The sequence below is a fragment of the Canis aureus genome, chromosome 7, assembly GCF_053574225.1.
Source record: "Canis aureus isolate CA01 chromosome 7, VMU_Caureus_v.1.0, whole genome shotgun sequence".
NCBI classification, from domain to species: Eukaryota; Metazoa; Chordata; class Mammalia; order Carnivora; family Canidae; genus Canis; species Canis aureus.
The window spans coordinates 34,697,676-34,769,764 of NC_135617.1; positions in this window are offsets into that span (position 1 = coordinate 34,697,676).

The window sequence follows — 72,089 nt, forward strand, 5'->3', positions numbered from 1 at the left end:
GCCCAAGAGGGTGGGCATTGGTGCAGGAGAAGGGTGGACTGAGAGAAGACAGACATCGCATTACAATGTAGAGCAGATATCATCTGTAGAACCCTACTAGCCTTTACCTCCCTGACTCAGACTTAGGCGGGAATACTGCATGCTTCCCATGGCATAGGAGATAAAAATCCTCAATTGCATTTACTGACCAGTGTTGGTTTGTTTTTGTTTGTTTGTTTGTTTTTTCATTTTAAGTTATCTCAACATCTGATAGACTATAACAACCAAATAAACAGAGTAGCAGAAAATAGTACAGGTCAAACCTCAGGTAATATTCAAGTAATTACTTAATCAACTTTCTGTTTGGTAAAACCAAACATCTCTTTTTCAATGTAGTAAATTTGAGAGACTTTAGAATTGTTGTCATGGTGTTCACCCAGTAATATCTACGGAGAAAAAGAGAACAAGTTCAGAATGTGATACACATAATGAAAGATCACATAAGTGTCAACTTGAATTATTACAACCAAACACACTCATGGAACTGCTTCTCAGAGTAAGGAACCCAAGAGAGCACCTTCAGAGTCACTATTTCCAGTCACTACTCCTCCAGAGTAACTACTACCCTGACTTCTAACAGCAGTAATGCCTGGTTTTGTATTTTATAAAAAGGGGACATTAATTACAGTATGTTTTCTTCTGTGCTTGGCTTTCATTCAATATCATGTTTGAGATTTACTCTAATTATAGTCTCCTTGTACTCCAATCATTCTTATTGCTCCCCATTGTGTGAATATGCCTGAGTATATTCTTCCATCTTACTATTAATGGGTCTCTGGGTAGTTTCCCAGTTGGGGCTACGCTAGTCAATGTCATTAGATAAAAAGAAATGACAGAGAAATACATTTACACACACGGACATACATTTCAAGGGGCATGTATCTACAAGTGAAATTTCTGGACCATGTTTTACATATATTTTGAGCTTTATTAGATATGGCCAAGCTGTTTTCCAAAGAGATTATATCGATTTACACCAGCAGTGTGTGAGTGATTCACTCATTCCAGATGCTGGAAAGGCCTAGGTTTGCTTTTATACCTGGAACTATTTTAGAGTTAATGAAACACATTACAGAATACTTTGGGACCATGCAGTCAATCAAAATTCATGTTTCATCTCTCACATGAGTGGTATATTTCCTTGTGGAAATCAGTTGCGTCTTCAGCCACATATGTCACAGAAATGGAAAACGCAGGAGATGATTATGTGAGGCTGACATTACACTGCCATCATCACTAGCATCCCGGGGCACTTACCATGGGTAAATCATTGTGCTCTACATGTAACAGTTCATATTATAAGGAAAAAAGAATGGCAGCCATACACCTAGGCACCTAATTATTTGATTCTCCAATAAATAACAAAACCTTGTGTAGGGATAGAGGGAACACTCCTCAATATCTTAAAAGCCATCTACGAAAAGCCCACAACAAATATCATTCTCAATGGGGGAAAACTGAATGCCTTTCCCCTAAGACCAAAACATGACAAGGATGTCCACTATTATTCAACATTGTACTAGAAGTCCTAGCCTCAGCAATAAGACAACAAAAAGAAATAAAAGGCATTCAAATTGGTAAAGAAGTAGTCAAACTCTCCCTCATAAAGATGGCATAATACTGTATATAGAAAACCCAAAAGACTCCACCCCAAAATTGCTAGAACTCATACAGCAATTCATCAATGTGGCAGGATACAAAATCAATGCACAGAAATCAGTGGCATTTCTATACACTAACAATAAGACTGAAGAAAGAGAAATTAAAGAATCAATCCCATTTACAATTGCACCCAAAACCATAAGACACCTAGGAATAAATCCAACCAAAGAGGCAAAGGATCTATACCCTAAAAACTACAGAACACTTCTGAAAGAATTTGAAGAAGACACAAAGAGATGGAAAAACATTCCATGCTCATGGACTGGAAGAATAAATATTGTGAAGATGTCTATGCTACCCAGGGCAATTTACGTGTTCAATGCAATCCCTATCAAAATACCATGGACTTTCTTCACAGAGTTGGAACAAATAATCTTAAGAATTGTATGGAATCAGAAAAGACCCCAAATAGCCAGGAGAATATTGAAAAAGAAAACCAATGCTGGGGGCATTACAATGCCATATTTCAAGCTGTATTACAAAGCTGTGATCATCAAGACAGTGTGACACTGGCACAAAAACAGACACATAGATCAATGGAACAGAATAGAGAATTCAGAAATGGGTCCTCAAGTCTATGGTCAAATAATATTTGACAAAGCAGGAAAGACTATCCACTGGAAAAAGGACAGTCTCTTCAATAAATGGTGTTGGGAAAATTGGACAGCCACATGCAGAAGAATGAAAGTAGATCATTCCCTTACACCATACACAAAGATAAACTCAAAATGGATGAAAGATCTAAATGTGAGACAAGAATGCATCAAAATCCTAGAGAAGAACACAGGCAACACCCTTTTTGAACTTGGCCACAGTAACTTATTGCAAGATATATCTACGAAGGCAAAGAAAACAAAAGCAAAAATGAACTATTGGGACTTAATCAGGATAAAAAGCTTCTGCACACCAAAAGAAACAGTCAACAAAACTAAAAGACAACCTACAAAATGGGAGAAGATATTTGCAAATGACATATCAGGTAAAGAGTTAATATCCAAGATCTATAAAGAACTTATGAAACTCAACACCCAAGAAACAATCCAATCATGAAATGGGTAGAAGACATGAGCAGAAATTTCACCAAAGACGACATAGACATGGGCAACAAGCACATGTGAAAATGCTCTGCATCACTTGCCATCAAGGAAATACAAATCAAAACCACAATGAGATACCACCTCACACCAGTGAGAATGGTGAAAATTAACAAGATGGGAAACAACAAATGCTGGAGAGGATGTGGAGATAGGGGAACCCTATTGCACCGTTGGTGAGAATGCAAACTGGTACAGCCACTCTGGGAAACAATGTAGAGGTTTCTCAAAGAGTTAAAAATAGAGCTACCCTAAGACCCAGCAATTGCACTACTGGGTATTTACCCCAAAGATACAGACGTCATGAAACACAGCGACACCTGCACTGCAATGTTTATAGCAGCAATGTCCACAATAGCCAAACTAAAAGGAGACCTGATGTCCTTCAACAGATGAATGGATAAAGAAGATGTGATATATGTATACAATGGAATATCACTCAGCCACTAGAGATGCAAATACCCACCATTTGCTTCAACATGGATAGAACTGGAGGGTATTATGCTGAGTGAAGTAAATCAATTGGAGAAGGACAATCATTATATGGTTTCACTCGTACGGGGAATATAAGAAATAGTGAAAGGGATTATAAGGGAAAGGAGGGAAAATGAGTGGGAAAAATTAGAGAGGGAGACAAACCATGAGAGACTCCTAACTCTGAGAAACAAAGGGTTTCAGAAGGGGAGGTAGGTAGGGGGATCGGATAACTGGGTGATGGCACTGAGGAGGGCACTTGATGGGATGAGCACTGGATGTTATACTATATGTTGGCAAATCAAACTTCAATAAAAAAAATTGAATTCCACCAGAATGTATGTTTCATGTTTGCTGCTGTATCCCTAATGCCCAGACCCTCAATAAATATTTATTGAATGAAAAAAAACGACAATCTTTTTCAGAATATTAAGTTTTTGTTCATAATTCTTGTACTAAAGAAATATTGAGTCTGACCAACTATTTGAAATCAAGCCTAATTTTGTTTTTAAAGACTGTCTCTTGACTGTCCAAAGTAGACATGTGTTAATCAGTAAGGAAGTACACTGATTACAAAATAATACAAATTACAAAATAATAGGCCATTTTCTATGATGCCATCTTACCTAAAATACAGTTCCATCCTTCTATAGTTTTAGAAACAAATTCAACTTTAACAATACTTCATAAGAAAAACAAAACAAAACAAAACAATACTTCACGAGGAGACGCCTGGGTAGCCCAGCAGTTGAGCATCTGCTTTTGGCTCAGGGCGTGATCCCGGCGTGTGAGATTGAGTCCCACATGAGACTCCTTGCAGGGAGCCTGCTTCTCCCTCTGCCTATGTCTCTGCCTCTCTTTCTCTTCTCTCATGAATAAATAAAATCTTTAAAAAACAATACTTAATGAAATAATATTATTCAATGAGTATAAGGAATGGCTTGCTGAAAAGCTACACACTCAAACTGAAAAGTTGGTATCTATTCTATACTAAAGTGTGCTAGGTAGATTTGGACCTGTCAGCCATTATGTGAGGTATATCAGCTCTTTTCTTTTTCTTTTTTTTTTAAATATTTATTTATTTATTTATTTATTTATTTATTTATTTATGAGAGACACAGAGAGAGAGGCAGAGACACAGGCAGAGAGAGAAGCAGGCTCCATGCAGGAAGCCTGAAGTGGGACTTGATTGCGGGACTCTGGGATCATGCCCTGAGCCAAAGGCAGACACTCAACCACTGAGCCACCCAGGCGTCCCCAGCTCTTTTCAAATGTTCATGAATGACACTGAAAGTAGGGACATGTGGGTGGCAGTTGCTTCTCTTTGTGTTAGTCAACTGGCTCAGTAATTAATATGTCATACTATTCATGTATTTGTCAAAGAAAGGTGGAATATTCAATAGGATAGAATCAATTAATGTTAATGTTATAACATTTAATGTTAATTGTTATAATAATGTTATGTTTAATCATATTCAAGTTAGGGAATTATAAGTATCCATCTTCTACCACTTATTCAATAATTCTTTATCTCCTTTATTTCTAGATAAACATATATTTTCTAGACATGTGTTCTAGAACACAATGCAACAATTTAGGAAATAGAGACTGGGATATTACAGACTTTATTCAAGAGAGAAAATTCTAATACAATTTTAATGATATTAAGAATGGTGATGAAAATACTATTCTTTCTGGGGAACAGAAGGTAGCAAGCATTTGTTATTCAGTATGTCTTATACACATATTTCATATTGTGTTTGTAAAAAAAAGTGCTAGAACCTTATAAGATAGTGGTATATCATTTGGGTACTTCCTCAAATGCAAGACTCTCTCTCCATCCATTGAATATCTCAACTTCTTCTGAAGGTTTATTATTGTGGTAGTGCTGGTAGTTAGTTTAATTCATGTAAAAAGTTGTGAGAATCAAATATCATAATTATTAGGGGAAGTTTAGTTTGCAAACACAATGGCAAAGTTGTAGTTGGTGTCAGGGGAATACTGGAGTTTCCATTGGCTCTTGAATATTTATCATGTTTCTCACTCTTCTAGTCAGATTAATGTTTCTGTAACAAGTCAGGCAGAACAGGGATTCCATGTGCCAATTTGCACTGGCCCATGGACTTAGTTTTCACAACTGCCAACCCTTAATGATCCCTGCACATACCTAAGGATCTGCTCTATATTTCCTACAGTCATTCAGCTCCTTTATCAAAAATTATTTAAGCTGCAATGAAATAGGTATTATACGAATTTAGTAGTGTAGTATTTATCTTTAAAACAATTCAAGAGGATTTTGGTTTAGTTGTTTGCTGAGGATCCTCTTCCTTAATAGGACATAGAATTCAGTAGTACATCACAGCTAAGAGCCCAGGTGTTGAGGGCAGACCCCTCAGTGTGAGTCCAGACTCTCCAACTTGCTAGCCAGCAGAACTTAGGAAAGCTCATGAGACTAGCAGAGTCTTAGATTACTCATCTCTAAAACTTGGGTAATCATACTTACCTCCAGGATGCCTTATAAGGCAGGAGCATGAGAAAATACACATGTAGTCCTTAGCTATTATCTAACCTCTCCCCAAATGAAAGCTATTATCATTGTTGCTTAATATTAGAAAGAGTGGCACCTCAGGGATGAAAATCTTAATAGACAGGATCTGAAAAAAAAATCCCTCTTCAAAAAGCAGCTGCCAGGAAACAGAACTGAAGTTGAGCCAATGCTAAATTAGAATATTTTTGGTCACATTATAACTACAACTTAACATCTTTCCCAAATCTGGCATCTTTCATCTTTTCTTTACATTCACTTCTCCTTTAGGAAAAGTGTACGTTAGCCAGAAAATGAAGTCTTCTAATTTTGGTATTCCTAGCCAGCCCTCATAAATTGAAGACAAAGGCAAATTGTTTTAAAAATGACCAAATTTCTTATTTCTGGTCTGAACATCCCATCACAATTGAAAGGGCAGTGAAGTGAGAGTCCAGCCACCTGGATGGCTCCTGGGAAGTCTGTCACCTTGGTCAGTCAATAACCTGCTGGACCCCCATAGCTTTATATGTCAAAAGAGGAAGCTGGTCATACCAGTGGTTTTTCATCAATCAGGAGAACCTATTTTACAACTAATGCCTTACCAAGAATACCAACTATACAACAGGTCTAGGTCATTGCAGTCCCCATGCCAATCTCTCCTCAACCCTCACATGATCCCAAAGAGGCTCCTCCAGGACAGTCTGAAAACCACCAGATTGGATGATTGTTAAGTTACTACTGACTGAAATATTAAATTCTAATGTTGCCATACCTAACAGTGGTTCTGAATTATTATATTTTGCACTTTGAGATATGCTATCTGAAGCACAATAGAAAGCCTGCAGCTCAGTCAATAAGTATGATTGTCAGACAAGGGAGGCAGAGTCCTGTCCTGACCACAGGACTGTAACTTGCCCTTTAGAGTGGCTTTATAACTTGGGGCCTTTCTTCAGACTATGCTGCTTTCAAACTGAATTCAGTAGCAAGGTAGCAAGAGACTAACTGGAGAACCTGAATGCCTGCTTTGCCCCTTCAGCAAAAACAATTTTGCTTATTGTAGATTATATTTGACTTCCACAAAAAAAATGTTGTTTGACAAAGAATTCTGTACCCTTGAAATTTGAAAGTCATTTTATTGAACCATCACTTTTCACCTGTGCATCCTGCACTTTTATCTAACATATGTCAGTGCAGCTTTAAGGAAAGAAGCAAACAATTCAAACGTTTTTACAAGGACTGTTATTTTGTACTGCATGGTTCATGGATAGTCAGTAGGGTGAGGATATTCCAGTACCGTCTTCTTGATAAAATGACTATATTTGTATAGCATTTTGGAAAAATTACCATAAGCATTTTTTCCTCATTTGTTCCTCCCCAACAGACTATGGCAAAAATAAGAAAAATATCATTTTTATTTGAAACCTGGGATAAAAGAGATTAAATATTTTACTAGAAATAAAAAGTTGATCAGTGGAGGAAAAGAAATCTAGGATTCCTGATTCTTTCCATTGCATTTGATCCCTCTAGATAACTTTTTTTCCCTTTTTTTAACCTGGCTATTATGAAAATAAACCAAGAAACTGCATTAAAAATGGAGTCAGAAAGGGCTGGAGAGAGGGCTTTCATGCACTACCACTTGCTGTAAGAAATATACCTTGTATTCCCCAACAAAAAGAAGTTTACTTTACAGAACTCATCAGGAGGAATGAAGAATTTCTCCTGGTCCAGCAACAGCCCAGCCAATGGGAAACCACATTCAGCCAATGAGAAGCCATAACAGACCCTCCTAGCTTCCTCCCTTTCGTTATAAAAACAATCACTCCTCCTCCAGTCCAGCCCTGCCTGTGGCCCACCATAATTTTCTTGTCCCAAATTGCAATGCTCTGCTATTCCCAAATAAACTCATCTTGCTGGTAAAATAGCTAGTTCTCTTTTTTTTAAAGATCAACATTACTCAAAGACAATGTGAACTTAAATAAGTATAAGATTAAAAGTCCATCACCCCTAAACTTCTTAGAGAATTCCTGTCTGTAATATTTAATGCCATAAAGATCTCAGGATCTTCCCTTTACACACTTAAACTTCTGATTAAGTACTCTATGGATCGGCAATACCAGGCCCTAGTGCTTTGAGGAGAAGCAGATCTCTCTAAGCGTGTTTCTGGGATCCCTCACTCTAATGGGTGTTCCCAGACTCCATCACTTGGAAGGGTATTAGCATCCCTCTCTCCTATGCTATATTCCCAAGTTTCTCCTCTCTGACAGCATAGTCCCAGCATCCCTCACTCTTTAGATAAATTTACTTTGACAAAAGAAATAGGTCCCAGTGGGACGCCTGGGTGGCTCAGCGGTTGGGCGCCTGCCTTCAGCTCAGGGCGTGATCCTGGGGTCCCGGGATGGGGTCCCGCATTAGGTTCCCTGCAGGGAGCCTGCTTCTCCCTTTGCCTGCGGCTCTGCCTCTTTCTCTCTGTGTCTCTCATGAATAAATAAATAAATAAAATCTTTAAAAAAGAAATAGGTTCTGGATAAAATATTCATTACATTTTTCTCCCATATGAATTTAACTCTTACATTTCATAGTGCATGTACATATATGAAGCATATATGAAAAATATTCTCAGAGAACTTTAATTCACTTATGCATTCAAAGCTTTTAAATTACCATTTAACTCATCTCTTCAGAAACTTGGGTGGAATGCTTTTAAGCACAAAGAATTCAGGATCAGATGTCTTAGGCTTAATTGTGAATTTTGTTATTAGATTTAATTATTCATGATCCCTTCAGACTAGATATTCAGAAACAATTCAGGAAGCATTGCTATGAGTAGAGACACAGGAAACACCCTCCTAAGTGAATGAAAAGTGCTAAAGGAAACCAGAAGTGACCCAGAATACACGGAGTCCTTCAGCAGGATTGTTTCATATGTGGGATGGGCCTTTGTTCCTGAGGAGCCACATTACTGTAAGCATCAATCACTGCATAATCTAAAGCCCGTCAACTTTTTGAAGATGCCTTGAATATTTTGGGGAACCACACAACCTCACACACTTAGAAATCAAATGTGCCTTCCGGAGTCAAGTATCTAATTAGCAGATTCTTGGGCTCTGCCATATTAAGTGAAGAACTTTCCCTTGAGAGTGACTACTGTCTTTGGGCCCTGTAAATTGAAACAATCACTCTGCTTTTAAGATGTCAAATCAACTTAATTTGCAAAAACAGATGGATTCACACATACATTTTATGACTCTCTTCTTTTAGGGATACTCCAGAAGGAAACATTTTATATATTCTGTAACTTCTTTTTTTAAGCTTCTTTACTTTCATCAAGGCTAGGAATTAGAATATTTAATAACTTTAAAATGAAAGATGAAACAAAGTAGACAAGTTCCAAGTTCTGTAAACTTCCTCCTGTGGTGATTTGTCACAATATATAGCAGAATATGCATAATAATAGTATTATCTTGTAGTTACAATATTTTTCCTATCTGGGATTTTCTTTCTCAAAGCTATGTCTCTGGGAAACACAGCCAAAAACTCAGTTTCTGAGTAGCCAAGAAGATTATCACTCTATTTCATTTATTGACACATTCATTCTTTATTCATCAAAAAGAAATTATGTGGGGCAGCCCTGGTGGCTCAGTGGTTCAGCGCCACCTTCAGCCCAGGGCCTGATCCTGGAGACTCAGGATCGAGTCCCACATCGGACTCCCTGCATGGAGCCTGCTTCTCCCTCTGCCTGTGTCTCTGCCTCTCTCTCTCTCTCTCTCTCATGAATAAATAAATAAAATCTTTTTTAAAAAATAAATTATGTGCTCTACTGTAGGCCAGGCTCTGTGCAAGCAGTGGGCATAAAATTATTAGCAAAAAGGGTCTCTATTGTCGTGAAGTTTAAAGTCAAGTGCAAAATATTTTTATTTTACATACAACTCTAAAAGTCCAATATATCTAGATACCATGCCTATAACACAATAAAAGTATCATGTCAGAAGGGGAAAAGGCTGTCAGAAGGTGTAATGAGAGCAGGGAGAGAGGAAGAGCTACCCAGGAAGGAAAGAGAAAATAAAATTCATTCATTCAACAAATTCTTACTGAGTGTTTACTATGTGCTACCATTGCTTTGGAACTGAGGACAATCACTGAGCAACAACAACAACAACAACAAAAATGCCATCCAGTTCTTGCAGGGCTTACTTTCTAGTGGCAAATATCAAAAAGACACATGAAGCTGAGAAGATTTAGTGTCAGATAAAGATGTGTAAATAATTATAATGGCAGCTAACCCTCCTCTAACACCACATACCACTATTCCAAGCATTTTCCCTATAAAAATTCATTTAATCCACATAACAGCTTTCTGAATGTGAATTACTATTTATTTTCATTCTACAGAAGAGGAAACTGAGGCATTTCTCCAGAGGTGAACTTTTATGGAAGCATACATACAACATACCAATGAGTGCTTGTTCTGTTTCAAGAGAAAGTGGATATCCCACTCAAACCCAACCCTCTATTTCATACCCCTAGTTGCCCTTGAAGATTCTTCAAGGAAAGGGATCCTTAGGCTTTGCAGAAAATAAGTTGAAAAGCACTAACTTAGAAGAGTGAATTTTCTGTGAGGCTAAATAGGTATTATAGCACCTACTTATTCTAGTCTAAAGAACTAATGGGTATTTTAGGCATACCCTTTTCCTTCCATCTTTCTATGAAATGAGATAAAAGATAGGTATCCCTATTTTACAAATGGGCTGAAAGAAGCACTAAGAAGTAAAGTGACTAGTACTGTTTTTACCAGCTACTGTGAGATGCACTGGATCATTGAACCAGAAAAGTTCTATTCTTCCCTCTGAATACCAACAGGACCTAAGTCATTCATTTAAATAAAAATAGATGATCCAGAGAAGGTCCTTTCACAAACATTTCATTAGCATTTCATTAATATTTTCCACTTAGGATTTTTATCCTTTACTAATACTCATTGAACATTTATTATACAAACCTGTCACTGTATTAGAAGCTGAGACCACAGACGCCTGTGGTAATTATATCAAGGTTAAAATATAGAGAAAAATATAAGTGCTCTTTATAATATATTTCATATCCAAAGTAGGGTGACTGTGTGTGTATTAGTAGAGGTAAATTGATGAGTTCATAGATAAATAAATGATGAGCAGAAGAAAGGATAGATAGATGGATGCATACAAGGATGGATGCATAGAAAGAATAATGGATGGTGGGTGGATGAATGGATGGAGAAGAATGGGTGGATGGATTGATTACAGGTTGATGAATAGATGCAGGGAGTGAAGGTGAATGAATATTTATACAGACAGACAAACTGACTGCCACCAAATGAACAATTAAGATATAAGTGCTAAGATATAAATCAACATAGTTTCACTAAGACCGATTAAATGATGTTACTATTTATGTGTTTAAGAATGTAAGAAACAAATTATGGATATTTAAGAAGAGTTTATATATATTTAATGACAAAGGAATACATTTAAATGTCTTAAGAATAACCATCAAAGAAAATCATTCTTCATAAATCCAAATTCAATAAATAATTATTTAAGAAAGTGGGTTGAAGGTGAGTTTTTAAAAATAGATATTTGGAAAAGTAGAAAGGAAGGCATCCCAGAAGAAAAAAGGAAGCAATGCCTGAAGAAGAAATATAACATGTTCACAGCCAAGAAATAAATCTATATGTTTGACACAGAAGTTATATCTTGGGAACAGGTAAATGATGCGGTTGGCAAAAGAAGCAGGTACCAGAATATGAGTGCCCTGAACACTTAAATAAAGGGTTTAGAATTTATCCTCTACATACTAAGGAGATACTGCAGGTTTATGGTTTTATTTGTTTGGACTTTGAGTTTGGGGGATTTGATTTTTTAAAGAGTAATATATGCCAACTGCTCTCTTGGGAAAATTATTCCATAGGATAAAAGTATGATTAACGAAGGAAGAGAAAGCAGTCTATATTTTGTGACAAAGACAATACCAGTACTCCTGGTCAAATATTCCCACCTTACAAAGGTATTCAGTGACCAAGCAACCTGAAATAGACCTACTCAAAAAGTACCCCATCAAATCAGTCCTATCACTTTGCTTTCTCTCTCTCTCTCTCTCTGTTTGCTTTATCAACAGGCTATTTTTTAATTTAAATTCAATTAATTGAAATATAGTGTATTATTAGTTTCAGAACTAGAGTTCAGTGATTCATCAGTAACATAAGGGAAAACTAGTTCTTTTTTTTTAGGACTATTTTGTAAAATTTTATTTAAATTCAATTAATAGAGGTAGAGATGAGTGATTAATCATCTTATATAATATCCAGTGCTCATTATATCCTGTACCCTCCTTAATGTCCATGCTCTAGGTACCCTATGCACCCCCTCCCCTCTAGCAACCCTCAGTGTGTTTCCTATGATTAAGAGTCTCTTATGGTTTATCTCCCTCTCTGATTTCATCTTGTTTTATTCCCCCCCCTTCCCTTATGCTCCTCTGTTTTGCTTCTTAAATTCCACATGAGTGGGATGCCTGAGTGGCTCAGCAGTTAAGCATCTGACTTCAGCTCAGGTCATGATCCTGGAGTCCCAGCATCGAGTCCCGCATCGGGCTCCCTACATGGAGCCTGCTTCTCTGTGTGTGTGTGTCTCTCATGAATAAATGAATAAAATCTCTTTAAAAAAATTCCACAAGTGAAATCATTTAATTATCTTTCTCCAATTGACTTATTTTGCTTAGCATAATACCCTCTAGTTCCATCCACATCATTGCAAATGGCAAAATTTCATTTTTGATGGCTGGGTAATAAATAGTCCATGTTTTATTTATCTTTATAGCACTTATGTCCACCTACTATAAATATGTATACTTATTTTTATTTGTTTTTTCCACTAAAGTATATGTTCTAAGAGAGAAGATAATTCAACTTGTTCACTGATTTACTTCTAGTGCATAGAATAGCACCTGGCACATGTAGATACTCAGTAAATATTTACTTTAGAAAGAACGAGTATTTAAGTTGAATTTAATCAATAAGGAGTCATTTACTGAAAATATCCAAATCTGTAAATCCAGGTATAATGCATGTATTAGCTTATAAATTTTCAAACATTCTCTTAGAAATTACACGTAATTGTTTAACATGCTTTTGACATTTTAATATTTATAAATTGTCCCAAAGCACCTAAATAGAATTGTAACACAGCCAACAAGTTTCTGTAGCAACAACTTGAGTTGGTAGAAAATCCATTGTAACTCTGTTACTTCATTAATGCTACATTGGATCCTCGTGGGAAATATAAATTAAAACTTATGTGTAGCAATTTAAAACTGAGTTTTCAAGAAATAATTAATAAAATGTGGACATATTTATGATACAATATTGTTTATGATACCAAATGGGTAATGATCATGATACAAATGAAATAACAGACACAAGAAATTTGTTTATGCACTCAGATCACTATGATCTGAAGCAAATATTGTATGTAATAAAATGAAGAAAAAAAGTGACCAAAAATATATCAAACTGTGATTACTCTCTGGGCACTATATTTTGGATATTTTGTTTCTTATTTAGAATTTTATGATTTGTAAAATTTTCCAAAAAAAATATATTGTATTAATAATACTTTAAAGTGAATCAAAACTATTTTTTAAAATATTTTATTTATTTATTCATGAGAGACACACACAGAGAGAAAGAGAGAGAGGCAGAGACAGGCAGAGGGAGAAGCAGGCTCCATGCAGGGAGCTTAATGTGGGACTTGATCCTGGGTCTCCAGGATCAGGCCCTGGGCTGAAGGCTGCGCTAAACCGCTGAGCCACCCGGGCTGCCCCAAATCAAAACTATTTTAAGTGAAAAAAAAACAAAGCAAGTTAAAAAATATAGTCATATATTGACAAAGTATACAAAGCAAACCTATTTATATAATTGAAATTCAACAATTAATAATTTTAAACATCTTTGCTATAAAAAGTATTAAGTAATAACAAAGGATTATATAAGCAAGAAATGACATTTAAATCCATAATGGTCAAATCTCAGACCTGGAAAGGAGAAGAAGAACAGAATCCGGATTATAAATTTGCATAAACCTAAAGGAAAAAGCCACACAATGGCTTCTCTCTTAGAACTAACAAGACTTGGATGAATTTTATATTAAATTGAAACCTGGCTCCAAGTCTACCTCATCTAGGCTTCCCACGTAGAGAATCAAATTTTTTGGCAGGGACAAAGGTAATAAATCAAAAGCCCATCCAAATCATGTGTTTAAACCTAGTCTGTTGGTTGTAGTATACTGTGAAAATATTCATCCTTGAGAACTTCCAGAGATAAGGAAAGTACTGCTTGTTCTCATCCCACATCTCTCCCTACTTCTGGAATCCAGATGGCAGTTCATTTGGCCTAGGATTCCACATGGGTTGTATAGCTGCCAACATCATTCCCAAGGAAAAAAAAAAAATTAGGGAAAAAAACAATAAATTGCAAAACCAACCATTTGACATTTGGAATCAAAGACTGCATGGGAAATTTTGACTCCTTTGACGCTAATAACTCTAGAAATTCTAGGCCAAGTGATAGGATATCAAAAGCAGCAATCTTGCTAAAACCCTATAAACTTTCAGATGTTTCTTTAGCAAAAACCCCTTTTCAAAGATCATTAGAACAAACAACGCATAAATAAGCATTTCTTCTGAAGTTGAAAGGATATGCTTTTTAAGAATATTACATCACTTATCATTCATATTTGGGAATGATCCATCTATATTTACAATGTTGCTACTCTCTATCCCCTCTCAACTCAGCTTATCCAACCTTAACATTGAAGCAAGAGTAATCCACTAATTTATGACCAGATTTATTGTCCTTTAGCAGAAGGAATCTTTTTAATCATATTTCTCCAGCCACTTAAAGTACAATCAGCTCAGAACAAAACTCTAGTTTTGGACATGACTCTATCTTTGAGTCTGGAAATGACCCTCAAGTGCAAACATGTCAAAAATATAAATATTCTGGTGGCCTGACCACACATTTAATTTTTTTTTTAAGATTTTATTTATTTGAGAAAGAGACAGAGCACAAATGCGGGGAGGGGCAGAGGAAAAGGGAGAGGCAGACTCCCTGCTGAGCAGGGAACCTGACTTGGGGCTGGGGCTTATCCCAGGACTCTGAGATCATGACCCGAGCCAAAGACAGATGCTTTAACCGATTAAGCTACCAAGGTGCCCCATATTCAATTTTTATTGTAGAGAAGAATAATTTCAAATTTTAGCCAGATGTGATACTTAGGGTGGATCCTCTAAGGGTGGATTTAGATATCAGGTTTACTCACTGGTATTAGTTTTTTGACAAGTTTTCTTGGGTGCCACTGCATTGACCTGGATTAACAAACATCAAATCCCAAGCCATCAAAACTCACATTGCCCTATATGCATTATTTTTATCATTCTAGGAACAAATATATATATATATATATGGAGAGAGACTGTAAGAGACAGTGTTACAGGGAACACATTCCACCATAAAAAGTAAGCCCCCTGCAGCCCTTCAAAAATTTAAAGAGCAGGATGGTTTACCAAGGCACTGCCTCTGGTTTCCAATAACAAATCCAATCTAGCTCAGTCTCTGGTGGCAAGTAGTCATGTAATTGAGTATAATTTGTCACAATTGGCCATTCTGATTCAAGAACAATTTAGGATTGAGCTAGTATAAACATTTAAAAAGCCCTTGCCACGTTCCAGCTAATAATAGAAAAGACATAACATGGCAACCTGCTCTACCCAAAAAAGAATCTATTAAACTATAATATTTTTCTATATTTCTTTATTTATATTGAATATTCTCATTGCCAAAACACCACCATTTGCATAAGGTTTTGATCCCCACCCACAGAGGTAATATTCACACTTAGTGAACTCTTCAGTGTCACATGTCTGAAACTCTGTACCTATGTAGCATCTTTAACCTAAGATTTTTTACTGTTTGAAAACTTCTGATGCCTGAGATAAAAGCAAAAAAAAAAAAAAAAAAAGCCAAATCATTTTATTTTTGACACAGTGATTTCCTTCACACTGATGCCATTTGATTCACAAATCTCTTAACTCTGACATTTCCAAATGTACTAAGTGTAATATTTGGAAAGGAAAAAATGGAAGCATTTATGTATTTCTTGATCACAGAGAAGAGTAGACCATGACATTTACTGTAAAGGCATTAAAAGTTAATGGAGTTGAGTAAAGGCAAACCTCTGGACAAGAATGGTAGCGCCCACAACATTGAGTGTGTTAACAGAAGTCATTGATTAAGAAAAAACAACAAAAAGACTGTAGGCACAATTATCATGGCTGAGGACTGTGCTTAGCATGTTGATAGCTTAGCACAATCAACAACCTCTCAGAATATAGGACTTGGTAATATACATGTAATACTAATAGTAATGATAATGGTAGTAATAATAACAATGTGTTGGTATTCTTGAGTCCTGCCTATGTTCCAAGACCTATGTTAAATAACTAGTAATCATTCAATTTACAAACAAAACCCTAACCACATCTCCAGAAGGCTATTATTTTGGGGTTTGATTGAAAAGACTGAGGTTTAGAGAAAGCACTTTCAAGCATTCAAATCTAGATCTCTCCAATTCGAAAACTGAAGCTCCCAAATATTACATGATTCTATTAAAAATTATTAAGGAATAATCATTTCAGAAATCTTTTCATGTAAATTAAAAGAATTTTAAATTAGTTACATTTAAAATATTTAATAGCATTTTATCTAGCATTTAATAAAATATTTTAAATAATATTTATTGAGTATTGAATTAAAGTATTTAAACAGTTAAGCTTATAAAACATTTTTTGCATATATCTTTAACTAAAAAAATATATTATTTTCTCAAAATGTATAATAATACTTTTATCATCTCTCTTGTTGACTTCATCTAATGTATGTATCAAGTTTATTTAACCAAGCAAATCACTGTTTTTCAATCAGCAAAAAATTTGCTTTGCTAACTTAGAAGCTATTCATAAAAGTGAGTAGGATATGAGAGTTTAAATAAATAAATAATTTTGTATATTCCAACATTCTGAAGATACAGCCTCATAAGTACAGTTAAATGAAAACATACCATGGGGAAAAAGTGAATCAGGACTAATCTTAAGAAACCATGTCTAACCTTTTTCCTTGATATTTCCAGCTTTAAAATCCTTAATCTTTGTGTTTTTTTTTTTGTTTGTTTGTTTGTTTTTTTGTGGTGTATAGCTTGGACATCAAGTGCAAAGGAGGAAAACATTGGATGAATTTGACAATCGTCTTTTATTTATTAAGATCTTATTTATTTATTTGAGAAAGGGAGAGTGAGTTATGAGAGAGAGAGCACCACCAAAGGAGAAGCAGAGGGAGAGGGAGAAGAGACTCCCCACTCAGCAGGGAGCCTGACGGGGCTGCAACCCAGGACCCAGAGATCATGACCTGCTTTTATGAGGTTCTGATTCTCATTTCTGTTAGAATCCCAACTATTTTCTCAGTGTAACAGAATGGAATGTTTCAGCATAGTTCTAAATAAATCTCAAAACATATCTATTTCATTCCTCTTATAAGCAACAGGAAAATTAAAATTAAAAACTCCATTAAGTTAGGAAAGTCCAATTGTTTTGCCCATAAGGCACTTAATTATTTAAGGGAAATGCTATAAAATTATATATAGTTATACATTTAATACTAAGGAACTAATGTACAAAATAAATTAAATTACAAAATAAGTTGCAAAAGTATGCATATATAAGGCAGCATTCTTGTGGGAGGTTGTTTGTAATTGATGCAGGTTTTAGAACTTCAATTTTAAAAGATGCTAGAAATGTGGTTCTTATAGGTGTTGGGTTGAAGGCACTAGAACTATAAGACAGTGGAATGGGTAAGGAGTAAGAGATGCTGCTTTGAGCTACACTGTATGAAATAGTTTTCTCCCACTTGTCCTCTGTATTAAACTTTCCATGTGCTATACAAATGTCTGGTAAATAATGAAAGCTCTCAAGTCACAGTACATGTGATTGATTTTTGTTTCAATATCTATTCCAAGGTAAACCCTATCCAAATGGTAAATTCTTGACAGTCCCAAACTGTAAATTATAACATTTAAACCATCTGTTACCAATGCATGGATTCAAAACATGAAATTGGAGGACGACAGTCAAGCAAGTAGTTTGTAGGTTTGTAAGGAAGTAAGTTTGTAAGCCTTGACAGAGAATTTTGTTCCCAGAAAATAAAGAGCACAGAAAGTGATCATTGGGTAGAAAATGTGTCATCAAATATCTACTTGCCTTTAAAAAACTAATAAAATTAATGTATTGCCAATGTTGAAAAATATTTTCATCTTTTTTTTTTTTTTCAAAATCCCATTCAAATGCCATCTAAGCCATAGGGAAATTCTTCTGATTTATAGTCCCTTTTCATTACTTCAACATAATGTCTATAAAGTAGATTCAACTCCTTTAGGACTTGTTTACTTCTTCACTTATTTATACCTGGTAGTGGAAAAAGAACACTGTTGAGAACATGAAGGCCTGAGTTTTAGTTCCAACTATTCTTCTAATGAGCTATATAACCTTGGGGAAGGCACTTTACTTCCTAGAAATATAGTTTTCATATTTGTAGGAAGAAAAGGTTGGACTAAATATCTTTTTGTTTCTTTTATATTTCTAACATTTTATGTTTTCAAGGACATCTAGCTACTTATTTATTATTCATTATATTTTTTTCATGCGATGCTAATTAGTTTTTTTTATTATGTGATCAATATACAAACCTGCACTATTTTGGGGCTGCTCAGTTTTAAATATGTATAAGTAGATATTTCCAGCCACTCCTTCGGTGCAGTTACTTTGCCTCACTTAAATGGAGAACAGAGTTTGTTCCATGTGGCAGAGAATGTTATGAGTTTTGCTGATTTAGATTAACTATAATTTAGATTCCCAAACTTACTGTTCAAATCAATTTCAATTTCATATAATTGAAACTCCAAACTATTGTGCCTTATGTAAGAAAGAAGTTCATTTCTATATCACATAAAAATAAATCCATAGTTTTATAGTCTAGATATAGCAATTCCAAGTAACACAAAAACTGTAGGCCCTTTTTATCTTTGGAATCTACCATATTCTAATTATGAAGATCAAAGGAAAACATTCACTCTTCTAATTAGTATTTCTACCTTATGAGAGATATTTTAATTTTAATTTTTTAAAGATTTTATTTATTTATCCATGAGAGACACAGAGAGAGAGGCAGAAGGAGAAGCAGGCTGCTCGCAGGGAGCCTGATGCGGGACTCAATCCTCAGACCACGGGATCATGCCCTGAGCCAAAGGCAGACACTTAACTGCTGAGCCACCCAGGCATCCCAGATATTTTCATTAAAAAAAAATTAATAATACTTTTCTGGGGGGCCTGGGTAGTTCAGTCAGTTGAGCATCCAACTTTTGATTTCAGCTCAGGTCATGATCTTGCTGTTGTGGCATCCAGCCCAGCTTGAGATTCTCTCTCTCCCTTTTCCTTCCCCCTCCTCCTCTCCCACTCATGCTCTCTCCCTCCCTCACTCTCAAATAAATAAATAAATAAATAGATAAAAGCTTCCTGCAAACTTTTATTTATGACTAGAGACTTGGTTGGATTTAGAAAAACATTTTTGACAAGAAAATTTCATAGACAATGTTGCATATTTTATATATATATAATATATATATTTACATCTTTTGTATTACATATATATTTACATCTTTTATACTATATTACATCAGGAGGTATATAATGTCAAGTTGTACCTTATTAGTGATGCTAAGTGAGACCATTTAAATTGGTGATTGCCTGTAGAAGTGATGACGATACTGATTCCATCTTTGGTCCTCTTCTTGTTCATGTGTGCTAGATGACCTCTCTTGGGGTTCTGGATCCCTTAGAGATTCATATTCATACCTTAGAAACACATACCAAGGCAGGGATGAGGTGAGGCTTGCTTTGCTTTCCCCCTTCCTGACACACAGATGGCACCACCAGATCTAATTAAATGTCAGCTGTCAATTAGGTATATGCAAACCCTTTGAAATGCATGTGAACCCTTGGATCTCATTACAGGGCCCTCCAGCATGTCCTCTCACTCTACAAAATCTGTAGACTAAGGTCCAGACCTTGCACAGAATGGCTGCACCACTGTCTGATCACCATCTACTTGATTCTTCCTATCAGCAAATTATTCTGAATAAAACTCTGTGTGTAAACTGTATGGAGTTGCCTGCTTTGTTTTTTGACCTCAAAGTACCTTCTAAGTTTGAAGGATACTTTATAGTCCCTCTTCCATCCAACAATTACTAGATCTCTCTACTGTAATGGCACATTGCTGCTTTGCAACTTATAAGTGTCCTCCTTAGTATTAGTTTGGCACCATGCTGAAATATCCTGCCTTTTCACCTAATGGTTACAGCATCCATTTGATGATCTTTGGCTCAAGTTATTTCACTGAGAGTCATAACATGGTATTTGTCTAATTCTATCATTTCTTCTTTTTTTATTAACATTATTTTGTAAAGAATGGCACAACAAATATTCTAGGCTCTCAAAGAAAAACCACTGAACAGAGTTAAACAAACAAGGAAGATTTTATTCAAGATTATACCAATAGGGGAGATTGAACTCAACTCTGTAGATATAAAAAACAGGACAATTTTTAGGTACTGGGGTGAACCAGTAGACGGTACTAGAGGACATGGGGATGGACAAGGGTTGGTCAATGTGATCAGGCTGTCTGTCTTTTCTAATTATAGCTTAGTTAGCTAATTAGTTAGACCCCTGCCTTCCCTTCCACAGATATTAGGGGATAGGATAGCTACCTGTCTTGATTATTACATTTTAAAGGAATTGTTCCCTGATCCTTCAGTGTAACATTCCTGGTTTTGTAAAATTGACAGTGGACTGGGATAAGATTTACATCTCAATGGGCCAGAGAAAGAACTTATAATTCAAAGTTTTCTAAAGTAAATGCTCTCAAGAAAAGGATGCAATGGTCCTATAGTCAGGAAGAAACCTATCTAAAGTATAGTCAAGCTGAGGGAACAACTCATCTTGCACTTTCCATGACATAAAGCACATGGCCTACACTTTCAAAGTGCTTTTTTGGCCCAAAATGGCTGCTGGAGTTCCAACCATCATTAGCACTTACAGGTAGCAGGAGGGAGATAATTTAAAGACTGAAACAAAACATGCCAATTATCTAATTTTCAACTAAGAAGCCTTAGAACCACCCAATAAATTTTACTAATAAAATGGTAATTGGGGGGATCCCTGGGTGGCACAGTGGTTTAGTGCCTGCCTTTGGCCCAGGGCACAATCCTGGAGACCCGGGATCGAATCCCACGTCTGGCTCCCGGTGCATGGAGCCTGCTTCTCCCTCTGCCTGTGTCTCTGCCTCTCAATCTCTCTCTCTGTGTGACTATCATAAATAAATGAAAAAAAAAATTTAAAAAAAAAAAAAAGGTAATTGGGGATGCCTGGGTGGCTCAGCAGTTGAGTGTCTGCCTTTGGCCCAGGGTGTGGTCCCAGAGGCCCAAGATCCAGTTCCGCATCGGGCTTCCTGCATGGAGCCTGCTTCCCCCTCTACCTGTGTCTCTGTGTGTCTCTCATGAATAAATAAATAAAATCTTTTTTAAAAAAATGGTAATTGACCACATCTAGCTATAAGAAAGATTGAGAAATATGATTTCAGCTGAGCACATTCCTGCTGGAAAAGTTAGGAATTTGTTTCTATTTTAAAACATGAAAATGGCTATTGAGCAGGTAACTACAAGTCTCAAACATACTGGTAAACATAGAAGTCACAGAAAATAGGAACACTGCAACCTCTGATCAAGAGTTCAATAAGTTGTTCTTTCTCAAATCTATTACACATATTTTCTGTTTTAGTAGGACTGTATCATAAGCCTAATGTTTCATGTCTGTTTTCAGCAAATCAATCCAAGATTATATGAGGGTAATAATCTTTTCAAATTCCTTAATTATATTTACCAACATTAATTCGCAACTATTAAAAACTTAACCAGTATATTCAAAGAACCATATACTTGGTGTAAATCTTGAAATCCACCTTTCTCGAAATATAAAGCACCTATTCAATCACCTAAAGTAAAATGAAATGTAGAAAATATTTAGGATGTTGTGATATCTAGAGTCTGATCCACCATTTTAATCTGGTTTCATAAATTTGTGCTTTAGGAATAGTGAAATAAACCTTAAAAGTCTGTAAGAAAGAACTTTTAATAAATGGCCTTCAGATTTTATTAGAACTGGATCAAATCAGAACTGAAAGCTCCAGATTAATCTTGTCTGCCTAATACTCCATGTGTGTACAGTTGCTCCAACAAACAGTATAAACTTCAATAAAAATCACAGCTCTTCCCATTCATTACAGTACAAACTGGAAAAAAAAGTTTCAAATCTAAAAAATGCTCCTAGTCAGGCAAGGCCAGCTTGCAACTGAAATTAGTGTTCTGAGTTTTTACTTGGTAGAGTTGTTTCTGGTATAAAAATAGACCATGTATAATCTTTTATATTTTCTATGTAATCTTTAAACATCCCAATGAAAAGAGAAATTGGGGACTTCCTTGGGCTCATAATCATGACACATATACACTTGTTTTCAGGATTGTGTTTTTCTAACTACATTTTTAGTTCTTATTTGATAGCATATATTAAAATACTAGACATAGTCCATACTATGTTTTATTTTATTCCTAAGATATGAGCTGAGAATTTATAAATATAAATATATATAAACTTATCTAAATAAATATTCCAAATATGAATTATTATTTTTTTAATTTTCAGCTTAATTTTCAGCTCAATTCACCTTTAGGTCTATATTTCAGGGAAAATGTTTCCCTCGCCTTATTATTAAAAGTTTTTCTTAATATATATGGTGCCCTTTACCAACATTTATAGTACATGATAATTATTTAAATCAGATATTAATTAAATTCCTATTAAATACCTAATATTGAGTTAGAACTGAAAATACACAACTATACGAAATATGCAATCTCTACGTAGTCCACTGAGGAACATAGATAGATGTATGTACAATAGTTAAATATCATTTGATAGCCATATTTGATAGAATTGTTATTTAATGCAAACATCCTTACTTTATTGGGTATTGACACATAAAACACAGAATAACCTAGAGTTCTCATCCTGTATGTAGTTGTCTTAAAATACTTAGTTTTTGAAATTGAACTAAAGAGTACAAGGAAGTCTTGCCATATAGCTAAGTGCAAGCAAATATTTCAAAAATATTCCATTTAAAAAGCATATATGGGGACACCTGATTTCTCAGTGGTTTAGCATCTGCCTTTGGCTCAGCATCTGACTTTAGCTCAGGGCATGATCCCAGTCCAAGGATTGAGTCCAATATCAGGCTCCCTGTGAGTAGCCTGCTTCTCTCTGCCTGTGTCTCTGCCTCTTCTCTGTGTCTCTCATGAATAAGTAAATCTATTAAAAAATAAAATAAAATAAACTTCTTTAAAAAAATAATAAAAAATAAAAGCTTATATATGTTCAGTGATCTCCAAAGGAGTAAAGAAAACTTCTGTTTTGTGTTACATTTCATCAAAATAGAAATTTGTTCTTCAAATACATACTTGTAATTTAAAATGAAAAGTATCCATCCTTTTACAATGAACATACTAAAAAAAAGAGCTTTAATAATTCTTTTTTTTTAAAGATTTTCCCCCATACTGATGGAGATCATCCCATCCCACTATCACACTGCTCTTATGGATGCAATTTTCTATAATAATGAACAATAATAACTACATAAGGCTAAGAAGACAACCAGGACTCCCTAGGTTGCAAATAAAACTTGTAACTTTCAAAAAGTTCTTTTTCTTTGAAAACTAAAGGATTCCTTTTAAGCACTAAGATCAATAATGAGACTACCTTTAAGAGCTTCCTGGGTCAACTAGATCTAATAAGAGCTAGATCATAGTTATTACAGAGTAGGCAAATTCTAATCATACCACAATGAATTCTATAAATTAAGCTATTACATTTGATTGCTTTAAGTTGAAATTTGAACATAATTGGGCATGGAATCCTAGTTCTCACTTGGTTTTCCTGATTAACAAAAGGAACAGTTGACTACTATCACATGGTACCCAGATAGAATGTATCAATAACTACCAACAGGAGTACTCATGGGACCAGAGACGGGGAGCTTTCATACCAGGTTGGAGGAAGTGAGAGAATAATATTGTCGAGAACAGCTCATGATCCAGTTCAGTAGGTGCCACTCAAGACTCATTCTCCTTCCTACTCAGAGAGGCTGTTACTTCATACATAAATACAGCTTTCTCATCTTCATTCTGAAGCTAATGATAACAATTTCTTTGGGAATTCTCAGGAAATAAATATCTGCCATTATTAAGTGTCATCACTTTTGGCAGGCAGTGTGCTTTGATGCTTCATATACAATATTTCACTTATAGTGAATAACACCACATTTTAAAGATGAGGACACTGGACCTCAATGTGACAAACCAAGAATTCCAGTCCAAGTCTATCTAAGGCTAAAGCCTTTTCTCTGTCTATCCTGTGGCACTGGATGTATAAGAACACTTGAGACCATTGTCAACCACTTATACGTAGACACAGCAAAGGGTATTTCCTTTTACCATAGTGTAATGGAATTGGTCATAATCATTGTTCTGGTTGTAGCTTGCCAGATTATAAACTTAATGTGACACAAACATACACAATCTCTCCCATATTGGGCTTAGAAATGGAAACCCGTGATGACACTCATTTATTATCAAGCTACCAGAAGCATGTATGAAGTCTTCAGATTTTAAGCACTGTTTTTTTTAAGATATTTTGTCCAAATCCAGGCTATGTAATTCTCATCAAATGAATATACAAAGGAGTAATACATATCATCAACTGACAAAAATAAAGAAGTGGTGGAGCCTAAAAAATTCTGAAATGTGGTAATGGAGGAAAATATGTAATGCATTTCAAAGAAATATATGGGTTTGAATCTGTCAGAAAATTAATACAAGCTGTAATACTATGTGAGAACAATAAATACTTAGGTTTTATTTATACAAGTTGAGTTGAAGTCTATGCACGAATAACTTCATATTATACTGACTGTATAAACTTTACTTTTGAACTCCTTTGGTTCTTGTGACTTTGAAGTAATAAAAAAACAATGAAAATCATTTGCATTCACCTAGAACTTGAAGAACAGAGAATAGTTCATTAACCACTCGTAACAAATAGAGTCCAATGAAGAATGACCTCTTGAGTACACATGGCCTCACTAAACTAGTTCACAGCACTCTGTACAAGATAAATTACAGGTTACAAAAAAAACCTCCAGGTTAAAGCAGAGCTAAGAACTCACTAAAGCTTACATAAACATGAAATAGTTATGCTTTATAACCAAGCTCTATGATTGATAGGAATACTATTAAATAAAAATACATTTATACAGTTTGTTAATATATAATGCTATATATGTGTGTGTGTGTATAGTATAGATAAAACTTTATGCTTTTTAAAGTGCTTTCAAATATACTATCTCATTTGATTCCACAACTGTATGGCAGGCTTCATTATCATACCACCACCACTGCCGCACTGCCTCCTACATAGTGAGGAAAATGAAACTCACAGACATTACTTCACTCAACCAGGTTTGCAGAGCTACAGCTAGTAGTAGTGAAGCCAGTATTCACCTGACACAAAGTACATGCCATTTATTTGCTCCATGAGGGCAAAAATATATCCCAAATTGGGCCAGTTATTGCCCTCAGTCTCATAAGGGCCCCAAATAAGAATATTCTGGCCAGGGTATTATGGGTTGTCTTCTCAACCCTTACTTTCCAAAAGGGATACCAAAGGCTGCCTTTCAAAAACAACTACTGAGAAGGTAAGTCCTGGTGTGACCTCCAGCTTGTGATGGAAATGTTTCAATACCGGTAAGCATCCAGGATATTACATTTGAGCTCCAAGATTGGATTTATTCCTCTTTTCAGATTATGTGAACTACTCACACTACATTGTTGAAAACAAAAGTGAGACACCATTTCTGAGACAGAATAGATTAATTATAATAAACCAAAATAGAATAAAAGTATGATATAGTGATTTATATGACTGAAATTAAGCCAAGTTTCTAAAGGCTTTTTACAAGTCCCACTATGGTTATTTCTGTAAATATGGCCTAGACCAAGAAGAAAAAAAGAAGCCTTGCCTCTTATTGATTAGGCAGCAATCTGGCCAATAGTACTAAAGGGAAGACTTCAAAAAATATTTTTTTATTAAAGCAGTGAGCAGAGTGTGAAATATTCCACCAGTGTGAGGTACAGGAAAGAGCCTGCAATTGACTGGCTCTGCAACTTTGGAAAACATCAGAAACAAAGAGATTTAGAAATCCACAGGACTAGATTTAGGCAATTAGCAAGGCCCTATCAGCTCCAGCAGGGCTCAAGTAGACAAGGAAGCAGGCTAAGAAGAGTCCTTGACAGAGACAGAAAGCAGGAGAGAGGAGGCAAGATGATATGTGAAAGATAGAGGGAGACAGAGAGGGAGGGAGGGAGAAGGGAAGGAGTCACTTTGTAGTTAACAGCAGATTTGAGCCTTTCATAATGGGAAATAGAAATTTTCCTGGCTCCTGGGAAGAATTTACATCTTAGAGTCTGAGCACATGGAGAAGACCCCAATTCTTCAGCAGTTGGCTTCTGGGTATGTGTGCTCTTTTACTGTAGCACAAAGGAAGCAGCCTAGGCTGTGTAGATGGCAATGGGATGAATAAAAGAGGGGAAGGATGCAAGAGGCAGGCATTATGAAAGGAAAAGGGAAGCAGCATGTCAGATAAAGGTAGCACAGGGAAAGAATGAGCCTATGAAGACCTGTGCATGTACTTCTGTGGCTTTGTGGAGCCTGTGTAGCACTTCACACCAACAAGAAGTCTAGAGAATGATCAAGGGTGTGAGTGTATCATGGAAATCCACACAGGGGCCCAGATCCTGAGAGCTGAAAGTTGGTAGGTGCTAGTTAGCTTTATTCAAATTACTGTAACAACAAGAGCAAAAATAAAAACGCCAACACAAAAGCCAGCCTTTCTTTGGATGAGTAACCTTCCATTGTGTCAGGGGCCTAAACTTCCAACCAGATTTGAAATGCAAATCACACCGTGCTCCTAAGTGGACACCGTGGGGAAATGACTGCAACCACTATGACAAACCATCTGCAAAAGCAATTTGGAACCTGTAAAATTTGCTGTGAATGTTACTGCCATCATTATTGTCCTAGGTGCATAGGGGTAAAATAAAGTATCCCAACTCTGGCAAAGAGGTCAGAAAAAGAAAACCAGCTTCCAACATCACAAAATAACTGTGGCCTTTGAGAAACAGAAATAAAAGATGAAATTTCATCATCTGTGCATTATCAAAAGGGTAGTGTTTCTCTTCTTTAGCCAAGACTTTGGACCACAGTGAACATTTGAGTCAGTTTCACACTCGAGTGGGACTCAAAGCAATGGCCTCCAGTGAAAATCATGGCCTCATTATCAGCATGAGGGTGTTCTGCTCTCCATCCATGAGCTCAGTGCTGCAACCAAACCCCATCTCTGCTTCTGAGCAGAGCTTTTTGTCAGTATAAAAGGGCAAAGAATGAATCAGATGACTTCACCAGAGAGAAATAAACATGGATTTAAAACAAACTAATGTATTTGTCTACCTTTTTTTTTTTATTTCAAGGGGTAAGTGCTTTAGACTGCTCTCTTTTCAAATGCATCCAAGACCCTGTACATATATTCCAAATAGAGTTTCCAAATAGAGACAAATTAGTTCCTGGAACAATTTGTGAGCAAGTTGTTTACTGGAATTCATCCTGAGACTCATATTTCCAGTTTCATGCTCTCCTAAATGACTGCTGAAAATATTATACATATGCATGCGTGCTTGTGTGTGTTCATAAATGATGTACTGGGAAGAATAGTGAGATGCTAGAGAAAGCACAAACTGCCAAGATATTTTCAAAATCTGTATCATAGACATGAAAGGTTTATTGAAGATCTTGATTTCTTTTCCTCTGGCTAAGGTTTTCTATGGGATACAGACAATAAAAATCATGAGCTGTGTGTAAGAATATACACAGTGGCATTTTGGTGGGAGGGGATAAGTATATTGGGCATTTTAAATTTACAGAGCAACATAAACTGAGATAACACAGAACAGAGATGACATGCAGAAAGGATATCCTTGCTATTTATTAGCTGTGCCTGAGTTGGTGTCTTGGCTCTCATTATAGTGACGCAAATATTTACCAACCTCCAGAAGACAGAAAAGCAATATATATGAGAGCTTTTCTTATGATAAAAATAAAATAAAAACACCTATAACATGTTTGGTAACTTGGATGTGCTATACTGTGCAAGGCATGTATACTCTTAATTAACAGTTTATTCTCAAAATTACTCTGTAAGATAGGCATTAATATTTCCACTTTATTAATGATAAATTGACATACAAGAATAAATAACTTGTCAAAGATCTACAGTGAGAAAAATAAGATTCAAAACAGAATCTTTTCTAACTCAAAAACTATATTTACTCCACTATGCTCCATGGCCTAAAAATAAATATTTCAAGGGTTAACATCAGTTGAACCTCAGCAAACACATAAATAAGCCTGGTTTACTGGTTTGATATTGCTAAGTGATACTGTTTTGATTAAAATCACTGTTTTTTTTTTAACTTTTGTAACTTTTAATACTTTTGTGCAAGTGAGCTTTCACTACGCCCACTCTAGAGTCTAGGAGAATTAAATTAATGTGTATAAGTTGAGTCACTGTGTTAAAATCTGTCATTATTATACCCTTCTGTGCCTAAATAATCCTCCTTAACAGTTGCCTAAGGATTTTGTGCATATTCCTGCTAAGAGACTCTCCCATCCAATAACACTGCAACACCAGGAAATCACAGGGATGATAGAGGTGGAAAATTGGTTAGGTTAACCCCAGACCTAAGAAAGGATTACTTTACCTGAAGCTCACCTGCGAGAGGGACTGCTATATTTATTTGCAAAATATAGATGACATTTATTAAAATGGGTAACTGCTTCTCTGAGTTACTGACTGAAATGCTAAATTTAAGAAGATATCCCCATTTACATGATCATGTCTGAATGCTTATCATGCTTACATATAAGGATGTAATACTCATATCTCTTCAGCAGTTCCTGATTGCCCCTTTAAAAACTAGCAAGGAAAGGCAAGAGATCACACTTCTCTCATAGATCCTATGAGAGGGGGGGTATGTGCAGGGAACTTTTGATTATGAAAGAAAAATATGTTCAATTTAGAAAATTTATAAAATTCAGTAAAGTATAAAGTAAGTCATCAGGGGACTTATTTTGATCCATTTCTTTGCCATTTTTTCAAGGATTAACTTTTAGCTCATTTCTGTAAAGTCTTTATTCTTTGAACATATATTCTTTCATTAGAATCATTCTGAATATATCTATCATGATTTTATTTTTCAGGTAATATTCCATAGTGTGTATTTTAGCCCTTTATTAAATATTAAATATATGTGGTATTCCATCATACATGTTAACATAACTCACTTTGTTAGTTAGGGATAAGGTCATCAGAGACCAGTGAGAAATAAAAACAAATAAACCACTCCTAGTATTTTTGCTTTTCAGCATCCCTAGTCCTTAAGGACTGTTCCTTCCTGTTCCTGGGAAGCCCACCAAGTTGCTCAACAGAGCAGATGTTGAGGAACAAAGAAAATCATAAATGTTCTTGGGAAATTGCAGAGTTAAGCAAACTCCTTTCAAGTCATGCTTGAAAGATTACAAAAGTTTTACTAAATTCCTGTGACCACTTTATAACTGTAAGAATAACTGGCCAAAAGTTTGCCAGCTGCAATATAAAGCAGCTCTGAAGTTGTGTTGGAGGAGACAACTTGTGTGCTTTGAGAGACATCCCCTGTCTCCTTATTTGTAACAAGTAACAAAATTTCTTTGTTTTCAACACTTCCTTCCATTATGTTCAATTTAATGCACCCCAAGTGGCAATACCCTTGAGTTCAGTTAAAACTTTATTATTCCTTTGTTGTCAGACATTATTTCCAATTTTTCACTGTTGCAAGTAAAATAACAAGCACTTTTTGAATAAATCTTTGTTATAGTCTCTGGAATATTCCTTAAGATAGCTTCTGGGAATCATAGAAGTGAAATTAATGGGTCAAAGGTTATATAATTCAAATGACCTTGAATACATACTGATTAATTGCTTTCCTGAAAAGTCTTTACTAAACTATGTCTATAAATTATCATTTCATGTCACCTTCATCAAATTTGGAGCCTTTTAAAGTTTAGCTTTCACCACTGGGTATTATATTATATGCTGGCAAATTGAATTTAAATAAAATACTAAAAAATAAAGTTCAGTTTTCCCAAGAGGTAAAACATTTCTGGAACAAATCAATTTTCTACAGAGACTGTTCATTAGCTTCTTGAATGAAAAAGTCACAAATATTTATTCCATGACTCAATTGAAAGTCAGGTTCTATCTGTTTCTGGGCAGTGTTTTCAGGCACAATGCCTTCCATAGTCTGGGTGTTCTGTAAATATTTGTTAAACACAATGAATGAATAATAATCTAACTCTGTCGAACTTGAACATGGATGTGTTAGCTAATGTGTGTTTCACAAAGGCTTTAACCAATATGTAGCTCATCAGATTATCACAACTACCTAGTGGGGAGATACTATGATGCCAGTTTTACAGATGAGAAAACTGCGGTTCATTAAAGTCCCAGGATTTGCTTCATCACAGTAAATAATGACACCATGCCCCCAGAGCACACTCTCTACGCCCACAGTAAAGGGTGACATATGCTAAAGGAGTTCATGAATGCCATACATGCTCTGTGTTCCACACCAATAGCATGAAAATCTAATCGCCCAATATATTGTGTTTTCTAGACAGGACTTCCAGACAATGTCACTTGCTTCACCAAATGTGATAGTTTCTTTCAAAGAAATAGAATTTATTTAATAAACTTAGATTTAGGTTTGTAAGCAATGCAAAGGAGCACTAAACCTAGGTATAGTCCTCAATTCTTCCTGGAAATAGCAACAGTTACTCTAATGTTAGTGAGATAATAAACAGAATAGTTATAATCTGCTGAGGACCTATGATGTGCCAAGTAATATATACTATGTCATTAAAGCCTGGCAACCACTGTATAATTGTTATTCTTACATGTAAAGGGAAATTATCAACTCCATATCATACATAAGCAGCTCTCATATGTTAGGGTACACCAATACTACCTAATGGCCTTGTTGGAAAATAGATTGTCAGGTTCTGCCCTGAGTGTCTCTGTTTAGGAAGTTGGTGTAGGGCCTGAGAATTTATGATTCAAATTTCCTGGTGATGCTGCAGGTCCAGGGACCCCACCTCAAAATGCTCTTTCTCCCAATAAATGGAAGAGCTAGGATCTGAACATAGGTTTACCTGACTAGGATCAGAACACAGGTTTACCTGACTTCAAAAATCAGGCTATTTGCATTTTTTCACATGGATTCCATTGTAAAGACTTTGAATTAAAATGTTTTCAATCTTAATTTGGTCTTCAAGATTTGTATACAAACTAATAAAACAGGGACCCAGACATTTACATTGGAATTCTAAGAAATAAAACTGAGTTAAAAAAAAAAAAAAAGAAATAAAACTGAGTTAATCAACTCTCATTGAGAATTAAATTAACCAGGGTCTCTTCACCTAACCTTTCCTATTTCACAGCACAGTATTTTAAAGCTAAAAGTGACCTTACATCTCATTCAGGTGAACTCCTTCGTTTTATACATGACTGAGTTGAAGCCCAGAAAGTTTAAGTTCTTAAGATGCTTCAGTGATCCTTCTATCCCACCAGTCAAGTAGCTACACTTCAAAAAAGTTGAAGCTCTTCTTTCCTCCACCACACTACAGTGTCTATCACTTCCTTCTCTAACACTGTGATTACTTCTTATCAGAGTCTTCCTGTGATTGACACTACCACTTATGTATTAACTTACTAGTTTACAATTTTGTCTCCTTTTCTTGACTGGAACCACCTGAAAAGCATGTATTACATTTCCATATCATCTGTAACCACTTAGAAAATGCCTGTTGGACCAAATGGAATTGAGTGGGATTTTATTTCTTTTTGTTCTTCTCGGTATACTGCTGTATCCATTTCCCCCACTGTGCTTTGCTTATCCTAAAATGTAGTCATTAGTAAATACTTTTCCTTTTTTTAGTATATTCCATTTAAAAAAGTCAGCATTATTTTTAGGATGAGTGTTCTCCATGATATTTAAGGTATCAAAATGTATTTTACATATATAAAATATGTATGAATCTATATAGAAAGAAAATCTTCTACACCTCTTCTCTTTAAAATATGTCCACCTCTCATTTTCTTAGAGACCACGATTAAAAATCAGTTCTTTTTTATGATAAAAATATAAATTATTTGGAGAAGTACAATGACAGTAGGTTATAGAACTAACCTGAAATTCTTATAATGATCTTTTACTGCTTTAGTCCAATTCAAAAGAAATAATGACTTTTAGATTACATAGACTACATAAAGGGGCTTCACCCTGCTACTGTGTTGAAGTCAGCAGAAAAGAAAACCCTGCAGATGCTTCTGTTTGAATTACTGCAAAAGCTAGCATTAAAGCACACAGTGGAAAAGTAAAGGAGTGGCTGAATCACAGCCCGCTGACGTTCTTGACTTCTTTTATAAAATATGAGGCCATATGATAGTCTAACCTCCTTTCTCAAACATGTCTAGACCAGAGCAGTTTACAATCCATGTGCTGAAAACTTTCCTAACATGCAATACTGTTCCTGAGATAAGGGGGGCATTTCAATAACATTAATAACAACAATGCAATAATAGTAATACCAACAACCTTTAGAGAGTGCTTCTCACATGCCAAGCATTTTGGGAGATGTTCTATGATCCCTCCTAAGCTCCCTCTAAGCAGTAGCCCTGGCACTTATCCCATTATGCTGAGGACAGGAGCCGACACACTGTGGCCCAGGCTGGCACCTGCACACCAATAATCAGCAAATCATGTACCCCCACCTCACATGCCAACCACTTTGTAAACATTTTCTAAATCAAGCCTTGGAAAAAAACCTGAAGGGTAAACATAAGCTAATCCATAATACAGATGTAAAAAAGAGGCTCTGAAAGTTGAGGTAACCCATGTGGTCAAAAATTGAGAGTGTGAGTTTAGACTCTTTAATTCCAAACCATTACTTGCATTACATTCTAAATTGTTATTTTCTCTATATTTCAGTGGAAAGGCAGATATATTTTTAAGATTGATATTTTTAAGAAATTAACTACTCTTTACTTGAGCCTCTGACAGAGATGTAGAGTTGCCCTATATTCCATCCATTAGAAAACTAAATTAGATCATTTCTGGGCATACGATGCCACCCCAAAATTTAAACAAATCAAATGAATGGACTTTTTCTTTAGGACAATCTTCATAGCCAAGTCGCCATTCTGAAAGAATGAAATAGCACCCTAAGAAGGGCTTCTCTACCTTTTATTACCAATCAAAATGTCTCCCCTTCTCCTTGCAAACCCTAACTTTCCAAAGCAAAAGATGTCTGAATAAAATTCACAACAATGTTATCTCAATTTTAAGTGTCGTTTTGACTTTTCTCAATTAAATATTGAAATGTCCCAGAGATATCAACTCTTTTGTGACCAAAACCTATCTCCTCATTGTTTCTTTCACTCTAAAAGTGTGCCAAAACCAAATCCTTCTTAATTTAGAAATTCTAGACTTTCTTCTGAGTTCTTCAAGTACTGAATAAAATGAGAGAAAAAATATCTTCTAACCTCCTTTCAAAGGTAGCTGAAAACAGCTAAGTTGGTTGTTGATACCTCAGTAAGAAAAATGAATTCTCCAGTGGAAAAGCTCTGGTGTGCATGGTTGCCTTCAAAATCTCCATGTTACAATGAGGTGGAAACAATTTATAACATTGGTGTTAACTAAACAATGTCAAATGAGGATAGTAGCATGCACTTTAAATATTTCAAGCTGTAAGGAACTATGGAAAGAGATGATTTATCCCAAGGCCCTCTATTTTGTGACTCCCAAGAGAGAGGAGAATAAAATGGAAGAGACCTGTCTAACATTGGAGCCAGCAGGAATGGGCTCAAGTGCTAACTTCACCACTTAAAGCTGCTTGACTTTGAAACAACTAACCTGAGCCTTAGTTGGCTTATTTATAAATCAGGAATAATAATTCCTACATTACAGAACCATTTTAAGGATTAGAGATATGTTACTTAAAATATCTAGTTGATAATTAATGCTCAAAAGACCAATAAATACCAATTAAGAGAGTTTGTGGCTTAGACAGTCTTAGGCAACTACGGTTAGAGCACAGCAGAAACCAAAAACCAGGACTGCCACCCAGACAAGTGCTCTTAATACAACTTCACATAAAATTATTAGAAGCAGGCTCTTTTTGTCCTCATTAGTAAGGTCTAGGATTATTTTTTTTTCATTTCATACTTGTTCTTTGTAACTTTTCATCAATGTTGTTGTTAACTGTTTGAGTTTTTTTCTTTTTTTTTTTTTTTGAGTTTTTTTCCTCATTATTTTTAGATTAGAAGAGAAAGAAAAGAGAAAAAAAAAATCAATTTCTCTTGAAGTAACTGTAAATACTTGACTGGAAAGATGAGAGTCCTCACTACCCCAAAGACAGAGACAGTCAGTTCCAGGACTCAGTGAATGCCCCATATGCCTGGGGATCATGAGGACCCCACAGCAAGATACTTGGACACAAATTCTGTGCAAAGTGCCTCTTCCTCTGGGTCAATATAGAAATGACAGTATAGAGTCAACTTCTTGCTAACAAGTATGCCACAAATCATCTCATAATTGATGTTGGGATTAAGAATTCTCAGAGAATCCTCAGCCAAAAGCCTGAAGTATCATCACTTGGTGAAGGGGCCTAGTAGTCTACAGTACTACAGAAATCAACCCCAGGATACAGGAGCCAGGCTCTGGGAAAATTACATCTGTGGACATCCATCTTATGTGACAATCAAGATTTGTTCAACCACTTTGAAACTGTTTTTGCTTTAGTTTTCATCATTTTTATTAAATATTGACTAGAATGCAATAGAATACTTAAAAGAAGCATATGAATTATGAAGAAAAGTGAAGTAAATACTTGTGTGCTACTTATTTTAAATAAGAAGATGGTACACTGGAGGGCCCCCTCGTGTCCTCTCCAACCCCATTCCAGGTACTCCCAGCTCAGAGCTAAGCATCATCTTCTGAGTGTACAATTCCCTTGCTCATCTTTAAAGTTCAACCATATATGTCTTATTCCCCTAAGATAATATTGTTTAGTTTATATGGTTTTAAACATTACATAGAATCATATTATATTTTTCTATAACTTGGTTTTTTCCTTACATTATGTTCCTCCTGAGAGTCACCAATTTTGGTACTTAGGAGTTCTAATTCTTCATTATTCATGATTCTCTAGTACACTAGTATGTGAATATACAACCATTCATTTACTCATTTTACTGATGTTGGATTTCTCATCTGCCTCCATTTTTTTGCCCTGAATATTCTTGGCCATATCTCCTGAGGCAGGTGCAAGAGTCACTCAAATCTCTCTCAAAGTTTCTCACTTGGAGTATGCCTTCAGAATCCACATCACTCCACATCATCACCTTAAAATTACAAGCCTGTGCAAAATGGTATCTGCCTGTAGTTTAACTTACATTTTCTTGATTACTAATGAACGTGAGCACAATTTCACATGTTCATTCACGTCTCCTCTTTTGTGAAAATGTTAATGCATGCTTTGACCCGTTTTTTCTTTTGGGTTATCTTTTTATCATGGAATCTGTTGAGTTGAATTATAATCCTTTATTGGTTTTGTGTGCTCCAAATATTTTCTTCTCTCTTTAGAATATGTTTCACCTTCTTGTAATGCATTTGTTGGTGAACAGAGGCTCTTAATTTTAATTTACTGAAATCCATCTTTCATTTCCTTTATGATATATGCTTATTTTGGCCACTTTAAATAATTTTTCACTACTCTGGGAGTTATAAATATACTGTATTGCAAAGGTTTTATAGTTTTGCCTTTCACATAGAAGTCTTTAAACTTTTGTAAGGTTTCTGATCAGTTCAACATCATTTTTAAGTCCTTTATTTCCCCTACTTAGCTGTTGGGCTAACTTTGACCAAAATTAAGTTTATATATTGTTTCCATAATATGTATGCATCATTTTTGAGGGCATTGCAATCAAACATATTGGTTTTTTATCTGTCACTACACTAGTACCACATTCTCTAATTTATTATAAGTTTTCTTTTACCTGGTAATACAAGTATTTCCATGCTATACTTCTTCAGGAGTGTTTTGGCCCTTTGGAGACTTTTTCATTTCTATAGACATGGATCAGCTTCTCAAATTCCACCAGAGCACCTGTGGGAATCTTTGTAGGAATTACATTAAATCTATAAATCAATTTACATTAGCACTAAGTTTAATCTATAGATCAACTGGCCTTTCAAAATTGAGTCTCTGTATCTCATCTATTTAGATTTGGTATAATTCTTAGTATATGTCTAGTAGCAGAGTTTTATGATTTTTTCCATAAAGTTCTTGCTCATATTGTGTTAGGTTTATCCTAAAGTACTTATATATATACAACTAAAGTAATTTTCTTTATACTTGAAGTCAATCTCTGTTGTTTACAAAAGCTTCAATTTTTTTTTGTCTCTACCTGTCTTAAGTTTGCTCTTGATAAATGCTTCCACTGTGTACCAAATTCCAGTTTAATAATTATAGTGTTTTCTCTCAGCTTATTGAAACTACTATGCACTTCTACTTCAATTGTTGTGAAAAGTCAATGTTATTCTAATTGTTACTTATTAGATAAGGTAATTATTTTGGTTTTTTTCCCAGCTCCTCCTCCTAAACTTTTTCATTTTTGAGGTTCTATAATTTTACAATTTGTTTATTTCTCTTGCTTGGTATTTGAGAGCTGCCTGAATTTGTGGACTCGTCTTTTTTTTTTTTAAGGTTTTATTTATTTATTCATGAGAGACACAGAGAGAGAGAGGCAGAGACATAGGCAGAGAGAGAAGCAGGCTCCATGCAGGGAGCGTGATGTGGGACTCGATCCCAGGACTCCAGGATCACGCCCTGGGCCAAAGGCAGACACTCTACTGCTGAGCCACCCAGGTGTCCCAAGGACTCATGTCTTTAACCCATTTCAGGAAACTCGTGGTTATTAGCTCTTAGGATTTTCCTCTGAAAATTTTTCTTTTTCTCCTATATTATTAAATATATTTAGACATTTTCATTCTATGTTCCATCAGCTTAATTTCTCTTTTAAATTTTCCATCTATTTGTCTTTCATTGCCCATTTTAAGTTCTTTAGATATGTCTCTTATGAATTCTCTTTTCATCATCATTTAATCTTTTCTTAAAACTATCCACTGAATTTTAAATGTCAACTAATTTTTATTTCTAGGAATTCTATTCTGTTCCTCTTAAAATCTGCTTGGTCATTTTTAACATCTCTTATTTTTTATTTACTTCTTCTATCACTTCATTTATTTTTTTTAGTATATTAAATATTCTATTTTATATATTTTGTGTCTGATAATACCAACACAAAAAACTTTTGAAAATTTCGTTCTGATTTATGTAGTTTCCACTAATTTTCTCTGATATCACCATGTCAGGTCTTTTGCATATTTTGACTCACCACTTCTATTTCTCAAAACTTCTTCAGTGGGGAATTTTTTTAGGCTTTTGATGAAGGTGTATTCTTCCAGAGATGATGTACATTTGCTCCTTCCAAGCACTTCAGGCTACCAGTTCAGAATTAATCCAGTGTTAAACTGGCTAACCTAGTGATTTATTGTTTCTCAACCACTTAAGTAGTGTGAATTCCAGCTACAAACATGTTTGGAGCTGTCTTTTAGCGATGAATTCTCAGGAAGATTCCTTTCTTTCCACTTGGTACCAAGGCTCAAATCCAAGAATTATCTTTTTGCTCTCTTGGAATGAATGGAAGCAGCATGTTTACTTTACCCTTACACTGAAGGTATATGCTTTTAGTAAGGTATATGCTTTTAGTGTCCCTGTTTTATGTAGAGGAGGTCTTTTGACTACTCTTAGTGGTCCCTGGTTTTTGTCTCATATTGCTGCTGTACCCTGCCAGACTGAAAACAAGGTCCAACTCATTGGGTTGGCAAGTATCCTCAAAGTAAAATCTGGTTTCCATGCTCCATTTACCTTCTAGTTTCAATGCTCCACTTACCTTTCTAATTTCCTTTCATTTAGCTTTGGACACTGATTATTCTTCACTTACTAACTTGCCAACTTAGCTCATTTTGAAAAACTATTTCCTATATTTTTCAAGGGTTTTTTTTGTTTTACTTTTTTTAAGTGGAGTATTGATTCAGGATACCCAACTCACAATGCTGCTGTATATATTCACACATACTTTCACATAAATACAACAAACTTACTAAAAATGCTACATGTAAAAGCTAAGTAACCAACCATTAAATTTTCTAGGCAGGAAGTGGCAGGTGGAAGGCACAGTGATGAAGAAAAGAATGAGAAAAAAAAGAGTAAAACTAATGCATAATAGATTTGCACTTTATTCAAGAATAGTACTCTACATTCAGTCTATAAATGATACTGAGTAAGGTACAGGCAGGGCTAGGTAGGGAGAGATAGATAGAGAGCTATATGATCAGGCTCACAGAAATCCCAAAAAAGGCAGTGGTGTAAGGAAATCAAAGATAAGGGAACACTCCAGACCACCCTGCCCTAGGTGTCTGAGAGGGAGGTCTTATTTATGACAGTCTCCTGTGGTCAACAGAAAATAACCAGACCCTAAAAAAGAAGTAAGACTTTACATTTATTATCACTAGTCCTTAAACAACGGTGCTGCCAGTAGAGAAGTCAAAAATGAATAAGTCCTCTGGTTAGCTTTCTATAAAAGACCAACCCTAAAAGCCCTCAGTGGCAACCCTGTTGGGACCCCTCCCACACCTGAGAGCTTTTTCTATATCCATGCTTAATAAACTTCAATAGTTTTACTCACTCTCCTTTGTCTTTGAGATTCATTCTTCAACTCCATTAGACAAGAACCTAGCTCTCCCACTTCAACACAAATGTAAAATATATTGATCACTGTTTCTTCGGTCAACTCTCACTCACTCCTGGGGACTTGCTCATTGACTGAAATCATGAGTTAACTGTCTGTATACACACACACACACACACACACACATTTGCATTTTTTAAATCTAAAGAACATAAGAAATGTGATCTTTAAATTTTAATATTTATGTTATAAAGTTTACTGACTCAAAAAAAATACTGAATCTGTTATGTTTCCTCATATTCCCTCTATGATTCATATCTCAGTTTAATATGAAAAAGTAGCTATGCTAGTTTAGTATACTGATAATAATCCTTTGATTTCTTACAACCCATGATAAGATAGTGCCTGAGAGAGACAAAAAAAGCCTCTTAAGGGATCCCTGGGTGGCTCAGTGTTTGAGCGTCTGCCTTTGGCTGAGGGCGTGATCCTGGAGTTCCAGGATCGAGTCCCACATCAGGCTCCCTGCATGGTGCTTGCTTCTCCCTCTGCCTGTGTCTCTGCCTCTCTCTCTGTGTCTCTCATGAATAAATAAATAAAATCTTTAAAAAAAAAAGCCTCTTGAAAGGCTAAATAGGAATTCTTCACAAGTGATGAAAATTTTTAGTTAAAGAATCACACTGTTTAAGTTAATGTCTGTTGTTTTCAGTGAAGCACAACTGTCAGGTGGCAGTAACATAATTCTTTTTTTTTAAGATTTTATTTTTTTATTTATTCACGAGAGACACACACAGAGAGAGAGAGAGGGAGAGAGAGAGAGAGAGAGGCAGAAACAGAAACAGGCTCCATGCAGGAAGCCTGACAGGAGACTCAATCCCTGGTCTCTAGGATCACCCACTGGGCTGAAGTGAAGGCGGCACTAAACCATTGAGAGACCCTGGCTGCCCTAATTCTTTAAAACATCGGGCAGCCACGGTGGCCCAGCAGTTTGGCGCCACCTTCAGCCTGGAGTGTGATCCTGGATCCCCGTGATCGAGTCCCATGTCAGGCTCCCTGCATGGAGCCTGCTTCTCTCTCTCCCTCTGCCTGTGTCTCTGCCTCTCTCTCTCTCTTTCTGTCATGAATAAATAAATAAAATATTTAAAAAGAAATAAAACATTACTGATGACTTTGGATTTTCCTGGTAGGAAAGGAAAAATATAAACCAATTTCAGCCTGATTAATTAAAAACTAATTTAGAATTTGTAATACACAAAACAAAATACACTTCTTAGAACTCTTAGAAACCAGGGTACCTGGGTAGCTCAGGTGGTCAAGCATCTGCCTTTAGCTCAGGTCATGATCTTGACGTCTTGGGATTGAGCCCCAAGTCAGGCACCCTGCTCATCCAGGAGCCTGCTTCTCCCTCTGCCTCTTCCCTGCTTGTGCTCTCTCTCTCTCTCACTCTCTCAACTAAATAAATAAATCTTTAAAAAAAATCTTAGAACCCAAACAGCTAGAACAAACAGTTACTTTCCTATGCTTTTTCTTGAAGGAAAAGAGACAAAGGAATAGAAATCATATAGAAGGAATTTAACTTGTAGGAAACCTGAAACCCAATTTTTTGTGCAATCTATAACATAATACTTCACAATATAGATTCATTTTCAAAAAGAGCATTTTTTATAGTTACTTTCCTTTTTTTAAGATTTTATTTATTTATTAATGAAAGAGAGAGAGAGAGAGAGAGAGAGACACAGGCAGAGAGAGAGAAGCAGGCTCCATGCAGGGAGCCTGATGTGGGCCTCAATCCCAGGACTCCAGGATCATGCCCTGGGCCAAAGGCAGGCGCTAAACTGCTGAGCCACCAAGGATCCCGAGCATTTTGAAGCCCTAGAAGTTCCACCATTTCTAAGATTGTGTTATATCCAGCTTCCAAAGTAAGGCTTAGTAGAAGGACTACAGGCTGTGTAGGCAAACTGTGGAGCTAATAGTAGTAACCGAGGCTTAGCATGCTCAAATAATAAGATAAATCGCAGAGCTGAGGGTTCAACACAGATTTCCTTGAAAAAAAGTTAGCAATTTTTTAACTGCTTTACAAATACCTCTAATGTATATACAGGAAAACAGTAAATCTGAATTTTTGCTAATTTACCCTGAACTATTATGCAATAATAAGAAAATACAATCAGATTCAGAAAAGTTTAAATGAGGATACAAAGGAACTGAAACGCTCTTCCCCTTTAATGATCCTAAAAGTTCAAAAGCTAGATTTTCATGATTTCACATTTAAAACTCAGCTGAAGAATCCCCTTCTCTTCTAACTATAGATTTATTTCATTGCTAATGCCTTCCTTGTATTCATTAATTGCTCTGAATACAATTGAGAAAGAAGAGCACAATGTCTTAAGAAGTCTGATGATTCCTACCTCATTCTGAATTTAGTAAAGTTAACTATTTTCTTGTCTTTTGGTGAAGTATATCTGCATCATATTTGGAAGATCTTACAAAAGAAAACACAGAAGCATGATTTAAGAAAAACAACTGATTTACTTACTGGAAGTGCCTAGAGATTCTCATTCAGATTTCTGACTTCATTTTTGATGATGGATGAGACTTGACAACCCCATCTAGGTGTTTTCTTGCACTGCTGATCAAAATGAGAAAACAGAGAAGCAGGAAAACAGTTTATTAAAGCAGTAAAATCCTATTTAAAATATTTATTTCAAAGAGACTTATCACATTAGCATCTAAGTGTCCATACTGATGTCAGAATTAAAAAGGTGAGCATTTCTCTCTTTGGAAGGCATATCAGGTTTAAAAGATCATTTGAAAGGAGCAAGAAATGCCTATAAATTAGAAGACACTGCTCAAGTCTTTTATAAGTGGATAAGCAGATAGTATGAATAACTATTCAAAGTTTAGATCTACATACTATGTTTAGTCATTTCATTCAGGTAAACCTAAAGCATCTATTAAGTTTCTGGTGGTAATGATAAAAATGGTCACATACATAATTTCATTTAATTCTTACTATAATCTTGTACAATGGGAATTATAATAAGCATCTCAACAGATTTAAACACATAAGGCATAAAGTTAAATAGATTCCTCAAGATCATAGCTAACCAGTGGAAGAATGCAAGTTCTTCTAACTAGAAGTCCACGTTCTCTCACTAGGTGAAGCATGATGTTCAAGGTCTTAATGAGTTCTCTTTTGATTTCTTTTGTTCGTGTTGTCCAACCTTGGCCTACATAATAAGAAGCAGTATCACACAGAGGGAAAAAGTTGGGTTGTTCCAGACAGAGCTACATTTTGTAAGCTGACTTCAACAATTCTGTACCACAATTACTTAACCTCTCTCAACCATCATTTTCTCGTCTCTTTTGAAAAAGATAGTAACACTTATTTTATAAGGCTATTGTGAGGATTAGACTTACATCATTATGGTTAAATTAGCAGACACAATAGAAAAAGAAAAGACATTCTCTGTGATTTGGAGTTTCTATGAAGTCTTCGGAAAAATCAATAGTGAAATTTTTGTTTTTTCTACCCCCCACTAAAAATGTGTGTTCTGAACAAAAGATTCACAGCCATGTTTCAGTTTTGAAAAGGAAAGAAAACTTTATTACTTTTATAGAAACAGGAGAGGAAAGGAATCTCTACATAGATGAAGGTAATAGTAGACAGCAAATGAGAATAAGGCAAAGTTACAACAATATCCAGCGTCATCAGCTGGTGAAGCCCCATGGAAGCAGCCAGGTTGGAGTCTCAATTGAGAGACATGGGAGGAGTATCTTCCCCTAGGTGAGATATCCCACTGACTCTCCCCATAAGGGGAATATTTATAGGGAAAATAACAGGGTTTGAAATTAAACCTTTGTTTATGCAGGTTGGAATGAGCTACATTTCCATGTTGTCATGTTTCTATATTTTCAAGTACGTGAGCTATGTGTGTCTGCCTTCCTTCCCAGGTTCCATTCTGGGTGGGGCAGCCTAGCCTGGAGCAGGAGGGGATGTGAGGCAAGATTTGTAGCTCTTGCCATCCAGAACAGAGGGCCAGTTCTGACCTGGAGGCCAGATAATATATTTCAAAAAATCAGGCTCCCAAGTTTATTCACACAGCACAAGTCTCACAAACAACATTCCTTAGCCTATATGTATGCAGGTTCAGGTGGTCAGTTATGCGGGACAAATAAAAAAAAAAAAAAAAAAAAAAACATTTATCTATACAGAACAATATATCATCCCATTTTAGTGAAATCACATTGTATTACATTAATATTGGCTTTTATAAAGATTTGAGGTGAATGAAAATAGAAGTAAGGAAGGGAAGATCTCATAACAAGTCAATAGTGGTGTTAAGGAAAACCAGAGCCAGATAGAAGTTAAAATGGTGAAAGCATATTTTATTCAGGAACTATTACAATAGAGCTGCAATAAAGGAGAAGAGACCTCAGTATATAATCTGATTCAATTCCAACACGGCATGGACAAGTAGAGATTTACAGACAAGGGCAGGGTGGGGATTAGGGAATGGAAAATTAATAGCAGTAAGCATCACAAGTCATGAATTTTGGTTAAACTTACAGGATTCTTGCTAAAGGCAAGCCACTAGGTGATCAGATACCAGAATCTGGTCAATATCAAGGGTGATCAGATATAAAGGGTAGAGATTGTTGCTAAATTCAGTAAGCAAGACTTTTAGTAATACTGGGTGATGCCAAGATGAAAAAGTACAAAGGTCAAGGTATAGTTGAAAAGAGGATATAGAGGAGCCTGACCAAAGTGTTGTTAAGGGGTATGTCTTGTCAGTGGGTTAGAATTTCCTTTGTGGGCAGTTTTTAAATTATAAATCTGATTATATTAATATATATAGGACTATTCAACTATTCTATTTCTTATCATCAGTTTAGGTAAGCTGTATTTTTCTAAGTTAATCCATTTCACCAAAATGTTCAAATACATGACATCAAGTTGTTCACAGTACCCATCTTATCATTTTAATGTCTGCAGGATCTGTTTATATTCCTGATATTGGTTATTTCTGCATTCCCTATTTTTTCCAGTCTCATCAATAGTTTATGTATTATAATTGGTGTTCTCTACTGTCTATATGTTTTATATTTCCACAATTTTTGCTCCCAAATCTGATTCCCTTCTTTCTATTCTCTTTGGGTTTGATATTCTTTTCTAAATTTTTGGCATGGAGGTTGTGCTTATTGATTTTTTTTCTTCTCTCATTTCTCACATATGCATGCAAGGCTATAAACTTCTCTCTAAATACAACTTTAATGGTATCCCTCAATTTCTGATATATAGTATTTTCACTATTATTCAGTTCAAACTCTTTTCTAATTCCCATTATATTTTTTAATTTGATCCATGGGGGAAAAAAATAATAATTTGATCCATGGGTTACTTGTACATATTTCAAAACATAATGATATGCTAGTGGTCTTTTTTTCTGTTGACTTCTAATTATGTTATGGTAAAACATTATGCTCTCTATGCCTTCTATCCTTTCAAAACTATTGAGAGTTGCTTTACTGTCCAATTATGATCAATTTTTGTAAATGTTCCACATGAACTTCAGAAGAATATATTCTGAAGCTTGAGAAAAGCAATTATTTTTAAAAGCAATAATATTAATTAGGTCAAAGCTGCTAATAGTATTGTTCAACTTTTGTCTATCCAATCACTGTGTCCCTAGTCTGTGATACTGCTGAAAACTCTACTCTCAGCCACACAACCAGAGTTGATCAATGTTCCCCCATCAAGGAGGAAGTGTTTGAGGGGAGCAACTTTAAACACTAGGCTCACTACCCAATACACCTGTTCTCCATACAAGCCTCATAATTCTTTAATCTCATATTAGTACACTGATACCTTCCAGGAGATTTTGTGTCTGCCCAGGTGTTTCAGCTAAACTTAGTGAGGTATTTCATTTGAAATACTAGTCTGCCCTAACCAAGAGCACTCCCTATTTATTCCCTCTCCTCCCCCGGAATGTGGTATCTACAAGAATAATGACTGTGTCACTATTGCATCTCCAGTGCCGAGAAGAATGCATAGAGTAGGTACACAATAAATATCTGTTGAATGAATAATTAAATACATTCTCCCATTTCAACATTATAAATGATTCTTTTTGAATTAGCAACTTTTCAAACACTCATTTCCAGAAGAAAGCCTTTCAGAGGCTCAACTTTTTGGCTGGCTATTGCATATCTTTCAGCTCTACATCTAGAATAATTGGGTAGTTATCCTTTCTAATCATTTCTATAAAAGCCCCAGGAGTGCTAAATTCATGACCATTATAAAATGCTTTATCATCTCCAAAATTAAGGTTAGAAAGTGCCAAATTATATGCTTAATTAAAACAGCTTTAATTCCATGTGGGTTTAAGATTAATGTTACTGCACAAAAAGTAGAAGCATCAGGGAATTTCCACGTGAGAATAATATTAACTATTATGTTTGAAGTTGACAAGTCTTTCATCTGATAAATTCTCGGAGTGTGAAGACATTTGAAATATCTATTTACTTCCAGTTATTTCCCCAAGGAGTTTAAAAAGATTTTTCCAAACAATATAATTTTTACCTCCATTTAAAAGACAATTCAGATATTACTATACCAATTTATATATGAGAAGACAAGCAGAGATGGCATAATCCAAGGTCATAGAAGTTAGTCGATAATTTTCAGATTCATAGCCCTATCTTTTGACTGAGCTCTGAGCCACTATATAAATGGTAGAGTTTAAAACTATTTAACAGGGGAGCATCTGAAAGCACTAATAAAAATTAAGATTATATCTTTGAAAAACAAGTGAAATAAAGATTAGTAGGTAAGTAGGTATTAACCTTCTGGGAAATCTCCTAGAATGAATCAACTAAAGAATTTTACATACTTGCTCAAACCATGTTTTTCTATTGATTTCTTTCTATCCTTTTCAGGGAGTTAAAATGACATGCCAAAAGGTGAGGGGCAACCACTGTGCTCTCCATGGATAGCTTCACTGCTACCTGACTTAGGTATGGAAGCCCTGGAAGCCCTTCATCTCTGCTAGTGATCAGTGGGTTCAGAAATACCTAAAATCAAATGTCTATAGTTGCATATTCAAAGATGACAAGGCCTTTCACACTTCCAGTGAATTACAAACCTCTCTAGCTTTGATTAGATTAGAAAAAGATAACTGTCTAGCAATTCTAGATGAAGAGCTAAAAGGGTGACATAGCCAGCCCCCCCAAAAAAAAAAAAATGTAGCCTTCAAGAGATTTGGATCGCCTGAATTAGATGTCATGCAGGCTGCTCAGTTCAAATGCTAACCTAAAAAGGCTGATATTCTTTATTTACCGAAAACCTCCTGGGCCTAACCTGATCCCTAGTACTTATAGGAGTATCATGATGGCAAGTAATAGAAAGTCTGGCACATTTAATCTAAAACAGCACCATTAAAAGTATATTGGTGCTGTAGTACCAACCAGAGAGGACCAATGGGCTTTGTTTATTGGTATTACCAATATGAACTCAAGAATTTTATGTATTTAATATTTTTCAATCCATTGCAGTCACTAATACGTTTTCAACTTAAAATGCTATCACATATTCCATGATTATATCTGTCTATATTTTACTGTTTAAATAAACATTATTATTGAAATATAACATCATATATATAAGTGCACCAAAGCATACAATTTGATTACAAGGATACATACAACCATACAAACACACCCGGATGGAGAAATAAAACATTATCAACAACCCCAAAAGTTCCCCTAGAATAACTATCCCCTTTATATCTTGAATTCTATAATATGTTAGTTTTGCCTGTTTTTGAGCTTTATATGAATGGATTCATGAAATCTCTTCTCTTTTGTATCTACTCCATTTATTCAGCATTATGCTTGTGAGATCTCTCCATGTTGTTAAATGCAGCAGTGGTCTGTTCATTTTCATTGCTATACAATATTCAATTGCTGAAATATAAAACCATTTATTTATTCATTCTAATGAGTGAATATTTTGATTGTTTCTAGATTTTAGATTTTGTGAATTGTCAGCTCCTACAAGGAGTCTTTTAGGTGTCTTTGGTGCACAAGTGTATGCAATTATATTAAGTATGTAACTAGACATGGCATTGCTGAGTCAAAGAATGTGCACATGTTATATTTTAGTAGATACTGTCAAACAGTTTTCCAAAATGGAAATTTGTAATTCACACTCCCATCAGCAAGGTTAGAGTCCTGGTTACTCCACATATTTGCCAACTGGTGACACTTGAAACATTGACAGTATTTTCCATCTTCTTACTTTTAGCCATTCTTAGGTGTTTAGTGAGAACTTATTGGTGTTTTAATTTGCATTTACCTGCTAACTAACAAGGTTGGGGGCATTTTCTTATATTTAATGGAAACATCTGATATCATTACATTTGCTAAAACAAGTGAATTCACTACAGGGAATACTTTTGGCTAGCATTCATATGGGATATAATATTCTCATACTCTAGGCTCATTCTGAGAGGTCCATCTAAAAACTCCTCCTAAAATCTCCTCATTCCTCTCCTTTAATTGTGTTTCTATTAAGTTCCTGACCATCCAGCCAGACTGATTTCCACATCTTATAAATGGGACATATCCATGCCTCCATCTGTCCTTCTAGAAAATGAAGACAAAGTTTGAATGTCTACCTATTAGGAATATTTCCCTCCTCCACTGTCCCACAGACATACCTAGGGAAAACGCAATGACTTTCCAGTGCACTTTGTGCTGATTTACTCCAGTCAATCTGGCTATGCAGCCAAAGCTATGGGTTGAAAGGAGAAGGCACACTATACAGGTGACTCTCTTATTCATGTATCTTGTTTGTGCCTTCAAGATCTCCTTAGACCTAAGTCCATATTTCCGCTTCATCTGATAAGGAAGTACTACTGGGCATGCTCCAACTTGATAGCTTGATATATTGATTAATAGGTAGCTTTTGTTGCATGATCTACCAATAAACTATGGAGAGGCCTGATCTCTCCCAGGGGCTGGTAGCAAAGCAGGAACTCTTTCTCTGAAGAAAATTAGCTGTTTGCTGAAAAGGGTCTAGTTTTTCTCTAAAGTTCTAGGGACTACTGTTATTATTCTCCAATTAGAGTTAAGCATAGCTACTACATAAAATTCTTATTTTCCCTAATACTTCCACACATCATTGAGTCTTAAGGCCAACTAAACAACCAAAGATCCACAGAAATGATCCAGCGAAAGCACTACTGCCATTGGTCTGGAAAATAAACTCAACACCTTGCAGCCACTATTGGATTTGCTTAGTGTTATTGCCTCTATCAGATTCTGCACAGGCCCTGCTTCTTCACATCACTAGCTTTTGACCTAAAGTACTAAGGCAGGTACATGGATTAGCAGATCCTAGATCACATGCCTACACCCCAGCTGCAAGGGAGACTGAGAAAGCAAATGCATAGCTTTTTTGTTTGTTTGTTTTTTCAGTCAATTCTGATACAGGAAGGAGATTTAAATTCTAGGTATTGAAAATGAATACAAAAAGTTCACTTCATTAGGCATTAAATAGGTGTTTGTTGATCTGAATTAAACTGACTTCTTTCGCATAATGATAAAATAAGAGAAAATGTGAGCCAGGGTTTAACAGGTGGTCCACAGCATGGGGACACTTGGGAAATTTGACCTTGGATTTACTTCTTGGACCACTGCTCTCCAGAAAATAGTGAGTTATGATAAATGCATGAACATTTAACTGTGTACCATTCTCTAAAAAAGAGATGTACCTTGTTAAGAAAATAAATAATGATCTCTTTCAACACATGGTTGAACTTTCTCTTCTGAAAATCTTGGGAGTGTGTATCAGTTAGGACTATTTAAGTTGTAAGAGATCAAAAATCAAATGAGCTTACTAAAGTTAATTTATAAGCAGAAGTAGTTCTTAGTTCAGGCAGAGATTGATCATCCAGCTCAAATAAAATTTTGCCCAGGATTCAACTTATCATGATTTCTCTGTACTGTCTTCCATAGTTTCATTTTCATGGACTGGCACTACACAGTGCTCAAGGGCCCTTCCTACCAACACACACACACACTCACATACACACACACACACATACACATGCACTCACTCACTCACTCACTAGACCAGACTCTACCTACTATGGTAGCCAAATAGATACCATGGTTACAAGCCTGAGAGACTTGCATGCACATTCCAGGAACACTGTAGAAGGAAGTGGAAGCTTCTCTTTTCCACAAAACTTAGCAAGTATCTCCTCACATTCTAAAGTCTTTGATTGGTTTATGTGTTCATCTCTGAATCAGGTATTAGGACTGGGAAAATGGGCTGGCCAGTTTAAGATTATGAAAATGATGCTAGGAATGGGCAAATCTGCCCCAAGAAAGATATGATTGAAAACAAAAAATAGTGGTTCCACCAGAGGAAACATGTTGGAAAGGCAGGGTACTATTGGTAGAAAAGCAAGGAAATAGGTATGAGAAGATACAAAACAAAGACCCATTAGAGATTGTTTTGGATTTTCTGTATAACTGCAGTCACCTCCTTTTTTAGTGTTTAAGGAGTAAGCAGTACATTAAAGACTATTACTACTATGCTGTTTTTAAATTTTTTTTTATGATAGTCACACAGAGAGAGAGAGAGAGGCAGAGACACAGGCAGAGGGAGAAGCAGGCTCCATGCACCGGGAGCCCAACGTGGAACTCGATCCCAGGTCTCCAGGATCGCGCCCTGGGCCAAAGGCAGGTGCTAAACCGCTGCGCCACCCAGGGATCCCTACTATGCTGTTTTTAAAGGATTAAATGATTTTTCAGTGATGGAATCCATTTATATTTCCTAATTTATTATCCCTCTCAAATGTTCATATGCTCACTATTACATATCAGTCCAAAAGCTCTGATGCTAATGTTTCTGTTTGAATCATTCTAATGATATTAAAATTTGCTGTTGGAGATACAAAGGAGTGTCATAGATAGATTCACAAATTCCATGTGTTCCCCCAGGCACCATGTTCTTTTTCTCTAGATGAGAATTCTTTAAGACATTTCCAGTGCTAAGAATAGTCTCTGCAATTATTATGAAAATCACATTACAGTTTAAACATTTTCAGTTGAGGGCACTGAAAATCATGATCACTTGGATAACTTCTATCTCTAAAAATGTTTTGAACTTAGAGATTTTTTATGTCCCAGCAAGCAACACCAGCTTATGGAGTGTATCTATCTGTTTCTTTCTTTCTCTAGGAGATCCCATGAATCATCAAAATCAATCCCTGACCTGTCACAGCAGCTTAAGAAGTCTGTACTTGTACAATACATTTACAATTCATGAAAAATCAATAATAGGCTAAAATGTTAAGGGGGAAAAAAAGCCCTAAATTTTGCAGTACTGGCAGACACTGACTTATTACAGCTAAGCTCACTGTCTCTGGTGCCCAGCTGAGCAACGGCAATAATGCATTTTTATACCAGTGACAACTTTTGTATAGGAAGCAGCCTAGAAAGGAGACGTAGACAGGTATGTCACTTGGTACAGAAACAGGCAGCTTGACATTTGGCTTCCTCTGTACTTGGGCCTGAAAGAAAACCAGGCATGTTGCCAGCTTTCATTCCAATACCCTAGAGGTGAGATAACTGCTGAGATCGCACATCCACTTCCAGGTGAGAGAGAAATTTTCACCTTTGTGGACACCCTCTCCAGAAGCTGCAGGCTTTCTGCACTGCCCATCTTACTCAGCAAACCAGGGATAAGAGAGTGCCAGGGAAGCATTTTCTATTCACTTTTCACAGCCTGTCACTTGCGGTGACCTCAAGGATAGAGTACTCAGCATTTGTCAAAGCAGCAGAGACAACCTGTCTGAGGGACTTTTATTCAGGTTGCTTTCTAATTTGGGATGGCAGCAATCTGTAGGAACAGTCCTGGCAAGTGTAAAGGAGGGGGAAAAAAAAACAGAGGCTGTTCTGCCTTTGTAGCCATATGATTTCTGATAATACTGAATAATATTAGGAGAAAGAATGCTGTGAAGTCAGATCATACATAATTCCTTTTTTAAAAGGCTTTATTTATTTATTCATGAGAGACACACAGAGAGAGGCAGAGACACAGGCAGAGAGAGAAGGAGGCTTCATGCAGGGAGCCTGAAGCGGGACTCAATCCCAGGATGGCAGGATCATGCTCTGAGCTAAAGGCAGATCCCCAACCACTGAGCCACCCAAGTGCCCCAGATTGTACCTAATTCTATTGCCCCCTGAGAAGTAAACTCCTTTTGCACAGAGGGAAAACAGATCAAGCATTTCATTTAGAAGTGTTCCCTTTCCCCTTTCATATATCCAGTTGTTTACCAAACCATAGAGATTCTTTATATTTACATTATTATTCATTGTTACACCATTAGAGAAAACATTTGTATCACTCCCCAGCCTTGCCAAAACCACAATAATTTTTATGATTCTATACATTCTAGTCTCTCACCATGGGCATATAAAATTTCCATCAAAGGCATAGTATAAATCCTAGTAATCTTAGAGTAAATAATACTTTATGTTCTCCCTGACTTCACAGAACATTATTTAATAAATGTTATCCCAACTTGTTGCCTTCCCCTAATAGAAATCGTATTACTTTGTCTTACTCCATGGAATTGGCAAATCATATTTTAGTAAACAATTCTTCTATTGTTAGACATTTACATTGTTTCCTATCATATTATAAATCATGCTGCAATTAACATTTTAAGGCAGGCAAATCGGGGGGAGGAAAAAAAATCTTGCTTTTCTAATTACAAAATCAACACACACTCACTGCATAAAACTTGGAAAACAAAATAAAACCTACTGATGAAACAAAAAAATTATCTGTAGTCCCCCTACCCAGAAATAACTATTTTCACTTTGGTAATACCTTTCCATCTTCTTTCAGTATTCATTTAAGGATTTTTTCAACGTGATAATACAGCAATAAATTATGTACATTTCTCTATGTAATTAAATATTCATAAAGTCTGATAGGCTTGAGCCTTATAAACAGTTTCACTTGAGCCTGAATCCAATTTCAATCATTTATTAGATACGTGGCTTTCAGATATTGTAATACATTTCCAAGACATCAGATTGGTATTAGGATTAAGTTTTGAAATGTATTTAAATGCATTAAGTAGTAAATAGTAAATAACCAGTAAATATAATCATTACTATTAGTATCATATATGGTTTTAATGGTTCTATATAATTTTATTGTATAGAGAACTATACTCATTCCCAATTACTAAATATTTAAATTGTTCCCACTTTTTCAGTGTTATAAAAACCATAAATATCCTCATATGACTATTAGTGCATGTACCCCTCTATTTTCTTAGTATAAATACATAGGAATGAAATTGCTGTGTCAAAGATTATTAACTGTTTTTGGATTTTTAATGCATGTGGCAAAAAAAAAAATCCAGGAAATTTGCTCCAACCTGTTCACTCCCCTTCCAACTTGCTTGTAAAAACAACTGATAGAAGGGAAGATTGAAATTTACGAGCCAAGTTTTTACAATAGACTCTGCATAACTAAGGATTGAGCTGATATAATTTGATAAGTGCAACCAATGCTGAACTTCTTTCATTCAAATCTTTGGGTGCTGTTACTGCTACTACATTGAGATTGAAAAGGAACTGTGTTAGAGGAAGGCTCTCAAATAACAGCATCCAAAAGCGTCAGAGTAGGACTTTGAAAGAGTAATGAAGTATATTCCAGTTACATTACTTTAAAAATTCATTACTAACATTTTTATAAGAACAAATGTTTCTAATAATATTATTGTTGATATTAGTGACATGTCACATTTTAAGAATAACATAATTTAAAAATTTAAGACATTATATTGCTTCTAAAATATTCACATGACATTATTTAACACCTTTCCTTAAATGCATTAAAACAGTCTAACACATTCACAATCATTATACAAAAGCTATATTATTTATCATTCAATAAAATAAAAGAGTTGCATTAAATTCCTTACATTTCTGAATATCAGTTATTGGTGTCACTGTCATATCAAAAGCTTACCCTGTAAAGGAAACATTTTAGTACCTTTTAGGAAAAGATTCCTTCATTAAAAACTTAAAAAGCGAATCTTGAGATTACATAGCATACTGAAATTATTCAAGCTTCCCCAAATTAAGCCACTTTATTGATTTTATAAATACTGGGTTTAAACTCATCAGAAAGTCCCTGAATGACCAGAATACTTCTAACATGTTAACACTTATCAGAGAGCATGAACTGTCAGACAAGGCAGTTTTGAACTCTGGAGAAAATTCTTCTCCTAATGACTAATGGCTAATAACATTAAAATGTACTTGTCTTTTTTTATAATAAATTTATTTTTTATTGGTGTTCAATTTACCAACATACAGAATAACACCCAGTGCTCATCCCGTCAAGTGACCCCCTCAGTGCCCATCACCCATTCACCCCCACCCCCCGCCCTCCTCCCCTTCCATCACCCCTAGTTCGTTTCCCAGAGTTAGGAGTCTTTATGTTCTGTCTCCCTTTCTGATATTTCCCACACATTTCTTCTCCCTTCCACTATTATTTATATTCCCCAAATGAATGAGAACATATAATGTTTGTCCTTCTCCGATTGACTTACTTCACTCAGCATAATACCCTCCAGTTCCATCCACGTTGAAGCAAATGGTGGGTATTTGTCGTTTCTAATGTCTGAGTAATATTCCATTGTATACATAAACCACATCTTCTTTATCCATTCATCTTTCGATGGACACGGAGGCTCCTTCCACAGTTTGGTTATTGTGGACATTGCTGCTATAAACATCGGGGTGCAGGTGTCCTGGAGTTTCATTGCATCTGAGTCATTGGGGTAAATCCCCAGCAGTGCAATTGCTGGGTCGTAGGGCAGGTCTATTTTTAACTCTTTGAGGAACCTCCACACAGTTTTCCAGAGTGGCTGCACCAGTTCACATTCCCACCAACAGTGTAAGAGGGTTCCCTTTTCTCCGCATCCTCTCCAACATTTGTGGTTTCCTGCCTTGTTAATTTTCCCCATTCTCACTGGTGTGAGGTGGTATCTCATCGTGGTTTTGATTTGTATTTCCCTGATGGCAAGTGATGCAGAGCATTTTCTCATGTGCATGTTGGCCATGTCTATGTCTTCCTCTGTGAGATTTCTCTTCATGTCTTTTGCCCATTTCATGATTGGATTGTTTGTTTCTTTGGTGTTGAGTTTAATAAGTTCTTTATAGATCTTGGAAACTAGCCCTTTATCTGATACGTCATTTGCAAATAATTCTCCCATTCTGTAGGTTGTCTTTGAGTTTTGTTGACTGTATCCTTTGCTGTGCAAAAGCTTCTTATCTTGATGAAGTCCCAATAGTTCATTTTTGCTTTTGTTTCTTTTGCATTCGTGGATGAATCTTGCAAGAAGTTACTGTGGCTGAGTTCAAAAAGGGTGTTGCCTGTGTTCTCCTCTGGGATTTTGATGGAATCTTGTCTCACATTGAGATCTTTCATCCATTTTAAGTTTATCTTTGTGTATGGTGCAAGAGAGTGGTCTAGTTTCATTCTTCTGCATGTGGATGTCCAATTTTCCCAGCACCATTTATTGAAGAGACTGTCTTTCTTCCAATGGATAGTCTTTCCTCCTTTATCGAATATTAGTTGACCATAAAGATCAGGGTCCACTTCTGGGTTCTCTATTCTGTTCCATTGATCTATGTGTCTGTTTTTGTGCCAGTACCACACTGTCTTGATGACCACAGCTTTGTAGTACAACCTGAAATCTGTCATTGTGATGCCCCCAGCTATGGTTTTCTTTTTTAAAATTCCCCTGGCTATTCGGGGTCTTTTCTGATTCCACACAAATCTTAAAATAATTTGTCCACTCTCACCACTGTTATTCAACATAGTACTGGAAGTCCTAGCCTCAGCAATCAGACAACAAAAAGACATTAAAGGCATTCAAATTGTCAAAGAAGAAGTCAAACTCTCCCTCTTCACCAATGACATGATACTCTACATAGAAAACCCAAAAGCCTCCACCCCAAGATTGCTAGAACTCATACAGCAATTTGGTAGCGTGGCAGGATACAAAATCAATGCCCAGAAATCAGTGGCATTTCTATACACTAACAATGAGACTGAAGAAAGAGAAAAGGAGTCAATCCCTTTTACAATTGCACCCAAAAGCATAAGATACCTAGGAATAAACCTAACCAAAGAGGTAAAGGATCTATACCCTAAAAACTATAGAACACTTCTGAAAGAAATTGAGGGAAGACACAAAGAGATGGAAAAATATTCCATGCTCATGGATTGGCAGAATTAATATTGTGAAAATGTCAATGTTACCCAGGGCAATTTACACATTTAATGCGATCCCTATCAAAATACCATGGACTTTCTTCAGAGAGTTAGAAAAATGTACTTGTCTTAACAAAGTATGCAATAATTTAAAATAAACCAGTAAAAGAAATTTCCATAAAGTTTTTAGGCCTTGAAAACTTGAAGGATGATATTTCTATAGTATGAGCTAACATGGTTAATGACATCACCCTACAACCTTCAATCCCCAGTGAAGACAGCCACCTTGCTAACATGGGTATCCATCCGTTGCAAAGTGAATTGGAGAAGTGTGACTGCATCAGCAAAAATCTATCACTCCTTCAGAAAAGTAACTCTATTCATGCCTGCTCCATAACACCGGGCTGGTAACATCATCATCCCACAAAACAAATCAAATATTGCTACATGTTAACTTTGCAAGATATTCACCGGAGTAAGATCTCTGCTGTCTGCTATAATACTATGAATTAACTTGGCATTAAGTAAAGTACAATTCAGTATTATTTTAGTTTTCATTTTATTACATACCCAAATTATCAGGTGCTTTTGTATCTGTGACTCTACTTAGGACACAAAACGATAAGTTAAACATCTCTGCTCTATACTGTCTTTGTTATCTTGAATAAGTTTCTCAATCTCTCTAGACCTTAGTTTTCTCATTTGTAAAACAGGAATAAGGATGCCTTTCTTGTAGTGTTGCTTTGGGGTTTTTTAAAGATCTAGATCAAATTTATAGCACAGTATGTGGCACACTGCTTAGTAAATCACAGTTATTATCATAATTTCAGTGCTTTATAATTGATATTGATCCTTAGAATACTCATAATACACCCTTAAGATTCCTTCTAACAGAGAGTTAGGTGCAACAAGCAATTGCTAAGTGAATAAAATGTCGGCTTAACAAAAATTTGCCATTGTTAAATAACACTATGCAGTTCAGATGAAAAAAAAAATCTATTTAAAGCTAACTCAGTTCTAGACATGCATGCACAGCAAGCAGTAAAAAATCTAAGAAACATGCTGTTTCTGAGTTGCCTAAGTGGCAACTCCACAGTAGTCAATTTCACATCAACAGAAGATAATAGTCCAAATCAGAGATGGGTTCAAGCCCATTTGTGCTCAGTGGACCTACACCTCATGCTGTAGGTCATGCTGTTTGAAAGCTGACCTTGATGGCAACAGTAGAGTTTCACCAGAGCTTGCAGTCTACTCTGCTCTTTGGATTGAACAGTCACTAAACTCAAACTTTGTACATGTAACAAATGAAATGCAAGGTTTAAAAAATCAGAACCAAAGAATGCATGCAGAAGTTGATGGCAAATATTGACCAGCTGCATATTGAATGTAGAGCAAAAAAGCAGCAGAACACTTAAAAGCTTCTAACAATCAAAAGTATTATTTTAGACATTGATGTAAAATTGCTACCCCACTAGCTGCTCCCAAAAGCTGTGAGGCATTCAAGAAAACAGAATTTCCTAACTCAATTTTAACTCCTTTTATCCTCTCTCTTCTGCCCTATTCTACACCATGTCCATATAAAGCTTACCAAAACATCAGCTAGCATATCAGTTAAAATTCATCAATCATTTTCCATAGTTCACAGAACAAAGTCTCCAATTCCAAGGCTCATGCCTCCCTATCTCTGTAATTTCACATCCTGCCCACCTTTGCCTACATTCACCCCATATTTAAACTTGATTGCTTACTGTACACCAAATATCTGTCATATCCTCCTCCTTTGCCTTGCTTAAATGTTTTTTTTCACTTTTATTAAGGTTGTTATTTTAGTTCCAGTATAGTTAACATACAGTGTTCTATTAGTTTCAGGTATACGATATAAGTGATTCAACAGTTCTAGATATTATTCAGGGCCCATCATATGAAGTGCACTATTTAATCCTCATCGCCTATTTCATCCACCCTACATTTCATTTCCTTGCTTAAAGTTATTGTCTAACTTGCTCTTCCGTTATTGTTTCCTTGCTCTTCCGTTATTGTCTAAACATTTTACCTTTCCCTCAAGACTCAATCTAAGACCCTTATATCATGGATTGCAAAATGAAACCTCAGAGCCTGGTTATTACCACAAATGATGAGAAAAAGAAATAAATCAGTGTTGCAGGAATATAGCACCAACATTGCTCTTTGATTTTTCAAGAGAAGTCAGAAAGTTGGATTTTCATATGAAAGCTCCTCATACTTAGGTGATTTACAAGGTGTTGATGTGTAATGAGATAATATTCTGACAAATTACCTGATGTGTTCTGCATTCTTTGGCACTTCAGAGGAAGGGAACTCAATCTGTTCCTCCTCCTTTCATACGAATGTCTTCACCTCTGTTCAGGTGCTGACCCCTCATAACAAGTGCTTCTCTGACTCTCACCCTCATCTTTCAACTCTACGAGCACCAAGTGTGATGGAGGGAGGAGGCAAAATCCAAAATAGTTGAAATTAAACACCCACCAATTAGAAAATGAGCTGAAAATATAAATCACATCCAATTATAGGAAGATTAAGTCTACTACTACTTGGCTGAGATTTTAGTCCTCAGATGTACCCACCCCATATGGCTGAGAGTCAGACCAGTACTTGTGATCTTCCCCACCAATCCTATCACTCCATGACTTCCCTTTCCTTCCTTGAGAGTTCTCTGTTATGAGAAGTTACCTAATGTGATTTCTATTTCTGTCTCTTTTGGAGCTTCTTCCTCAACAAGACTGTTTTTCAAGTTTCTTGATGGGCCACATCATATACTTTATCCCACCAATCAGCACCAATGCCAGAATTGTCCATAGTAGATGCTTCATGTTTTACTGGGGATTATAATTGAAGAAGAAGGGGGTGCCTGGGTGGTTCAGCAGTTGGGTGTCTGCCTTCAGCTCAAGACATGATCCAAGGATCCTGGAATGGAGTCCTGCATCAGGCTCCCTGGGAGAAGCCTGCTTCTCCCTCTGCCTATGTCTCTACCTCTCTCTGTGTGTCCTCATGAATAGATAAAATATTTTAAAATAATAATAATAATTGGAGAAGAGGACTAAAGGTATGAGAGAAGCAGAAGCATAGATAGATGCACTGCTCAAAGGTTGGATTAAATACTCTTTTCTACAAGGGATAACTTTCATCAATACTCCCAAAGGAATCAAAACTGATAAAATTATGTTTCAACTCCCTACAGTCATGGCCCATGGTTTACATGTTTGACTCCCTCACTGCCTGCCAGGGTAGATAGAAAATACTTCCTTGGAAATTAAGTCCCTGCCACATAAGTGTAATATAGCCCGTTTGCAGGACATGAACAAGCTTAGCCTAAATCAAGGAAACTTGCAGCCCAGGAGTTTATTGGTAAATTCCATGGGAATAAAATTCTATTAGAAAAGGTTTCATAACTGCAACTAATAAGAAAAAAAAAAAAAAAAACAAGAAAAAGAAAGTAAGAAGAAAGGTTTGTCCTTACATAGGTTAACTTCTGCCCTATTTTCTGTCAACACTTAGTTATCAAAGAATAATCCAATCATAGGATGGAAATGAAAAATTGTTCCCCCAAATTATGGTGCTATATTTCTAGCTGTCTTCCCAGAGCGCAGGAATTCCATTTTAAGGAAATAGTTATCCTCTCTGGAGGGATAAAATCTGGGATATCCAGTAGGCTGGTGTGATGTCTTGCACCAACCCTTCCTTTATTTTTGTTTTTATCATCCAGTACATAGGACAGAATGGAACACCAGGATTTGGGTCGTGCTGAGAAGTCCCACGGGGGAAGGCGGCTTTTATCCTCTCACATTTGCAGGATTGTTTCATGGTATTGACAGAGGGCAGCAGCCCTGGTGTTCATTAGTCCAGAAGGCTTTGATAAATGGCTTCACAGGAATCTGCTACTTCTATTTAAGGAAGTAAGTGAGTTTTTGTAATCTTCAGAAAGAAGAACTATCTCCTGTGATGCGTTATTCAAATAGCCAGAGGTATCTAAGAGTTTGTAACAGCTGGAACCCAAAGACCCCTTTAAGGGAAAGCCCCAGTGCCACCATTTACATATTCTAATTGAAGCCAGAAGATCCTGTGGTTTGCTGAAAAAGCAATCCAGCACTGCCCAACAATACTTAGAAACAATGCCCTGAAAGGGTCAGTTATCTTCATGAACTACCTATAGCTGAATTGCCAATTTTTTCTGTATTCTCCTAATATATTTTCTACTATATTTCTAGCCTTTCTTATACACAGGTAGATTTTGTGGGGCAAACTTGTATTTTTTAATTTCAGGACAACCATAATTGCTACATAAAGCCTCAGTGTCACACTCCTTGTTAAGACAAAACAAATGTTTTGTTTCTGGATATCAGTATTCTTTACCTTAAATATTTATCACCAGAATTTGAAAACAGAATTAAAAAACAATCTCGAGACTATCTTCTATCATTACTCAAGTCTAACTTAGGCTATTTTTAACTTTCAATAATGAACACTCCCAGAGAAAATTTTATATAACATATTTGTGAGGTGGTGACAATGCATATGCTCTTCATATGGTGCTAAATGCTTCCCATGCTTTATTTAATTTATCCTTCACAACAGCCTTTTGAGTCAGGTGCTATTATTATTCCAATTTTATAGGAGGAGAGAACTAGGGCTTGCAAAGATTAATTACATGGCCAATGTCACAAAGCTAAGAAAATGAAACAGGGATTTGGATCTAGTTGTTGGGGCCCCGGAGTCCATATCTATGTCGCTACACATATTTGCCATAGAATGTACTACCACTGAACAAGGACACCAACATTCCTTGTTCCTGTACTCAGAAGCCCAAAATTGCTAATTAAAGAACGGAATTTGATTCTCTGATTAAGTTACATTGTCAAGATTGAGTTTTCTTTCCCCAGGGCATTTATTCCAAAGACCTAAATCCACAGAAGAGATGAAACTGTAAGCCAATGTCCCAGTTTTCATACATTTCATTTAATCTTCAAAGTGACATTGCAGGTGAATTTTGTTATCTCCAGTTTTATAAAAGAAAAAAAAAAAAAAAAACCTCAGGTAAGTTATGCAACTTACTCAAGGATACACAAAAAAATAGAGAATAAAGCTGGAATTTAAATCCAGATCTCTCTAGCTCCAAAGATCATTCTACTAGATGGAGCCAGTTTGATCTTGGGTCAATTAGAGGCAACAGAAATCAGGATAATCAGATTGATTCTTATTCTAGAATTCACTCTCAGCTCCCAGTGCTAAATGGCAGAGAATGTGGGTGGATTTCCAGTTCTCACGATCAACTGGAAAGGCTGATTTTAGTTATGGCCACAGAAAACAACTGATGAAAAATGTCAAACTCTTTTGTGTGCCTAGAAGAAATGGTATGTTTCAAGCAATTATTTTACCTAACTTGCTATTCCAAATGGATTATATCATCACCAGCCTAAGACTAAGACTTTTATGGATTAATATTTTCAGCAAATGATATTAAAGTTGCTAAACAATCCAATAGTTAATAGAGAGCTTCAAGGGTCATCTTTACCATTTTGTACATCTCACCATATTACACAAGTCAAACACCTAGTAGGCTTGCTTTATATTTCCTTACTCTTTGTCCTCATATTCAAATCCTAGCCCACAGGAAACACTGAGTTTAGAAACTTCACATTGAAAACAGAGAAAATACCTACTTAAAAGGATCTCTATTATAGTTTCCAAAAGTAACCACACATTATGCACAAAGAAACCCTCAAAAAAATTCCAAAAATTACATTCAATACAAAGTGTGTTCTCTGATCACAATGCACTAACTCCAGAAATTTAAAAAAGAAAGAGAAAGAAAGAAAGAAAGAAAGAAAGAAAGAAGAAAGAAAGAAAGAAAGAAAGAAAGAAAGAAAGAAAGAAAGGTAAAATAGCTATCAGGACAGGTGAAGTTTCTATCTCCATAACACTTAGTTTAAGGAAAAAAAAATTATAACCAGAACTAAAAATAATAATTATAAAAAAAACTAAAACTAATAATAATAATAATGAAAAAAGTACATATTTGAGTCTTTATAACACAGCAAAGATTTGTCATGCTAAGTATCAAATAAGAGTGAAAATAAGTGAATCAAACATTTCCATTCAAGAAGCTAGCAAAAAAGAAGAAAAAATACCTCAAGGAAAGCAGAAGGAAGAGATTAATAAAGAAAGTCAGAAATGTATGAATTATAAATCAGGAAAAAGAATTAATAAATCCAAGAGTCATGTTCGTGAAAATAAAACAATACACTAAATAAACCACTGGCATAATTAATTTAAAAAAAAAAGAAATAGGGGTAGAGAAATCATACATACACAAAAATAAAATTATAACAGGGAAAAAGTACAGATAGGAAATTAAAGTATTATTAAAAAGCAAACTAAAAAAATAAAAAAATAAAAAGCAAACTATAGCATAGCTTACACTGTTTTAGAAGAACTTAACAATCATTAATGAAATATTAACGTTTTATTCATTCAAATGTATAATTATAACTGCGATTTAAAAGCTTATTCTTCTTAGATACAATTCCTAATGAATCTAATCACTGAACTCATGAGGGACCAACATATAGATGCTCATGAATAATTACACAGTCAGAAGGAATAAACAGAATACCTCATAAATCTGTCCGTGAAAAAATCATCAGAAACTCATACAATTTTCATAAAATATCTAGTGCTCTGCAGTAAGTTCAAAATAGATCATTTCAAGAACTGTGAAGAGTCTCAGATTTTTCCCAGCTCAGAAGATAACAAGTTAGCCTGCCACAGTTTCATGACAGTGCCAGGAAACACAGGATGCCCAGATCACAAAGGACTTGATGAATCATGACGCAACAGGCAGCCTGAGCTCCATGTTTGCCATGTTTCCTCTCAGCCTGCAAGTCTAAAGACAACAATGCAAAAGAGATCTAGTGGCTACTGCTCACATAGTGGGCTGGAGTCACAGCTGAGAAACTCTGAGCTTAGGCAAACCTCACTAACTCTTGCCTTGGAAAAAGGCATTGTCTTTATTGTTCCAGACGAAAAACAAATCTGCCTTCTTCCCACAGCGAGAAACTATCTCTATCTTCCAAGACTGTTCACTACACAAACATCTTTGAAAAGTTAGCCCAGAACAAAAGCTGTCAATGGTTCTGCTCACAAAACACATAGAAACGTGCAAGACCCGCAGAGAATTATCTCCCAAGGGATAGCATGTATAATACATAAAGTATTAATTTCAACAAGATAACTATAAACTCAGAAATGTATAAAATTCTTAAAACCAAGCAATATCCTACAGCTAGAATGTCAACATTCCCAAATTATCAGGTATGGTGTATTAGTTAACTCTTTCCGAGTAACAAACCAGCCCAAAACTTAGTGGCTAAGAACAACGGTTTGTTACTTCTCAGTAATTCTTGTGTTGGCTAGATGGTCTTTCAGGTCTTACCTGGTTCACTCAAAGGTTGCAACTCCAGCAGAAACTGGAGGTGACCTTACTCATATGTTCAACAGTCTGTGCTGGGTGTTGTGGGACCCAAGGAATTTAACAAAAATTCCCTACCCCTGGACAAGCAGAGCAGGACTAATGCCATTTTGTGCTACACCTGCCATCTCCTATATAACCCCCACATGACCTGCTTATTGCTTAAGGCGCTCCCCCCCCCACACTCCCAGTCAAGCCGCTGAGCACACCCTTACCAGGAAACCGGTTCATAAGAATGTAAACCCCACCTTTTGCCCGCCAAACCTGCGTGCCAATTCTGACCAGAGTGATAGGCTAGTTCAAACGGTCACTATAAGGTAAACTGTAATTCAATTAGCCACCTGCGTGTGGACCGACATGACTATGTGTGTGTTACAATCTCATTGGCCACTTGCCCCTATAAAACTGCTATGCCTCTTAACCTTGGGGTCCAAGTCCCTGCTCCACTGTGTCGGGTATACTTGGACTGAAGCTCAAGCTTGTTAATATATATATTATATATTATATATTATATATTATTATATATAATATATATATATATCGTGTGCTTGCATGGGTGTCGGCTCCTCGGTGGTTTCTCGGATTTGCAATCTTGGGCACAACAGGTGTTAGTTAGGAAATCTTGATTTTCCTCCACATGGCCACTCACCCCCCCAAGAGGCAAGATCAGCTTCCTTCCATAAACCATATAGAAGCATTCCAAGAGGCAGCAAGGTCTCACACAATGTCACTTTAGACATACTCAACTAGTCAAAGCAAATCACAAAGCCATCCCAGATTCAAATGATGGGAAGATAGCTTTGTTCCCATGAAAATGGAGCTGCAAAGAACTTGTGACCATGGTTTTAATTTACCACACAAGGACTCCTAGATGCTTGGGATTTATTGCCTGAAGTAATGATGCCAGAACAATGCCCAGATGAATGCTGAAGAACCGTAGTACAACCAGGCTCTGATGAACCAATAAGTTTCACAGTAAAAACTACAAGAGAAAAATATTAACTCCACAGAATATTAATCGTAAGAAAAGTTACCATAGTAAAAAGTTTGGCCGTCATGGTTAAACAAAATTAAACCATTTCCTTGGTTGCAGAAGTTGTCAATCTTAAACAGAAAACTCTCATTTTCTTGTGAAATCTCTCACTGGCACAGTGTTCTATATATTATTCTTTGGAAAAACTAATATAATAAAAAACTGTGAATTTTAGAGTCCAACAAACCTAGTTTAGAATCCAAGCATTGCCACCAACAAGCTTTTGACTTGGAACAAGTTGTTTAACATCTCTAAACTTTAGGTTCTTGAAACAAAAATTCAAGGTTCATTGTGAAGACTGAATGTAATAATGTATGTAAAACAGCTTAGGTAACAGATAGTTGATGATACTGAAAGAAAAAATTCTATTTCTTTTCCCTTACCCTAAAGTTGGCTCACTTATTCCTTTGTGTTCCTTCCCTGCCAGGTTTAGATGGAGAGGAATATATCATCCTATTTAGTGATGAGAGATGTGTATTTGGGTAACCAATCTAAGGCCATCAAATATTACTAAGAATTTCCATCTCTTTTAAATAATAGGTCTGTCATTCTCCTATGGGTATATAGGGAATACTCCCTAAAGATGAAAGAAAAATAATAAAACTATTCTTAAAAGGTGATTTATAGCTCAAATGATACCTATAATCTTTTTCAACTTAATATTATCTATTGGAGTATAGTATTTGAGATTTAACAAAAAAAACTTGGGAGGCATTGGAGAAAAAGGAAACTGGGTACGAATCTTTGAGGATAACAGACAAGGAAGAGACATCTGGGAAGGAGCAGAAAACAAAAATAAAAATAAAGTGATTTTAGAAAGAGTCATTCTCTTACCCAATATTCTGACAGAAGAGACAGCTTGATGGAATTGAGACTCTGAAAGTAGCCACTCAGGACCCTGGGAAAGTCCTGGAAGCTGTGATCAGAGTGGATCACAGTGTGAGCTTACAAAGGACTGGTGAGAAGAGCAGTAGGGGACCACGGCTCCCCCTGGAATGAGTAAAAGGACTTTCTATCAGGAATCAAGATTTGAGAGCTGCTGTTTGAAAGGACAGCTCTAAACATTGTTTGCCCCCTGTCTTGATAAAAATTGTCTCCAGCACACCCCCTGGAGAGAACTAAAGCCAGCACATCAGTGAATTTTACACAGCTGGGAAAGAGCAAGGGCTGAAGTACAAGGCTGCACATCAAGGTTTCATGTAGGTAAGAATGGGCTTTCAAAGGTGGAAAGGATTCTCAATGCCTATTTTTCTTATTGAAAACATGATATGTAAGTTATATGATAATCACTCACTCAAAATACATCCATGATAAGAAAAACTACCAAACTCATGTTATAGCTTTTCCAATGCATTCTAGAAAATGCCTTATTTGAAATGACCCATGCAAAGAAATTATCTGGGGATTTACTTTTTTAAATGCTTTGGTTTACTTAGGAACTAAGCAAAATATTTAGATATAAAATACAAAATAGCTCAGAAAATATCATAGTTAGGGACGCCTGGGTGGGTCAGGGGTTGAGCGTCTGCCTTTGGCTCATGCCCTGATCCTGGAGTCCTGGGATCAAGTTCCGCATCAGGCTCCCTAGAAGAAGCCTGCTTCTCCCTCTACTATGTCTCTGCCTGTCTCATATAAATAAATAAAGTCCTTTTAAAAAAGAAAAGAAAATATCATACTTAAACCTTGGTGAATTTTTGTTCTTTAAATCCTTTATTCAATTCCTTTTCATCCATTTGAATAGAGTTATATTTGTGTCACTCTTACTTAGATATATCCTGGAAATAACTTTTATTTTATTTTTTTTTTATTTTTAAATTTATTTTTTATTATTGGTGTTCAATTTACTAACATACAGAATAACACCCAGTGCCCGTCACCCATTCACTCCCACCCCCCGCCCTCCTCCCCTTCTACCACCCCTAGTTCGTTTCCCAGAGTTAGCAGTCTTTATGTTCTGTCTCCCTTTCTGATATTTCCCACACATTTCTTCTCCCTTCCCTTATTTTCCCTTTCACTATTATTTATATTCCCCAAATGAATGAGAACATATAATGTTTGTCCTTCTCCGACTGACTTACTTCACTCAGCATAATACCCTCCAGTTCCATCCACGTTGAAGCAAATGGTGGGTATTTGTCATTTCTAATAGCTGAGTAATATTCCATTGTATACATAAACCACATCTTCTTTATCCACTCATCTTTCGTTGGACACCGAGGCTCCTTCCACAGTTTGGCTATCGTGGCCATTGCTGCTAGAAACATCGGGGTGCAGGTGTCCCGGCGTTTCATTGCATTTGTATCTTTGGGGTAAATCCCCAACAGTGCAATTGCTGGGTCGTAGGGCAGGTATATTTTTAACTGTTTGAGGAACCTCCACACAGTTTTCCAGAGTGGCTGCACCAGTTCACATTCCCACCAACAGTGTAAGAGGGTTCCCTTTTCTCCCCATCCTCTCCAACATTTGTTGTTTCCTGCCTTGTTAATTTTTCCCATTCTCACTGGTGTGAGGTGGTATCTCATTGTGGTTTTGATTTGTATTTCCCTGATGGCAAGTGATGCAGAGCATTTTCTCATGTGCATGTTGGCCATGTCTATGTCTTCTTCTGTGAGATTTCTGTTCATGTCTTTTGCCCATTTCATGATTGGATTGTTTGTTTCTTTGGTGTTGAGTTTAATAAGTTCTTTATAGATCTTGGAAACTAGCCCTTTATCTGATATGTCATTTGCAAATATCTTCTCCCATTCTGTAGGTTGTCTTTGAGTTTTGTTGACTGTATCCTTTGCTGTGCAAAAGCTTCTTATCTTGATGAAGTCCCAATAGTTCATTTTTGCTTTTGTTTCTTTTGCCTTCGTGGATGTATCTTGCAAGAAGTTACTATGGCCGAGTTCAAAAAGGGTGTTGCCTGTGTTCTTCTCTAGGATTTTGATGGAATCTTGTCTCACATTGAGATCTTTCATCCATTTTGAGTTTATCTTGGTGTATGGTGAAAGAGAGTGGTCTAGTTTCATTCTTCTGCATGTGGATGTCCAATTTTCCCAGCACCATTTATTGAAGAGACTGTCTTTCTTCCAATGGATAGTCTTTCCTCCTTTATCGAATATTAGTTGCCCATAAAGTTCAGGGTCCACTTCTGGATTCTCTATTCTGTTCCACTGATCTATGTGTCTGTTTTTGTGCCAGTACCACACTGTCTTGATGACCACAGCTTTGTAGTACAACCTGAAATCTGGCATTGTGATGCCCCCAGATATGGTTTTCTTTTTTAAAATTCCCCTGGCTATTCGGGGTCTTTTCTGATTCCACACAAATCTTAAAATAATTTGTTCTAACTCTCTGAAGAAAGTCCATGGTATTTTGATAGGGATTGCATTAAACGTGTATATTGCCCTGGGTAACATTGACATTTTCACAATATTAATTCTGCCAATCCATGAGCATGGAATATTTTTCCATCTCTTTGTGTCTTCCTCAATTTCTTTCAGAAGTGTTCTATAGTTTTGAGGGTATAGATCCTTTACATCTTTGGTGAGGTTTATTCCTAGGTATCTTATGCTTTTGGGTGCAATTGTAAATGGGATTGACTCCTTAATTTCTCTTTCTTCAGTCTCATTGTTAGTGTATAGAAATGCCACTGACTTCTGGGCATTGATTTTGTATCCTGCCACGCTACCGAATTGCTGTATGAGTTCTAGCAATCTTGGGGTGGAGACTTTTGGGTTTTCTATGTAGAGTATCATGTCATCGGCGAAGAGGGAGAGTTTGACTTCTTCTTTGCCAATTTGAATGCCTTTAATGTCTTTTTGTTGTCTGATTGCTGAGGCTAGGACTTCCAGTACTATGTTGAATAGCAGTGGTGAGAGTGGACATCCCTGTCTTGTTCCTGATCTTAGGGGAAAGGCTCCCAGTGCTTCCCCATTGAGAATGATATTTGCTGTGGGCTTTTCATAGATGGCTTTTAAGATGTCGAGGAATGTTCCCTCTATCCCTACACTCTGAAGAGTTTTGATCAGGAATGGATGCTGTATTTTGTCAAATGCTTTCTCTGCGTCCAATGAGAGGATCATATGGTTCTTGGTTTTTCTCTTGCTGATATGATGAATCACATTGATTGTTTTACGGGTGTTGAACCAGCCTTGTGTCCCAGGGATAAATCCTACTTGGTCATGGTGAATAATTTTCTTAATGTACTGTTGGATCCTATTGGCCAGTATCTTGTTGAGAATTTTTGCATCCATGTTCATCAGGGATATTGGTCTGTAATTCTCCTTTTTGGCGGGGTCTTTGTCTGGCTTTGGAATTAAGGTGATGCTGGCTTCATAGAACGAATTTGGAAGTACTCCATCTCTTTCTATCTTTCCAAACAGCTTTAGGAGAATAGGTATGATTTCTTCTTTAAACGTTTGATAAAATTCTCCTGGGAAGCCATCTGGCCCTGGACTCTTGTGTCTTGGGAGGGTTTTGATGACTGCTTCAATTTCCTCCCTGGTTATTGGCCTGTTCAGGTTTTCTATTTCTTCCTGTTCCAGTTTTGGTAGTTTGTGGCTTTCCAGGAATGCGTCCATTTCTTCTAGATTGCCTAATTTATTGGCGTATAGCTGTTCATAATAGGTTTTTAAAATCGTTTGTATTTCCTTGGTGTTGGTAGTGATCTCTCCTTTCTCATTCATGATTTTATTAATTTGAGTCTTCTCTCTCTTCTTTTTAATAAGGCTGGCTAATGGTTTATCTATCTTATTAATTCTTTCAAAGAACCAACTCCTGGTTCTGTTGATCTGTTCCACAGTTCTTCTGGTCTCGATTTCGTTGAGTTCTGCTCGAATCTTTATTAGTTCCCTTCTTCTCTTGGGTGTAGGATCTATTTGCTGTTTTTTCTCTAGCTCCTTTATGTGTAAGGTTAGCTTTTGTATTTGAGTTCTTTCCAGTTTTTGAATGGATGCTTGTATTGCTATGTATTTCCCCCTTAGGACTGCTTTTGCTGCATCCCAAAGATTTTGAACGGTTGTATCTTCATTCTCATTAGTTTCCATGAATCTTTTTAATTCTTCCTTAATTTCCTGGTTGACCCTTTTATCTTTTAGCAGGATGGTCCTTAACCTCCATGTGTTTGAGGTCCTTCCAAACTTCTTGTTGTGATTTAGTTCTAATTTCAAGGCATTATGGTCCGAGAATATGCAGGGGACAATCCCAATCTTTTGGTATCGGTTCAGACCCGATTTGTGACCCAATATGTGGTCTATTCTGGAGAAAGTTCCATGTGCGCTTGAGAAAAATGTGTATTCAGTTGAGTTTGGATGTAAAGTTCTGTAGATATCTGTGAAATCCATCTGGTCCAGTGTATCATTTAAAGCTCTCGTTTCTTTGGAGATGTTTTGCTTAGAAGACCTATCGAGTATAGAAAGAGCTAGATTGAAGTCACCAAGTATAAGTGTATTATTATCTAAGTATTTCTTCACTTTGGTTAATAATTGATTTATATATTTGGCAGCTCCCACATTTGGAGCATATATATTGAGGATTGTTAAGTCCTCTTGTTGAATAGATCCTTTAAGTATGATATAGTGTCCCTCTTCATCTCTCACTACAGTCTTTGGGGTAAATTTTAGTTTATCTGATATAAGGATGGCTACCCCTGCTTTCTTTTGAGGACCATTCGAATGGTAAATGGTTCTCCAACCTTTTATTTTCAGGCTGTAGGTGTCCTTCTGTCTAAAATGAGTCTCTTGTAGACAGCAAATAGATGGGTCCTGCTTTTTTATCCAGTCTGAAACCCTGCGCCTTTTGATGGGGTCATTAAGCCCGTTCACATTCAGAGTTACTATTGAGAGATATGAGTTTAGTGTCATCATGATATCTATTCAGTCTTTGTTTTTGTGGACTGTTCCACTGAACTTCTTCTTAAAGGGGAATTTTAAGAGGCCCCCTTAAAATTTCTTGCAGAGCTGGTTTGGAGGTCACATATTCTTTTAGTTGCTGCCTGTCTTGGAAGCTCTTTATCTCTCCTTCCATTTTGAATGAGAGCCTTGCTGGATAAAGTATTCTTGGTTGCATGTTCTTTTCATTTAGGACCCTGAATATATCCTGCCAGCCCTTTCTGGCCTGCCAGGTCTCTGTGGAGAGGTCTGCTGTTACCCTAATACTCCTCCCCATAAAAGTCAGGGATTTCTTGTCTCTTGCTGCTTTAAGGATCTTCTCCTTATCTTTGGAATTTGCAAGCTTCACAATTAAATGTCGAGGTGTTGAACGGTTTTTATTGATTTTAGGGGGGGATCTCTCTATTTCCTGGATCTGAATGCCTGTTTCCCTTCCCAGATTAGGAAAGTTTTCAGCTAGAATTTGTTCAAATACATATTCTGGCCCTCTGTCCCTTTCGGCGCCCTCGGGAACCCCAATTAAACGTAGGTTTTTCTTCCTCAGGCTGTCGTTTATTTCCCTTAATCTATCTTCATGGTCTTTTAATTGTTTGTCTCTTTTTTCCTCAGTTTCCCTCTTTGCTGTCAACTTGTCTTCTATGTCACTCACTCGTTCTTCCACCTCGTTAACCCTCGTCGTTAGGACTTCTAGTTTGGATTGCATCTCATTCAATTGGTTTTTAATTTCTGCCTGATTAGCTCTAAATTCTGCAGTCATGAAGTCTCTTGAGTCCTTTATACTTTTTTCTAGAGCCACCAGTAGGTGTATAATAGTGCTTCTGAATTGGCTTTCTGACATTGAATTGTAATCCAGATTTTGTAACTCTGTGGGAGAGAGGACTGTTTCTGATTCTTTCTTTTGAGGTGAGGTTTTCCTTCTAGTCATTTTGCTCAGTGCAGAGTGGCCAAAAGCAAGTTGTATTGGGAAAAAGAGAAAAAGAGAGGAGAGAAAGAAGGAAAGAAAAGAGAAAGAGAAAAAAAAGGGAAGAAAAAAAAACGAAAAAAAAAAGAAGAAAAAGAGAAAGAAAAAGAAAGGAGAAAAAAAGGGGGGTGGGGGAAGGAAACAAATCAAAAAGCAAAAAAAAAAAAAAAAAAAGGAACCACGGGGGAGTGTCTTCTGATTCTGTGTACTTTAAGTCCCTTGGCTTCTCCTGGAAGTTGTTCGTCTAGCTGGTGTTCTGGGGGAGGGGCCTGTTGTGCTAATTTTCAGGTGTTAGCAGTTGGGGGAGCTGCTGTGCCCCTGCCTGGTGCAGGGCTCAGTGGGGGTTGTTTACCCCGTGAGGCCGCAGGAGGAACAGCCCCAGTGGCGGGGCAGCTCTGGAAACCTGGATTCAGCTCCAGCAGGAACTCCGTCTGCAGGGCCTGGAGGCTCCGGGGCGGGGCCGCTGATCTGCTCAGCTCGGGGCAGGAGCGTCCTCGCTGTCCTGGGCCCTCCTGGCCTCTGCCTGTCCCGGGGGAGGCCGGATCCTGGGCTGTGTCCCGGCGCCCTGTGCTCCGGAGCCTGCGCTGGTGGATTCGCGCTCCCGCCCCCTACCCCCTCCGCGGAGCCGCCGCCCGAGCCCCCTGAGCTGCTCCTGGAACCGCGCAGCCCCCTCCGCACGGAGCCTCTTCCTCTGCCCGAGGCCCCCCGAGCTGCTCCCGCCCCGCAGCCCCCTCCGTGGAGCCGCCCCCGAGCCCCTTCAGCTGCTCCGGGTCCCGCCGGGTCCCGCCGTGCGCGCTGCAGCCCTTAGGGAGCTCGGCGCACTCTCCTGGGCGCGCAGTTGCTGTTACTGTCCCCGGGAGCCCGAGGGCATCCTCGCCCTCCTGGGTCCTGCTCCAACTCCCCGCGAGCCCCTTTCCCCCGGGAAGGTCGGTGCAGCTCCTGCTCCTCCGGGACGGGGCTCTCCTGTCCTGGGGTCACTCGCCCCGGCCTCAGCCCGGCTCCTCGCGGGGCCCCTCCCCCTTGGAGGCCTTTTGTTCCTTTATTTCTTTTTCCCCGTCTTCCTACCTTGATAGATGCGCGAACTCTTCTCACTGTAGCATTCCAGCTGGTCTCTCTTTTAATCTCAGGCCGAATTCATAGATTTTCAGGATAATTTGAAGGTTTTCTAGGTAGTTTGGTGAGACAGGTGATTTGGAGACCCTGCTCTTCCGCCATCTTGCTCCTCCCCCCCTGGAAATAACTTTTAAATGTTTCTCCAATCTTCATTTTCTTCACTTTAGAAATCCTTCTAGTAACACATTAGCGAACAAATCAAATGAGAAATTTAGCTGAGCAGTAAGTTCTACATTTG